The sequence below is a fragment of the Bubalus bubalis genome, chromosome 6 (assembly GCF_019923935.1).
Source record: "Bubalus bubalis isolate 160015118507 breed Murrah chromosome 6, NDDB_SH_1, whole genome shotgun sequence".
In the NCBI taxonomy this organism is placed as follows: Eukaryota; Metazoa; Chordata; class Mammalia; order Artiodactyla; family Bovidae; genus Bubalus; species Bubalus bubalis.
Window position 1 is genome coordinate 31,322,066 of NC_059162.1, and position 72,089 is coordinate 31,394,154.

Here is a 72,089-nt window from a genome sequence, read left to right on the forward strand (position 1 = left end):
TTAGATCTTTAATCCATTTTGAGTTTATTTTTGTGTATGGTGTTAGAAAGTGTTCTAGTTTCATTCTTTTACAAGTGGTTGACCAGATTTCTCAGCACCACTTGTTAAAGAGATTGTCTTTTCTCCATTGTATATTCTTGCCTCCTTTGTCAAAGATAAGGTGTCCATATGTGTGTGGATTTATCTTTGGGCTTTCTATTTTGTTCCATTGATCTATATTTCTGTCTTTGTGCCAGTACCATACTGTCTTGATAACTGTGGCTTTGTAGTAGAGCCTGAAGTCAGGTAGGTTGATTCCTCCAGTTCCATTCTTCTTTCTCAAGATCGCTTTGGCTATTCGAGGTTTTTTGTATTTCCATACAAATTGTGAAATTATTTGTTCTAGCTCTGTGAAGAATGCTGTTGGTAGCTTGATAGGGATTGCATTGAATCTATAGATTGCTTTGGGTAGTATACTCATTTTCACTATATTGATTCTTCCAATCCATGAACATGGTATATTTCTCCATCTGTTAGTGTCCTCTTTGATTTCTTTCACCAGTGTTTTATAGTTTTCTATATATAGGTCTTTAGTTTCTTTAGGTAGATATATTCCTAAGTATTTTATTCTTTCCGTTGCAATGGTGAATGGAATTGTTTCCTTAATTTCTCTTTCTGTTTTCTCATTATTAGTGTATAGGAATGCAAGGGATTTCTGTGTGTTGGTTTTATATCCTGCAACTTTACTATAGTCATTGATTAGTTCTAGTAATTTTCTGGTGGAGTCTTTAGGGTTTTCTATGTAGAGGATCATGTCATCTGCAAACAGTGAGAGCTTTACTTCTTCTTTTCCAATTTGGATTCCTTTTATTTCTTTTTCTGCTCTGATTGCTGTGGCCAAAACTTCCAAAACTATGTTGAATAGTAGTGGTGAGAGTGGGCACCCTTGTCTTGTTCCTGACTTGAGAGGAAATGCTTTCAATTTTTCACCATTGAGGATAATGTTTGCTGTGGGTTTGTCATATATAGCTTTTATTATGTTGAGGTATGTTCCTTCTATTCCTGCTTTCTGGAGAGTTTTTATCATAAATGGATGTTGAATTTTGTCAAAGGCTTTCTCTGCATCTATTGAGATAATCATATGATTTTTATTTTTCAATTTGTTAATGTGGTGTATTACATTGATTGATTTGCAGATATTGAAGAATCCTTGCATCCCTGGGATAAAGCCCACTTGGTCATGGTGTCTGATCTTTTTAATGTGTTGTTGGATTCTGATTGCTAGAATTTTGTTAAGGATTTTTGCATCTATGTTCATCAGTGATATTGGCCTGTAGTTTTCTTTTTTTGTGGGATCTTTGTCAGGTTTTGGTATTAGGGTGATGGTGGCCTCATAGAATGAGTTTGGAAGTTTACCATCCTCTGCAATTTTCTGGAAGAGTTTGAGCAGGATAGGTGTTAGCTCTTCTCTAAATTTTTGGTAGAATTCAGCTGTGAAACCTTCTGGACCTGGGCTTTTGTTTGCTGGAAGATTTTAGATTACAGTTTCAATTTCCGTGCTTGTGATGGATCTGTTAAGATTTTCTATTTCTTCCTGATCGAGTTTTGGAAAGTTGTACTTTTCTAAGAATTTGTCCATTTCTTCCACGTTGTCCATTTTATTGGCTTATAATTGTTGATAGTACTCTCTTATGATCCTTTGTATTTCTGTGTTGTCTGTTGTGATCTCTCCATTTTCATTTCTAATTTTATTGATTTGATTTTTCTCCCTTTGTTTCTTGATGAGTCTGGCTAATGGTTTGTCAATTTTATTTATCCTTTCAAAAAACCAGCTTTTTGTTTTGTTGATTTTTGCTATGATCTCTTTTGTTTCTTTTGCATTTATTTCTGCTCTAAGTTTTAAGATTTCTTCCAGTGTTTAAAAGCATAGATACCTCACTGAATATTCTTAAATTTTCAAACGTACTGTTTATTTTTATGCTTTTGGTTCTTTTACTTTTGTGTCTCATTGAGTGTTTTACATCAACAGCGAAACATTATCTTTAGGTGTTCTCTCCTTAAGGCTAAAATTCTAGCATTCTCTTACTCATTTTCATCCCCAATCCATTTCAACACACCTGTCTATGGTGTTCTTTAGTCCTCTCTCATTTTCACCTCTTTGCCCTTTGCCTCTAAATTCTATGAGTACTTCTTAAAACTGTCCTTCATGTTCTATAATTAAAAAAAAATCCATCTTTTTGCTTTTACAGTTTGATTCTCAGTGACACAGCTTCTCTGGCTCCTATTTCTGGTTATGACTATACAAGCAGACATACTAGATCTCACTTCTTTACAGTTTAGGTGAGACATCCCCTGTTTCCCAAAGTGGTTAATAATGTCTCCTTCCATAAATTCATTCATTCCAGTAGTTACTTGCTTCATGTTTGGTTTGTTTCCCGAGACTGACAGATCTACAAGTGTAGGGTCTTTGTCTATTTTATTAACTGCTATATCCCCAGGGCTTCCCAGGTGGCGCTAGTGGTAAAGAACCCACCTGCCAATGCAGGAGCCATAAGAGATGTGGGTCCCATTCCTGGGTTGGGAAGATCCCCTGGAGGAGGGCATGGCATCGTACTTCAGTATTGCCTGGAGAATCCCATGAACAGAAGAGCCTGGTGGGCTATAGTCCATGAGGTCGCAAAGAGTCAGACATGACTGAGCACACAGACTTGACTGAGCACACAGTACTTAGCACAGAGCTTGGCAATAGTATATACATAACAAATATTTATTGAATGAATGACTGGATGGAAAATTGCAATTAGCAGTATGTACAGCTGCCAAGACTTTTCTTGTTGTTGCTTCCAGCTACAACTCTCTCTCACTCTTTTTTTTTTTTTTTTTAAATGTCTGCTAATAGTATCAGTTAGAAAGCAGAGAATGACAAACACATCATGTTCTCTAAACTCTTTAGGTCTTCTCCTTTTGTGAGTACATCAGGGTAGACTATATTCTATAACAAACCACTCCAAAATCTCAATTTATTAATATATTGAAGATCATTTTCCAGTCACATCCCAGTTCAGTTTGCATTGGTGTAGGAAGTGGGGGAGGTAGATCTCCTACTCATAGAAGGACCTGTACTTGTTCTATCTTGTGTCTCCACCCACTCCTGCCTGTTTGGGACTCTCTTCACCCAATCAGAGAGAGGACAGAGAAAAAGAATGTGGAGGATTGTGCTTGAGAGGTGCTTATGGGCCAGTCCTCAGGTGGCCCGCATCGCTCTGCTCCTCTTGCACTGACCAGATCAGGCATATGGCTGCATCCAACTGCAAGGAAGGCTGTAAAATTTAATCCATGTGTGGACTCTGGAAAAAGAGGTGAGTGCCAACAGGCTCTGCACAATGAGGCAAAACCTCCCTCCCTGTGACATGAGGTTTAACTTGGGAAGAGTTTTACATTTCAATTTTGTTTGCCTCATAGAAAGCAGAGATTCCCTCCAGATTCTGTCTTTAAACCATCCATCAATCTTTGTTTTCAACATTGTGAATTTTTACTCTTATCTATGTTTCCATGGGTGTTTTAGTGAGGAAGTTCATGAAGACTTCACTGGGAAATGTTAGGTGCAATTTTAAACTGGAAGGTCTCTTTGAATCCTCTCTGGTAGCTGTTTTATTTTGTTTTGGACCTAAATGAAAAATTGTACATTTATTTCCACCAAGGTTCATTTTGTTAAAGTCAGACCATCATTTCAACCTCTCATGACTTCTTTATACTATCCCCAGGGGTGGTGTTGGAGTTTCTTCAGGAGGCTGCAGCCCATATAACCCAGATCATTCTTTTTAGGGCCGAGGGAGGTGAGTGAGGAGGTAATGAGAACTGGTCTCTCTTCATGACTTGGTGGCTGGCTGACCAAAGTACGTGTAGCTCCTTCATTCTAAAATGCAGTGCCCACTGCCCTCTCCTGCACAATTCCTCTTTTTGCTTGGTGACATTGTTAAAGGGCTGAAGAGAGGGAAGAAACCTCAGTAGGGAAAAGAGGCATGAAAAGACCAGTCACTGTGCCTTGAGGGCCAGCTATGCCCCTTCTCCTTCCTTCTTTCTACTCCTGACTGCACTAAGGTCAAATTTCCAGGATTATTTATTTATTTATGCTTAGGTGGGGAAGACTGTGGTCCTTGCCTCAAAGGCTCTGGTCGGACAATGAGAACATTTTAAATTAATTAATTAATTACTGTTTGGCTGCACTGGGTCTTCACTGTTGTGCACAGGCTTTCTCTAGTACGGGCTCCTCATTGCAGTGGCTTCTCCTGTTGCGGAGCACAGGGTCGAGACATGCAGGTCTCAGTACTTGCAGCTCTTGGGCTCCAGAGCACAGGCTCAGTAGTCGTGGCACACGGGCCCAGTTGCTCACAGGCATGTGGGATCTTCCCAGAGCAGGGATTGAACCCATGTTCCCGGCAATGGCAGGTGAACTCTCAACCACTGGGCCACCAGGGAAGTCCCAACAAATACATTTAAATTGGAAAATCAAGGCTAGGTGTTATGGTTAATTTTATGTGCCAGCTTGGTTAGGCCATGGAACCCAGATATTTGGTCAAACATTGGTTTAGATGTTTCAGTAAAGGTACTTTTTAGATGAGATTGGCATTTAAGTGTTAGACTTTGAGTAAAGCAGATTATCCTCCTTTATTGTTGTTGTTCAGTAGCTCCAATACTTTGGTCACCTGATGCAGAGCTGATTCATTGGAAAAGACCAGATGCTGGGAAAGATTGAGGGCAGGAGGAGAAGAGGGCAACAGAGGATGAGATGGTTGGATAGCATCACCAACTCAGTGGACATGAGTTTGAGCAAACTCTGGGAGATGGTGAAGGACAGGGAAGCCTGGCAAGCTGCAGTCCATAGGGTCATAAAGAGTCAAACACGACTTAGTAACTGAAGAGCAACAACAAACCAGATTATCCTCCATAATGTGGATGAGTCTCATCCAATCAGTTGAAGGTCTTAAGAGGAAAAGACTGACCTTCCCCAAGGAAGAGGGATTTCTGTCAGCAGATGGCCTTTGGACTCTAGTTATAATATCAAACTCGCTCCTGGGTCTCTAGCTTGCTGGTCTACCCTCCAGATTTTGGGCTTGCCAGTCTTTGTGATCACATACTTAATTCCTCAAAATCTCTTCCATTCTCTCTTTCAACTCCCACTCACCTCCACTCCCTATTGGTTCTGGTTCTTGGAGAATCCTAACTAATATAGCAGGCACTCTTCTTCATCTTTCCTTAGTCACGGAGACAAAGCACCATATCAAGAATCCCTCTGTCCCTTTCCTCCACCTATTTTTTCTTAAATCTCTTCCTCCTCCTCTTCCTCATCTTTGTCATCACCATGATCATTTATGAAATACTTTTGATGTGTCAGATGTTTATTCCTCACAATAATCTTATGAGATAGAAATTATTATTATCTATACTCTATAGAGGAGAAAAATATGGTACAGGGAAGAAAAATGATTTGCCCAAGGTCCTGTAGCTAATAAGTGACAAAATACTTTTCAAACCTGAAATGTCTAACTCCAAAGTCCTCACTGAATAATCACAGATCTATGAAATCTTAGAAACCCTATTGTACAGGTATTACATGAATTAAAATTTAACATGTGATGACTTTCAGAAGCTGTGTCCACTAGGACCAGGATTTACTGAGTATCCCAAACATAGAGAAGTTAATGCAACCAAGAGTAAAGTACAGTCTGTAGAGTTTGGTCAGATCTAGGGTCAAGCTCTGGCTCCATTACACTTACTATCTGTATGAACTTGGGCAAGTTTCTTAGTCCCCATGTTCTCAGATTCCTCTTTGGTAAAATGGAAATAATGCTACTTATCCATGTGGTTTGTTGAGGATTAATTGAGGTAAAGATGATAAAGAATCTGCCTGCAATGCAGGAGACCTAAGTTTGATCCTTGAGATAGGAAGATCCCCTGAGGAAGGGAATGGCTTCCAGAGTATTCTTGCCTGGGGAATCCCTTGGACAGAGGAGCCTGGTGGGCTGAAGTCCATGGGGTCTCAAAGAGTCTGACACAACTGAGCAACTTTCACTTCACTTCTTTGCAAAATACATGTTTTTAGCAATCATATAACCATAGCCTCTCAAGAAACAAAAGTATTTAAAAAAAGAAAAAGAAAAAAGGACAATTAAAGAATGAAAAACACAAGCCATAGATGAAAAAAAAGTCAATGACCAGGAGCACGATCTCCATGAGGGCTCTACTTCTGCTTTTGAGGCTCAGGGTCAGTGACTCACTCACTTACTTGCTGCCACGAGATTTTCAGCACTACCCAGATGAGCACCAAGACAGGAGAGAGGAGCCAACAGCCAGTTGAAGTTGTTTTGACCCTTCAAGTGGTAGCATTCTTGATACTGTTTCATTGTCACTTTGTCCTTGGCTCTGGCTCTAAAGTCACTTTCAAGATAACTCTCTCCTTTCCCCATGCTTTATAGCTTTGACCTTCAGTAGAAGGAGGGGAGGAAAACAGCTCTGAAAAGAGCATTTCCTCTGCTGCTGCAAATCTTTAGAAAAATCTACAAGAAGGACAATCAAGGAGATAGATGAACAACCGCTAAAGGACCTGTTGCCCTTCTTTTGGTCTGCGGGAGGAAAATAATGTATGCTGGCACTATCAAAAGCCTTACTGAAGGATTCTAAACACTTAACTTCATTAAAATCTCACCACCAATTCTATTCTATCCTGGGGGAGCTAATGTAGGGGAGGCGTCATTTAAAAACCTGAGCCAATGTGAGCTACCCTGGCTCCCAGTGGAGAAGATACAAGTGGTTTGTGTCAGCTGGGTGGCCTTACAGAAAACCCAATCTCATTGTCAAAGTCTCTGTAATTCAGTCTCAATTACTCCGAGGTGTCTCACCACACCAGCCAGCTGCAAAGATGGTCTGTCATTTGGTGAATTACCCATCTCCCTCCAAAGAGTCACACTAGAGGACTTTGACTCCATTTACCATATGCTGCCTCTTTTTTCCTTTTGCTGAGAAGTGATTTCTGAATTGGACCTGCTCATTTCTCCTGCAACCTTGAGAATCCAACCAGAGCCCAAAGAGGGAAGCACTGGCAGAAAGTCTCAAGCTTATAGACGAAGATCTTCATATCTGAGCAAGTATCCGAGTAACCAGAGTGGCTTCTCTGGTAGCTCAGTGATAAAGAACCCACCTGCCAATGCAGGAGATGTGGGTTCAATCCCTGGGTTGGGAAGATCCCCTGGAAAAGGAAATGGCTATTGACTCCAGTATTCTTGCCTGGAGAATCCCATGGACAGGGCGTCCCAGTGGGCTGCAGTCCATGGGGTGACAAAGAGTCAGACACTAGTTAGTGACTGAGCACACAGCACAAGTATCCCAATGGCCAGAATGGAGTTGGGTAGGTATATTCATCCCACTGCCTAACCAATGAGCAGTCTCTTAGGTGCCTGGAGACACTGAACTTTGGCTGATTGCCCTGGGTTTGTGGTTCTTCCAAAAGGACAGGACCATAATTTTAGCTTAATAAGCAGTAAGACAGACATTAAACATGCTTTTGGTTTGTTTGTTATTTCCTCAGAGAGATTGGGCAGCACCGAAGCTATGCACTAGGATCTTAGGAAAACCTTGAGCATCCCTTTTTCCTCTCAACATGACTGGTTTCTCCAAATGGTTAGAAATATATCAAATTTGCAGCTGGATGCAGGATACAAAAAGAAAGAAAAGAAGCTATCCACAGGATGGATCAAGTTTAGCTTAGTGTGACTTAAGGGTAAAAGTACTCAGGACTCAAAAGTACAAAGTGAGTTCCAGACTCCCTAGTCTAGTGCTGGAAGGCCTCAGATCAGATGTCTAGCTCTCTCAACCTTAGCTTCTTTATCTGTAGAATGGGGAAAACTACACTTGCCTCACACAGTGATGAGAAAAAAAATGAGATGCACTTTGTGAAGTGAACTTTGTCAATGCTAACAGGCTTTACAAATAGAAGTTATTTTTGGTTAAAATAAAATATTAGATCATAGCTTTGTTTGCTACATTCCTCTTACTTCTCCTGATCCCAGCTATTTAGAGCAAATCTCTTGGTTCTAAAGTCAAATGTCAGAAAAGGTCCCCGTTGTGCTCTGTGACTTGCAAAAGAAATTCTTCAAATAAAAGAGGCCCATTCTTTTTTTTTTTCCTTTTTGTCTCTAGGAGCTTCATGCAGAGCAGTGACTGCTCCAATTAAGAGGGGTGCTTGAAAGTTTTACAGTTTAAAAATCAGTTTTTGCAACTGATTGTGTGCCTCCGACGTGTGCCCCATGACAATACTAGGGCAAAGATTTGTATGGATGCACGCCCGTTTTATAAAGAAAGACACTGCACTCAGAATCACGTAACATTTAAATGGCAGATTCAAGACCTGAATGCAAGTCTTCTTACCACAAATGCCAGTCTTTCTAGTACTGTTACCCACCTCACACTGACTCCCTGTGATCATACTTAGGCTGTAGATCAGAGAGGAACTTGGGTGAGAGGGCAGAAGGGTTTGTGCAAATCGGCACTACTGTGCTAGAAAAATCTGCCATTCTGAGGGAGGATCAGCTGCAGAGCCCAGTAGTTAATATTTTACCCACCCCAAAGTGAGTGCACATTAAAGTGTGAACACAAATTCTGTTCTCAGAATTTGTCTCCATAAAACTATGCTCTCAGATTGTGTTTCTTGTTGCTGGTACTGATCACCACAGGGTTGGAAAAGGAGCTGGACCAATCCAGGAGCCTTCCTGGAAGAGGTAGCCTTTGAGATGTAAGGAGGGCAAGTGGAGTGACAAATATTCTTTAACTCAGGATGGGTAGGATTCAAAGAAATAGACTGGAAGTGGAGACAAGCAAGACAGTATACGTTTACTCAATCTACAGCCTATGGATTTTTCTATGCCATTACAACTGTAACATAAACTTGAAATAGAATCAGTAACTACAAGCTAATATTTACACAAGGTGCTCATACATAACGTGCTTGCATAGCACTTTGATTTCTGTTATTTTTCAAAATTTAATCTTCACAGAAATTTTATCAAGTATTAATAGTATCTTCAGCTGTGTTTCTCAGAAAGCAGAGCTGAGACGAAGGCTCAAGCAGCACCTACTTATTAGGGCATCAAGCCCAGGGAGCAGGAATGAGGGAAAATGAGAGCTAACCAGGGAAAGAAAGAGCATCAGTCTATGGATGCAATAGTAGGCTGGCAGCTGTTACGTGTGACTAACTGATTTCATGGCATAGCTTGCTGAGAAAGTAAAAGTGAAAGTCACTTAGTCGTGTCCAACTCTTTGCAACCCCATGGACTACAGCATGCCAGGCTTCCCTGTCCTTCACTGTCTCCCGGAGTTTGCTCATATTCATGTCCCTGAGTGAATGATGCCATCCAACCATCTCATCCTCTGTTGCCCCCTTCTATGTTCTCCCTGTATACCCTCTATTCTCATTATTTAGAAGCAAGTCTGGCTTGCAAGTTTGATTATCTTCACAAATGCAGGAATTCTAATCTTTGGCTGCTGGCTTGTTGGCATGAGGTCCCCAAAGAGTGGGTGGCAGTTACCGTTTTGAGTTCAGTATAGTCCTTACTGTGTCCTTGAGTGGAAGCACACCCTGCTGTCTCTGGATGAGCAAGTCCTCCAATCTAGTAGAAGCTAAGGCTTCAGGGTGGAATCAGTGAGAGTGAAGGTGAGAGGGCTGATCTTACTTCCACCCCTCATATCAAGAGTCCGTGTATTACAGCTGTTGGATGACAGTAACAGAATGACCTTTGGTTCAACATATACCACATGAGTTTAAGCAAACACCTGGAATAGTGAAGGACAGGGGAGCTCGGTGTGCTGCCATCCATGGGCTCACAAACAGTTAGACACAACTTGACGACTGAACAATAATACAACATTCTGAAGGAGAAAGTTCCAAATTTATAAGTATTAATATTATCTCTACACAGGAGCTTCAGATGAGCCTTTAAAAGATTTTCCCCTCAACCTATTAGGCCAACAGCTTTGGTTGATGGGGTTCATGGTAAGAACAATGAATCTAGTGTTCCAATGCCCTTTGTCACATCTTGTTTGTTGGAAAATAAATCCTTTGGTCTCTGCAATGTCATGTGGGGCAACATGTTGGTAAGTTAGACGTGTAAACTCTCAGTGCTGGCATTCAGAAGGAACTGACCAATAACGATTCCTGTCCCCTCCAGGGTGGAAAGTGTCCAGTGTAATGGATCTGTGGTTACCATGCACTTGACTAATCTCTTTGAGAAATAGGATCATACCTAGGGATGAGCACAGTGGCAGTACGCAGATCAGCCTTGGTGAGTGACAGCCCATATCATCTCATGCGTAACCTCTATGCCTGCCACCATGTTCACTTTGTTAGTGGGATCATTGTGTCAGCACTGGCGTGGCTGAAGAGAAACCTGAGGACAACCACAAGATGAAGCACCCATTCACCTGATCGTTCAGAGACTACTCTGTGGCGAATATTCTCTGATGGGCATTAACTCAGACATAAAGATCTGTATGCCTTGTTCTCATTTCTTAGGCTTTCTTCCCCTAGTTTTCCAATCTTCCTCTTTTTTGATGGAAGAAGTCGAGTGTTTTTTCTGTTTTTTTTTTTTTTTTTTTTTTTAACCAATGCCAAGAAGTATCAGTTCAGTTCAGTTGCTCAGTCATATCCGACTCTTTGCGACCATATGGACCACAGCATGCCAGGCTTCCCTGTCCATCACCAACTCCTGGAGCTTACTCAAACTCATGTCCATCAAGTCAGTGATGCCATCCTTCCATCTCATCCTCTGTCGTCCCCTTCTCCCACTTCAATATTTCCCAGCATCAGGGTCTTTTCAGATGAGTCAGTTCTTCCCATCAGGTGGCCAAAGTATTGGAGTTTCAGCTTCAGCATCAGTCCTTCCAATGAATATTCAGGACTGATTTCCTTTACAATGGACTGGTTGAATCTCCTTGTAGTGCAAGAGACTCACAAAAATCTTCTCCAACACCACAGTTCAAAAGCATCAATTCTTCAGTGTTTAGCCTTCTTTATGGTCCAACTCTCACATCCATACATGACTATTGGAAAAACCATAGCTTTGACTAGACGGATCATTGTTGGCAAAGTAATGTCTCTGCTTTTTAATATGTGGTCTAGGTTGGTCATAGCTTTTCTTCCAAGGACTAAGCTTTAATTTCATGGCTGCAATCACCATCTGCAGTGATTTTGGAGCCCCCCAAAATAAAGTCTGTCACTGTTTCCATTGTTTCCCCATCTATTTGCCATGAAGGGATGGGACCGGATACCATGATCTTCATTTTCTGAATGTTGAGTTTTAAGTCAACTTTTTCACTCTCCTCTTTCACTTTCATTGAGAGGCTCTTTAGTTCTTCTTTGCTTTCTGCCATAAGGGTGGTGGCATCTGCATATCTGAGGTTATTACAGATGACTCAGCACAGTATATTGGTACTAACAGAAAATGAACTCCTGTCACAATACAGCCTCATTCAACAATGGTCCCTAAGTGTGATGGAGAAGAGAATTTGTCCCAGAGGACACACATGGGAGCAGTATACTTGTTCATCCATTTGGATAGAGGGAGAAAAGTATACCGCTCCCATGTGTGTCCTCTGGGACAATTTCTCTTCTCAATCACTCTTAGGGCCATCCTTGAATGAGGCTGTATTGTGACAGCATTCATTTTCTGTTAGTACCAATATACTGTGTTGAGTCATCTGTGAACCTGAATGAGTTTTTCCTCCTCCATCAGTTGTCATAGAGAAACTCCCATGAGGCAATAGGTTTAAGCTGAGGAAGAGACATCAGTACACTGGAGGTAAATGATATGGAACTCTGGGCCATATATCCATGCAACTTATTTAGGTCTTTTGAGCTTGATTGATTATAAAAATATAATTTCTACTAGACAGTTGGTTGTTAAGGTATTCACCTGATCTTATGGCTTGGTGAATATGATTATTTTCAGCTCATGATAGGTATCTCAGGCCACATAATCACTTGATCATCCAGGGTTGGGCATTTAGTTTCTGCTAGAATCCAGTAACATATTAGAGGCTATTTTTCAAGTGGAAGGTAGTTCTCTAATACCGAGGCTGTGGCTTTGTTTTCCCCAGAACTTTAGGCTTTTGCACTTTTACTCTCCTGTTGAAGTTTGCCAACAGGAGTAACCTTGTCCATCATGGGTGTCTTGAACACTATCAAATCTGCCGAGTCATACATCCCCAATGACAAGTAGGTTGTTCTGCCACTGCGGCGGCTACAGAGCTCTTTTGCTCTTGGCCCTATTTAAGAATTGCAGCCTTCTGAGTCATCCGGTTTTTTGGCCAGTGTGATATATTATACCTTAAAATCCAAAGAAATCTACCAGCACTGGTATACTTCAATGGTAAGAGGTGCAAAGTGAACAACTTAACTTTCACCTTAGAGAGAATGTCCTGGTATGCCCCAAACCCCCTGAACTCATAAAACTTTACCAGTATACCAAGTCTTTGCTTCTTCTTATGGTTTATCTTTTGTTAGTATGCACATGTCTTGCTAGGGCATCTAGAATAGTTGCCTCTTCCTGCTCACTGAGTCCAGCTAGGAAGATCTCGTTAATATTGAACCATAATAATATTCTGTGGAATATTAGATGATCAAGATGTCTCTGGACTATATTGTGATGGAGAGTTAGCATAGCCTTGGAGAAAGACAATGAATACTTATTGCTGTCTTTCTCATATGCAGATAACCACTTTCATCCTCTTATTGATGGGGATTGAGAAGTTCAATAGCTGTTTTTTTGAGAAGTTTATTGAGAAGTTCAGTAGCTATTTGCCAGTTCAATAGCTGCATGTGAAGTGAAAAAGTGAAAGTGTTAATCACTCAGTTGTGTCTGACTCTTTGTTCCCCCATAGACTGTAGCCCTCCAGGCTCCTCTGTCCATGGGATTCTCCCGGCAAGAATACTGGAGTGGATTGCCATTCCCTTCTCCAGAGGATTTTCCTGACCCAGGGATCAAAACCAGTTCTCCTTCCTTGTAGCCAGATTCTTTACCCTCTGAGCCACAATAGCTGCAAACTAAATACCAAAGGCTGTGTAAGTCTGCCTCAATAAATACATCACATCCAGCACAGCAACTATGATTGGGACTACCACTTACTTAGGGTAGTCTACCATCAAATGCCTATACTCATCTGTTTTTTGTTTTTTGTTTGCTGGGATCACCCAAGTAAACTAAATGAAGATACGAGACTATCACTCTTACATTTTTTAATCTTTTGATAGTGGCACTAACCTCTGCAATATCTTCTGAACTTTCTTCTGATGACTATTTTGGTCAGTGCAGAAGGTAAGGAATTGGTCAACTTCAGAAACTTCCGCTTGGCCATTCTAGTGTAATGACTCTTACGTCACAGGACAAGGAATGTGAGGACTCAGCCAACTGCTGAGTACATCTATCCCAAATATATTCTTGGAGACCAGGGATATAACCATGGAATGTAGACCCAATGGATCCACCATGAGACAGACTAGGGCCAGGATTCTATTTAGCACCTGGCCTTTGTGAACTCTCTGACTTTAGGTCTACAATGGCATTCCATGTCCCATGGGTCAGTGTCAGAACCCACAGAGAACAGTTCTTGAAAAGTCAGGGTATTTGCCTTTCCCTAGTGCATATATACTGTAGCAAAGGGCCACAAGTCCCTCTGGGGAAGAATCAGAAAAATATTTACCACATTTGCTTGCAGTGGAATTGCTTGGTTCTTACTCAAGAGACCCAGTCTTATCTTCGATCAGTGGGCTCTGTGTCTGTATCCTGCCTTAGATCAAGAAAGTATATAGGGATCATGATTTTCCATTTTGAGGGCTGAATGATGGCCTTCTGCTCACCACTCCTTGAACTTTTTTATATAAAAGTTGAGAAACATGCTAGGAGGGAGGGAGGTGGGAGTGGGGTTCAAGGTGATGAACATATGTACACCCGTGGCAGATTCATGTCAATGTATAGCAAAACCAATACGATATTGTAAAGTAAAAAAAAAAAAAAGAGACAGAGAGAGAAACACTCTAGGAGACTCTGGGTTCACCTTGATATATTAGTCACCGCCTGATAGTGTGCTGAAGCCAGTTCATATCAGTTCATAATATTTGTGCATATCTCTTCTCAGTTCTATGTTCAATGAAGTCAGATTAGTAGCTTGAAAAATGGCCATGATTGGAATATTTTTACCATGAAAATTGGTAAATTTCTCTTTAAATTTTATTTTTGGCTCTATTTCATCTTCTGGAGAAGGCACTGGCGACCCACTCCAGTACTCTTGCCTGGAAACTCCCATGGACGGAGGAGCCTGGTAGGCTGCAGTCCATGGGGTTACGAAGAGTTGGATGAGACTGAGTGACTTCACTTTCACTTTTCACTTTCATGCATTGGAGAAGGAAATGGCAACCCACTCCGGTGTTCTTGCCTGGAGAATCCCAGGGACGGGGGAGCCTGGTGGGCTGCTGTCTATGGGGTCGCACAGAGTTGGACACGACTGACGTGACTTAGCAGCATTGCATCTTCATTGCCACACAGGCTTTTCTCCAGCTGCCACGAACCAGGGGATACTTTCTTGTTGTGGTGCATGGGCTTCTCATTGCAGTGGTTTCTCTTGTGGAACACAGTCTTTAGGGCACATGGGCTTCAGTAGTTGCAGCTCATGGGCTCAGTAGTTGCAATTCCTATGCTCTAGAGCACAGGCTCAGTAGTTGTGACATACTGGCTTAGTTACTCCTCAGCAGATAGGATCTTCCCGGATCACGAATGCAACCTGTGTTTCCTGCACAGGCAGGTGGATTCTTTACTACTGAGCCATCAGGGAAGCCCTAGAAGTAAAGCTTTTGTTTTTCTTCAGAGAACTGGTTGTTAAACATCTGCCAGCATATCACCACCTTTGCCACAGATCCCTAGTGTTCAAAGTACCTTGATTTCTACTCTGACCTTGTTGCCCAATACAGTAATCATGTCCACCGTGCCTCTGATGATTAAGTGCAGCCACTTGACTTTCACCATTCCTTTACGCTATAGAATCCATTGATATTAGAAATCCTAGTTCTATGGCAGCATCTCCCACCAGCAGTTTTGGTTTACATATGGAGGAAAACCACTACTAAGCTTCTTAAAGATGCTGATGCCTCCCTTATCCCAGAGTTCCTTAGTGCCTCAGTGAAGGGGCTATCTTCTGGGGCATTCTGGAGGACATGGTCGAGTGGTAGGTCCTCAGGTCTTATACAGAACATTGATTCCAACATTCCTGCTTTCTTGATCCCTTGTGATCCTTTCTTCAATACCACACCAACGGAGTTCTAAAACCTCCACCTAATTTACTGTAGGCCAGTGTCATGTCCAAAATAAGAGTCATCCCAACAGATTGTGAGAACAGGGTTCAGGTGGCTTTTTCAGAATATAGGTGAGATCCCAGCTTATAGAGTCAGAAAATATTTCCTGTATCAGTTCAGTTCAGTCACTCAGTTGTGTCCGACTCTTTGTGACCCCACGGACTGCAGCATGCCAGGCTTCCCTGTCCATCACCAGCTCCTGGAGCTTGCTCAAACTCATGTCCATCGAGTTAGTGAAGCCATCCAACCATCTCATCCTCTGTCATCCCCTTCTCCTCCCGCCTTCAATCTTTCCCAGCATCAGGGTCTTTTCAAGAGTCAGTTCTTTGCATCAGGTGGCCAAAGTATTGGAGTTTCAGCTTCAGCATCAGTCCTTCCAATGAATATTCAGGACTGATTTCCTTTACGATTGATTGGTTGGATCTCCTTGCAGTCCAAAGGACTCTCAAGAGTCTTCTCCAACACCACAGTTCAAAAGCATCAATTCTTTGGTGCTCAGCTTTCTTTATAGTCCAACTCTCACACCCATACATGACTACTGGGAAAACCATAGCTTTGACTAGATGGATCTTTGTTGGCAAAGTAATGTCTCTGCTTTTTAATATGCTGTCTATGTTTGTCATAGCTTTTATTCCGAGAAGCAAGTGTCTTTTAATTTCATGGCTGCAGTCACCATCTGCAGTGATTTTGGAGCCCCCCAAAATAAAGTCTGTCACTGTTTCTATTGTTTTTCCATCTATTTGCCATGAAGGGATGGGACCACATGCCATGATCTTAGTTTGCTGAATGTTGAGTTTTAAGCCAACTTTTTCACTCTCCTCTTTCACTTTCATCAAGAGGCTTTTTAGTTCTTCTTCGCTTTCTGTCATAAGAGTGGCATCATTTGCGTGTCTGAGATTATTGATATTTCTCCCGGCAATCTTGATTTCAACTTGCGGTTCACCCAGCCCAGCATTTTGCATGATGTACTCTGCATATAAGTTAAAGAAGCAGGGTGACAATATACAGCCTTGACATACTCCTTTCCCAATTTGGAACCAGTCTATTTCATGTCCAGTTCTAACTGTTGCTTCTTGACCTGCATACAGATTTCTCAGGAGGAGGTCAGGTGGTCCCCCTGGTATTCCCATCTCTTTCAGAATTTTCCACAGTTTGTTGTGATCCACACAGTCAAAGGCTTTGGCATAGACAATAAAGCAGATGTTTTTCTGGAACTCTCTTGCTTTTTCTATGATCCAGTGGATGTTGGCAATTTGATCTCTGGTTCCTCTGCCTTTTTAAAATCCAGCTTGAACATCTGGAAGTTCACAGTTCATGTACTGTTGAAGCCTGGGTTGGAGAATTTTGAGCATTACTTTGCTAGCGTGTGAGATGAGTGCAATTGTGTGGTAGTCTGAACATTCTTTGGCATTGCCTTTCTTTGAGATTGGAATGAAAATTGACCTTTTCCCGTCCTGTGGCCACTGCTGAGTTTTTCAAATTTGCTGGCATATGGAGTGCAGCACTTTCACAGCATCATCTTTTAGGATTTGAAATAGCTCAACTGGAATTCCGTCACCATTTCCTATATAGTCTTCTTTTTATTCCCCTCCCACAATGATTTATTTCTATACATGCTACTCTGGTTTTTGCCAGTAGATATTGTCAAGTTTCTATAATTCCTTCAGCATGTAAACTGTTTCCTTCCTGATCAGAGACTGTATTTCACAGCTCAAGCTGGGCTGAGATCTGATCCTGGGTATTTTCCTGGAGACACTGAAGAATAGCCAAATATTTTGAGGAGAACAGTCTTCATTTTGCAAAAAAGAACACTTGCTTCAAGGGAAGTCATTATAAGATATGTAAGCAAGAAGAGGCTTTTATCCCCAGACAAGGGAGAAGGAATGACTTTTGCCAGCTTGCAGGGTTCAGAAGAATCTGAGGGTTCAAGATTCTCAGACTTGTCCACTCAAACATCCCCAATTCAGTTTTTACAGTCCTTCTCGCTTCCTACCTGAGCCCTGACTCTAATGTAGGAGAGTTGAAGCTGGGCATTTATTATTGACAACTAACACACCCTTACAATTAGACTTAATTCTGAGCTTGATTCTTAGCATTGTGTGTCCTGAAGCTTTAGGAGATGAGAGTCTCCGTAAAGCTGCCACAGAGGCCTCTGGCTTTCACATGATGCTTTGTGCTGGCGGTTAGCTTCCCCACCCTGTAATTTTCTTTAGTCAAGGTTTCCAACGCAGTTAACAAAAGCAGTTCACTTCATGTAATTATCAATGCTCCTATGCTTTTTCAGTACCACAGCCCTCACATATTTCAATACCTCATCCTGCACTTAATCTCAATTAACATGAAGTATAAGTTTAACATTTTTATACCATGGTATGGTACGGGTTATCACTCTCCTCATCACTGTTAGCAGTGAGGCCTTTATTGGCATCAAACCCTGAGTAATTCACCTCCAAAATCTTATCCTGAAGGTCTACTTTTTAGGGACAAATTTCTACCCCTGATACCAACTGTCTCAGCCTGGGTTAGGAGAATGGAAACTGAAAAAAGGAAGTAGAGATGGATGGACAGATTTATGTGCTATTACTTTGTTAGAAAGTTTGACTCCAGGGAGCAAGAGAGATCAACAGGGGTGAAGCAGAGAAGAGGAGAGTTACGGTATGGATCTGTCATCCGCTGGCTTCTACCAAGTGTGACCAATTACCTGACTTCACAGAACAGTCCTCTGAAAAGCTGTGTAAATGACATCTTAGCAACGTTCATCCAGAGAGAGCTGGGGAAGAATCTACCCATGAACTCCACCTCCTACTGGTCAAGGTTTCACCCCCTTGGGGCACTAATTTCTCTATATTTCTGGGCTGCCTCTGTGTAGGTGCCGGGCAGGGTCCTGAGATGTTCCACGCTGCAGTGTCAACATGACAGCCCTAAGGCAAGAGCTGTGTGGCAGGGACAAAAGCAGGAAACCATCAGTTGTGTGTATGTGAAGTCAGGTGGAGTCATGTTAATCTGGAAGCTTCAGTGTTAGATGAGACCAGAGAGATGTGAGGCCAGGGTGGTCTGAAAATGTGCCTAAGAGGGTCTGATACAAGTAGGTAGACTGGATTGTAAGCTCCTTAGGGCAGATATTATGTCTTGCATTCATGGGGTTGCAAAGAGTCGGACATGATTTAGCTACTGAACAACAACAACATTCATCTCAAAATCCCCAAAATTATTCCTGACACATAGCTTTACTGGTCAATAAATATCTGTTAACATCAATTAAGTGAATGGCATTATCTTCTCCTTTTTTTATGTGTGAGATACAACTGACATACATCACTGTGTAACTTTAAGGTCACGGCATAATGGTTTGACTTACGCATATTGTGAAATGATACCACAATGAGTTTAGCTCGCATTTATTATCTCTTGTAGATACTGCAAGAAGAGAAAGCAAAAGAAGAAAAAACATTTTGCGATGAGAATTTTCTCCATTTTACAAATGCAGAAGACAAGGCTCAGATGGGTGCATGGACTTTTCCAAATCGAACATACTTGGTAAATAGAGAACCAGAGGCATGATTTCCTCACAGCCACGCTGAAGGTAATCAACTCTCAATCAGCCCCTCAAAGGCTATTCTTCGGGAGAGTTAAAATTTCATTCGGCTTTCCCAAGTCAGCTCCTTCCAGAACTCAAATAACCATTGGAAGGTAAATTGGCAACCAGTCATTGTTTAATGTAATGTTTTCCAAAACATGAGATCATCCCAATCATTGGCCTGAGAGTAAACATAATGGACTTTAGTTCAAACCCTACAAAGTAAGAAACGCTGGGCTGACTGTGTGATGTGGCCTCCAAGCAAGAGGCTTTTCCTGCAGGGCTGACTTTGCGCCCCTCGCTGCCCTTCAGATGCCCTGCTGACAGCATTTTCCTCTCTTTGTGAAACCACAGGCTTCTCTCTCTCTTCAAAGGCCTCATGAACATAAATGGATTTCAACCTTTCCCAAGACCTGGCAGGGGACAGGCAGCATCTACTTCTTAATAGGTGTCACCAGCGATGAAAGATGAGTCTGCAAAAGTTTGGAGCATCCCATCTTCCCAGCTTGGTAAGTGTAGGGAAGGAACAGGGCAGGAATCAGGAGGGAATTACCCTCCATGGCAGGTTCCTGTGGACCCAGCCAGAGAGCCAGCCACCTCTTCTTTGCTTCCTCATCCTCCTTCCCTTAAACGTTCCCTCACTGACATCACTGTGTCTGCAGTAGAGTGGAACTTGTAGAAGTCTTTTATTTTTTCCCCCAGCAAAACAATTTGGTGTGTGGTCTGTGGTGCAACACGTTCCTCTTTGCACCAAGTTGGATGTGACAGCACCATACATAGAAACAGATTTCCCAAAGCCCCCAAACACTTTGCCCTCCTGAGTTGGGAGGACCAACATACTACTGTGTAGATGTCCAGAAGATTCTATCCTGCCTCCTCATTGGACCTCACCTTTCTTACTGAAAGCTCAGTAAGGTGATGGGCTTTCACTTTTGTAACTACCAAGCTGGTTATAGGTTAAATGTTTGCATACAGGTACGACATGCAAGATCAGGTTAAAATATTTGGAATCTGTACCTGTAACTATTTAACCCTCAGGAGGATAACCCCTCTCCAAGCCTTTCCATCCTCAACCTCAAAAGCTCTTAGACCAAGAAGCTGATACCAGTAACTGCTGTTTTCAGAGTTTTGAAAGGGTAGAGCACTGTGCTAAGCATTTTATAGATAGTATTTCATTTCACCTTCACAATAATCCTATTTGGTAAATTGTTTTTGTCAGCCACAAGAAAGAGAAGTTTGAAGCCCAGAGAGCTGAGTGATTTACATGATGGTATTCAGTCAGAAAGTGGCAAAACCAAACTTGGATTCAGGTCTGCAAATTCTACATCCCATTCTCTTCCCATGACCATAACTCTACCTTTTAGGCAAATGAATAAGTGGACAAACACTAACCGAACATCAACCATGTCAGGCTTTGAGCCAGGAAATTTCACATAGTACTCTCATCCACCTGGTGTCAAGCTGGTTTTATATGGGAGGACAGTGAAGTCCTGGCTTTACAGAGGAAGAAAGTGAAGTCCTGTTTTTTCTTAGCAATGAGCTGAAATTTGAATCCTGCCTAATTCTAAGATTTTTCTTCTTTTTTCCTTCTTTCTCTTTGTTTTTTTTTCTTCCCTCCCTCCCTCTCTCTTCCTTCTTCTCTTCCAACCTTCCCCCCTCCCTCAATCCCCAACTGATCATGCATCAATTTGGCTAGGGTTAGAACCTTATCATTGCATGTGTGCATGCTAAATCGCTTCATTTGTGTCCAACTCTTTGCAACCCTATGGACTGTAACCCACCTGGCTCCTCTATCCATGGGTCTATCCATGAGATTCTCCAGGCAAGAATACTGGAGTGTTGCTGTTGCCTCCTCCAGGGCATCTGCCCAACCCAGAAATAGAACCTGCTGTTTGTTATGTCTCCTGCATTGCAGGTGAGTTCTTTACCACTAGTCCACCTGGGAAGCCCTATCTTACCATTGCTGCTGCTGCTAAGTCACTTCAGTCGTGTCTGACTCTGTGTGACCCCAGAGATGGCAGCCTACCAGGCTCCCCTGTCCCTGGGATTCTCCAGGCAAGAACACTGGAGTGGGTTGCCATTTCCTTCTCCAATGCATGAAAGTGGAAAGTGAAAGTGAAGTCGCTCAGTCGTGTCCGACTCTTAGCAACCCCATGGACTGCAGCCTATTAGGCTCCTCCATCCATGGGATTTTCCAGGCAAGAGCACTGGAGTGGGTTGCCATTTCCTTCTCCAATGCATGAAAGTGAAAAAGTGAAAGTGAAGTTGCTCATTCATGTCTGACTCTTCGTGACCGCATGGACTGCAGCCTACCAGACTCCTCTGTCCATGGAATTTTCCAGGAAAGAGTACTGGAGTGGGGTGCCATTGCCTTCTTTGATCTTACCGTTACTAAGAGATAATTTATGCCTTGTGCTTAACTCAGTATTTGACACAGGCAGGCACTAAAATAATGTTAATTCCCACTCCACCCCACCCCCAAGTTACAAGTTTTATCACTATCTCCTCTGTTCTCCCTTGTGAGTAGAAAAGGGACAGCTCTTTTCTAGCTCTGCAGGGGTTGAGAACTGTTTCCCAACTTGGCTGGAGATTCCTCTGCCTGGAGAGCAGTGCCTTGTAGATACTATAGCTGGGCCCTTCCAGGGACACCTAGTAGAGCTGGGGTGTCCGGTCAGCACCCGGGCTCTTTCTGCTAGTTTCCGAAGAATTAATGAAAAGGGAAATTTTGCAAGATCTCCATACACAGGCTTTGTTTTCCCTTCTTTCTTGTTTTGCAAAGAAAGGCCCCTGCTGGCCTTTTAAGACCAAGAAAAAGTTAACAAACACTTTGGCTGCAAACCACCTTGCTTTTTACCTGCATTAAATAACCTCCCCCACTCTGGAGATTTGCGTTCCAATCCCTGCAAAGGAGCAGCCGAGAAGGCAGGATATTGAGTCTCATTAAGTTTCTTTGCTGTGTCAGTCGTCTTTCCCAGAGGGGGATGTAAGACTCTCTTCATAATACTCAGCCCCTCTCACAAGTTGGCAGCTTCTTTCTCTCAACTTATATTCTTGGCTAAGAATATGTTCATAGGGATTTCAAAAAAGCCTCCCCAAATACCTGTTTACCGACTTTCTCTGAGCGTTTCTGAGACGCACCAGGATGTGTTGGCTCTGAGACCAGCTTCCTCTTGCTAATGAGGCTCAGGCTGAGCACCTTCCGGAGCACTGGCAGCGCTGGGGGCGCTCGGGCGTTCAGCGCTGCCCTGCTTCATTTACCTGGCCTGACCCTCACTCTCTGGTCCCCACTGGAGCTGGTGGTGTCCACCCAGTCCACCCACTCAGACGCCTCCTCTGAGTCTGCTCCCCAGATCGGGACCCAGTGTGGGTCTCCACACTTGACCTTGGAATCTCACAAGCTCTTCGTTCACTCCTCTGGGCATCTCCGGCCTTGCCATTCCACCTCCCCACTCAACCCCAGTGCTGTTTTGTACACCTTCGTTAATAATGTAAAGCAGTCTTTTCTGAGATAGGCCTCCCAAGTACTGAGATTGATCTGTTTGATGAATTTTATGGTGCTCAGTATGGCACCCTGGTTTGAGGATCTTCCCAGGAATAATAAAATCATTCACTTGTGTGGCTCAGGTACTCTTCTGGTGGTTCCTGCATGATTCATTTAATCCTATAATATTAATAACCTTGTAAAGTAGGTAATATTGTTCTCCCTATCTTAAAGATGAGGAAACTGAGACACAGAGAGATTTAATTACTTTCCCAATGCCACATAAATTAGGAAGTGGTAGAGCTAAGATTATAATCTGGTCACTGGCATGCTCTGACCATGACATTGAACTTCTCTGAGTCAGTGGTACCTGAGGTTAAGCTGAACAATGGGCCCTGGGGAAGAACATCTCTCATTTGCTTTGCCTGGCCTTCAGGGCTCATTCGTGAGCCTCCACTCTCATCTTAACATCTTCATTTCTTCTCACTCCCGTTATACAAAGTCCGCTCCAGCCAAGAGATTCTTCTCCCTGTCTACCACCACAAGCACACCACTCCCTCTCCCATTCGGTATCTGTTCATCTGCCACCTCTTTCCTTGAATGCCTTCTTCCTCTACCCCTATTGAAATCCCACCTTGCTTTCTTTCCAAGATTATTCCTAAATCCTGTCTACCCCAGGAAGACATCTTTGTTTTACTCAGTCATTTCCATTTCCTGATTCAGATTCATTTGTTGCTCTCCTTCAGGGCTGGGGAGGAAAGCCGATGAGAGTTTTCTAGGAGAGTAACACTAGAGATCTCACCAGAAAGAATCTTGGTCCAAAGTAAAACATCCTCCTTAAAGCCCTAGGAGTCTATTCTTCTACCACTTCATCCACAGCTCCATTCTTCTATAAATAAGTTGTGTTAAGGCTGATGTGTGCTCTGCTAAGTTGCTTCAGGCATGTCTGACTCTTTGCAACCCCATGGACTATAGCCCATCAGGCTCCTCTGTCCATGGGATTCTCCAGGCAAGAGTACTGGAGTGGATTGCCATTTCCTTCTCCAGGGGGTCTTCTCCACCCAGGGATCAAATGTAAGACGTGTCTCTTACATCTTCTGTGTTGGCAGGTGTATTCTTTACCACTAGCACATGGCCAGATCCCTAAGACTGGGTGGCGGGGGGTGTTGCTAATTTATCTTTTTTCCCTAGACAGACTAGCAGACTAGCATTGGATTGATGTATAGATACATAAATAATTACAATGTAAGAAGCAAGTTGTCAGTGTCTCAACAGAGGTAACCAGTGTTTGAGGGTCCTGAGCTAGGAGAGATTACCTAGGTGGGAGCAGGGAAGGAAGGCCAAATGACCGAGGTGGCATTTGAGTTTGACTTTGAGGGATGTGTTCATTATGCAGACAAGATTTTCAAGGCGAAAGGACAATATAAAAATGGCAATGTGGAAGGAATATTTGGGACTAGATAAAGGAATCTGTGTGAATTAACATGAGAAATAAGACTGGAAAATGTAAATTGTGGTCAAAATAGAAAGAACATTATGTATTAGAGAGCATACTTAAAAATCACAGCTATTAGAGAATAAAGAGTCAGGATTTCACAATGCACGCAATCAGGAGCCTTTGTAGGTTTTCAAGGTGGGGAGGGAAATAATCAGAAATAATTCTTAGCTGTGTAGAAAAGTTGAGGTGTTCCACGGCTATTGTAGAGGCCAACATGCCTCTGTAGAAATCTAGGAAAGGGGTCATGGCTGAAGCAAAGGCAATGACAGTGGAAATGGACAGGAAAGGCTGAATGTGAGAGGCAGTTCCCCGGTAGATTAAATGAGAGTTGCTGTCTGACTAGACAGAGAAAGGGTAAAGGGTAAAGGAGTAAAGATGAGTCCAGGACAATAACAGATCTATGAAATTAGGAGGAAAGGGAGGTTTTGGTATATGGGAGTGGGATGGAAAAGAGTGATAATGAAATCAGTTGGGACCTGCTGGGTTTGAAGTGCCAAAAGAACCTCTAGGAAAGTTGTTGGCACACAATTCAGAATTACAGCAGAATTTGGGGGTAGTGTAGGTAGTGTGGTCCAGACTACCTACAAGTTCTTAATGGGTATTAAGAACTTGGATCTATTAAGTTGGGGCCATTGAGGACTTGGATCTCTGCTGCTACCTCCTACCCAAGCCGAGGACAGATGTTTCCTGATCTACTTCTCATTCAGGTGGAAGCCCATGCGGTCCACAAGCACCACTGCCTCAATTTAACAATTTATCATTTCTTCTCAAGGTCAGCCTGGCCCCTCTGTCAGGATCCTGCACCACAGGGGAAGATGGTCCTGGCTAGAGATACTGATACCCAGTCTTTCCTCCAGCTCCCTATTTTTCATACTGTTACAGAGCAACTTTTCCCAGTGTTTTAGGGAAAAAAAGCCCTTCCTAATTATTCTCTATTTTTTTTTTTATTAACTAAATCCAGAACTCCTGCCCCTTCACCAAAAAAGTGTAGAATAGGGAACATCCGTTTGCCTCTCCATTGACACTGTTATCTTGACACTGATTGAAATTAGTGAGAGACTTCCTCTTTAAGCTATTGTCCCATCATAAGGTAAAAATGATACTGATTTCCTAAACATGTTGGGAATATCTCTTTGATAAATGTGCATCTTGATAAGCATTACTCACTCCTCTACCTTTCTAGAAGAATCTTTCTGTGTTTCTGACAACTTTGAGGAGTGCCACTAAATTGTCTAGAGGTTGAGGAGAACCAGGATGAGAATGAAAGAAGGATGGGGGAAGGGGAAACCTACTTATTTTCTTTTCAGCAATATTGGAAACAATTCAGAGTTAGTTGTCATTACGAACACTCTCAGATACTAGTTCATTTGATCCTCAGCCCGTGAGGAAAAATGATCAGTTTAATCCCAAAGCATTTGCTGACCATATACTATTAGAAGTCAGAAAATTAAAAGCTCAGAAAACATGAAAGCATATATGACATGGAATAAGACTCATAAAGATTCCATAGTCCCAGTAGGAAAGACAGATAAGTAATAAGAAACAATAGGATCCCATGAGAGACACAAAAGTGTCCAAGTATGTAGAAGGTTTAGAACGAGAATGAAGACTCACCCCGCTGGTATAAGGCAGAAAGTCCACAAAGGATGGGTAAGATTTTGAAAACAGAGATTAGAAGAAATTCCAGGCAGAGGATACATAGGTGCCAAGGCACACAGCAGCATGGTGTATTTATAGGATTTTAAAGAGTCATCTTGCTGGAGGAAAACTATATGGGGAAGTGCTTCAAGATGGGTAGAGGGTCACGTGGTTTTCAGGAGAGGTAGACAGAAGCTGAACACAATTCCATGAAATACCTGGCAGGACACACTACAGAGTTTGGTCTTTTTCCTGAAAGTCAAAAGAAAGACAATAAGAGATCCTGAGAAAAGAAAACAACTTTACATTTGTAGGTTCTGGGAGAAAAATATGAGTTTGGTTTGGGGCATATTAAATTAAAGTTCCTATCTGTATTTATATAAATTTAATTAATTTATATAGGAACTTATATAAATATAGATATGTATATATGTTAACATATACATATATATATATATATATATACACATAAGTTAAAATATTCAAAAGGATATATGGAATTGGAACTTGGGATGGTTTGGGGAGGAAATAAGGGAACCATCACATAGATGGCAGCCAAAGCCAGTGCAGAGGGTGAGCTCCCTCCAGGAGAGTACATGAAGTCAAAGGCAAAGCTCTGGACAGCACCTGAACATCAGCGTGCAAAAAGTAGGCAGAGAAAGAGAAGCCCGTGAAAAAGATCAAGAAGAAATGTTCCAAGCATTAGAGGATGACAAAGCGAAAGTGGGGCCAGGAAAGTCAAGGCATGTTTCAAGAAGTGGTGCAGTCATCAGAGTTGATGTAGAGAGGGCAAGCAAATTATAGACTGGAAAGAGCCCCCTGGATATAGCAAATACAAGGATCTATCAATGGAAACAGTAGAAATCTCAGTGGAAGACTGGTAGGTGGAAGCCCAAATAGGAGGTGAGAAAATGGAGATAGAAATAGGAGTCTACTCTTTGAAAAATAACTGAACTATAAAGAGAAGTGGAGGTGAAGGAAATGTTGAATCAAGGGAGTTTTTATTTATTTTAAAGTATGTGAGACTTGAATATGACTTGACATGAGAGACTTGTTTGTGTGATTGAAGGAAGGAGCCAGTCTTAAAAGAGAAGATGAAGATAAAAGAAAGAGAGGAGCTAATTGGAGGAACAAGGTTCCTGTTTCCTGAGGAGGTTAGGGAGTGTGGGTTGGGATAAGATGCAGAGCACAGAAGGAGGTGGGCCAGAGAAAGGGCAGCCCTTCCTCCAAGGGAGATGGGAAAGCCAGAAGGTCATTGACAAGACAATCGCTAAGGAAGTGGAGGAAGAAACAGGAAAGGAAGTGAAATCAATTGTTTTGAAGCTAACATGAGCTGATTGGGTGAAATCACATTACAACTATTTGGCCCAGCATCACTATGATGGAAATATCTGTATATACAATAAGAGCTTTCCAAATTCTGGCTAGTAGCCAGCATATAAGACAAAGCCAAATCTTGTGGTCAAAGAATATGGATGATTCCTGGAGGTAGTATTAAGGAGATATTGCCAATAATGGAAGTACTTTCAAAAGAAAGTACAAATAATTTTAAAATAAAAACTGGTTTGGTAATTATTGTGTAGGTGGACAACCCTAGGGCTTCCCTGATGGCTCAGTGGCTGAAGAATCTGCCTGCAGTGTAGAAGTCACCAGAGACACGGGTTTGATCCCTGGATCAGGAATTTCCATTGGAGGAGTAAATGGCAGCCTACTCTAGTATTCTTGCCTGGAGAATTCCATGGACAGAAGAGACAGAGGAGTCCATGGGGTCACAAAGAATCGGACACAACTGAGTGCCTAAGCGTACAAACACAGACAACCCTAACACTGTGTCGACTGAAAAAAGATGCACAACATGAGAGTTTCGAGTTTTATCTGGGGTAAAATGAGGACTGCAGCCTGGGAGACAGCACCTCGGATAGCTCTGAGAAACTGCACCAAGGAGGTAGTGGGGGAAGGTCAATATATGTGGTTTTGGTGAAGGGGGAGTTCAAACAGTCAAACACTTATCTTACAAAAGGTTTTCTGCTAGTCATGAGGAGCTGATGTCACATAAGGGAATTAGTGCTTTTCTATATATGAGGAAAGGAAAGGATAGGGATCATTAAATCAGTTCTTGAAAATAACTGTCTAAAGACCTCTTTCACCAGTTTTCCTGTAGCTTAAAGTGCCTCCCTCTCCACCCTGAACTCCCTTCAGGGCATGTTGAAGGTCAACAGCAGCAGTAGCACCCAATTCAGTCTCTGCAGAGGCAGATGGCAAACACTCAGAAAGTGCCAATTTGTCTTTGACAACTGCATCTCTCAACTTTACCCCAATTTCATGTGTAACTCAGTTAAAAATTAACTCTGGTTAAACCCATTAACCCCAAAGCCAATTGGACACAGTCTAACATTCCATGGATAATCAAAAGTCCTACACTGCCCCCCACTTCCATACATTTTAGCCGTTCCTTGGCCTTAACAGATATCCTATTCCCAAAGGAGGATCTTTCTAGAGTAAAAGTCATTTCAAATACTGAGAAATGAATTTGGCACAACCAGAAGATATCTCAATACATATTGATATCCTTCCCAAAGAGTTAGGGAGTTTGTATCCTCTTGGAAATGGCACCAATTCCAAGCCAGAGGGTAAAGTTATTTTGGCTTTGTTACCTTCTTTCATGCTTTTTCTTTTCTTTTTCTTTTTGGCAGCTGTATTCTCTTCTCTCATTTAGGATGCCACCTCCTGATCTCTACCTTTCACTTTCCGTGAAAACTCACTTTCAGTATAGGATCTTAAATTACATTAGTGATTTGCACCTTAATGTAAATCTAGGGAACTGTGTTTACTCACTAGGGGACATGGTTACATAAGAACTTCCTTTTTGATTGTAGGCCTTGATCTCTGTTTAAAGAGTTGGACATTCAGAAGCAGGACACAGATAATTTGGGGGGCCCATACTTTTCTTAGCAATGAGAATCTCCTCTATGTTTATGGCTGATTTTGCCTGGAACTGTGGCTCCTACCTGTGATGGGACAAATGGAGGCCGCTGGGGTCACTCACATCCCACGTGTAAACCAGCCTCTGTGACCATTTGTCCTTCCTTCATCCTGCCCTTGTTCTGCCCTCCCAAATCTTCTAGAACTAGGGCAGAGCTCCCAGGTAATTTTCTGGGGTGAGAGCCCAGCAATGATCAGAACCTTTGAAGATTCCTCTCTCTGACATCCTGCTACTTTTCCTTCCTCACAGTTCTTTGTTAATGGAAAGTGAACATAATATAGTATAAATACACGGAAACAAATACAATTTTTTATTAGTCTAAACATGGTCTTATTTCATTGCTTTCTCTGAAACTCTTATGAGCACCCTTTTCTTTTGTCTCCTCATTGAAGTCAGTGGCTGTTGGATGGTCCTGGCCTTTGTAATTGTTCCTGAGCATCTCTGGATGCCTACAATTCAGGTGTTGGGGCAGTGTATTTGTATAGACTGTCTTACTCAAGCTTCATCTTCAGGCAAACAACTGTATCTTGGAAAAGTCCTATATCTCTAACCTTCTTCCATGTATACTTCACCAAACGATGAAAAATTGGAGTTGACACCATGTGGATTATTTATGTGGGTAAAATCCCACCAGGCTGCTCATGATGTACTATGAGCACTTGCTATTCTGCTGCTTTGGCTCTAGGAAAACCAACCGCACTTAAGAGAAGAATCAGTTGCCCCTGAGAACATGATTCCTTTAAAACTTTCAGAGACTGCAGTGGAAAGATTGTGGAGCTCTGAGGTCAGGGTCCAGTTCCTAGGATGTTGTGATTCAGCATTCTTCAGATAAAGGTTTCACCAAACACTAAAATCAACATATGAAATAGACTCCTGGTTAGAATGAATCTTTACTTCACCCTCAAATATTATTTGCCTCTGTTATTGAAAGTGACTCTAGCACTAGAGCAGCAAGCTGGGGGAAACCTACACCAAACAGGGGCGGATCCTAGAGAAGGACACTCACACAGTGAAGTTTTTGTATATTTTTCTTGATTATATAAGCAACACAGTGATATATGCCTACTGAGGAAATTTTGGAAATAAAGACAGTCATAAAGAAGAAAATTAAAATTACTCATTATTCTATCTGCTCATAACATTCTGGTGTATTTCCTTTAATTGAAAAACTAAAGAGCCTCTTGATGAAAGTGAAAGCAGAGAGTGAAAAAGTTGGCTTAAAACTCAACATTCAGAAAACTAAGATCATGGCATCTGGTCCCATCACTTCATGACAAATAGATAGGGAAACAGTGGAAACAGTGGCTGATTTTATTTTTCTGGGCTCCAAAATCACTGCAGATGGTGATTGCAGTCATGAAGTTAAAAGACGCTTACCCCTTGGAAGGAAAGTTATAACCAACCTAGATAGCATATTGAAAAGCAGAGATATTACTCTGTCAACAAAGGTCCGTCTAGTCAAGGCTATGGTTTTTCCAGTAGTCATGTATGGATGTGAGAGTTGGACTATAAAGAAAGCTGAGTGCCGAAGAATTGATACTTTTGAACTGTGGTGTTGGAGAAGACTCTTGAGAGTCCCTCAGACTGAGGAGATCTAATCAGTCCATCCTAAAGGAAATCAGTCCTGAATATTCATTGGAGGGACTGATGCTGAAGCTGAAACTCCAATATCTTGGCCACCTGATGTGAAGATCTGACTCTTTGGAAAAGACCCTGATGCTGGGAAAGATTGAGGCAGGAAGAGAAGGGGATGACAGAGGATGAGATGGTTGGATGGCATCACCAACTCAATGCACATGGGTTTGAGTGGATTCTGGGAGTTGGTGATGGACAGGGAGGCTTGGTATGCTGCAGTTCATGGGGTCACAAAGAATCGGACATGAACGAACAACTGAACTGAACTGAACTGAAATGATATTTTATAAAATTGAAGTATATCACCTGTACAGTTTTATATCCTGATCTTTGCAATTTACTTTATATCACAACTATAACCAGTTTGATTATAAAGCCTCAAACTCGTCAAGATACACACCTGGAATAGTTTAATTTTTCCAATAATTGTTACTACCATGCTGCATCAAATTTTCTTCTCCCACTGGGGTAAAGACAGCCTTGACAACAGCTCAGTCTGACTCTTCCAGTCCCATTCAGTTATTAAAACTGTCTCATTTCATTATTAAGCCTAGTATTTCACATTAAAAATTTCAATCTCATATTTGATTGATTCAAAACTTCTCCTATCCCCAAGGAACTGACTAGATGTGCAGCGTGTACTGGAAAGGATGGTATGGGGGGCAGAGGGCAGAGTCTGTTCCTTATGTCCCCTCTCTTCTATGCCCTTAGTCCTCCTGTATAGGGATATACTCAGGGAAGAAAAAAGGCGGGGAAAAAAACCCTCCTATGTCAGCGGTCCCAAACCTTTTTGGCACCAGGCACCAGTTTTTTGGAAGACAATTTTTCATGGACTAGGGTGGAGGGGTATGATTTTGGGATGGTTCTCATAAGGAGCATGCAACCTAGATCCCTCACATGTGCAGTTCACAGTAGGGTTTGTGCTTCTAAGAGAATCCAATGCTGATCTGATGGGAGACAGAGCTCAGGCAGTATTGTGAATGATGGGGAGTGGCTGTAAATACAGGTGAAGCTTCACTTGCTTGCCTGCTGCTCACCTCCTGCTGTGGGGCCTGGTTCCTAACAGGCCACAGATCAGTTCCAGTCTGTGGCCTTGGGGCTGGGGACCCCTGTCCTATGTGACTGCCTTGGCAAGTTGCTGCCCCTTTCCTTTTGGCCATCACCACTATTCCAGCTCTTTGTCATCTGGTCAATATAGATGGACAGGGAACCCAACAGTCCTATTGATGAAGGGCCTGTCCCCATGGTACCACTTTTTGCCTCCAAGTTCAGCATACCTACCACTTTCATACATGTTCCATAGCCCTACTGTGCGGCCTGTGAGCATAGGAAATATCTGGGGGACACTCAACATGGTAGTTCCTGTCCTCTCATCACTTGGCAGTACCATTGTACTCCTGCTCAACCTCAGTGCTCTCCTCCTAGCTCTAGCAGAACCTGGGAATGAGACATCAGGCCCTCCTTCTTTACGGCCCCAGTAGAATAAGCCATTCTCTTGGGACCCTCTCTTTTAGCTTGAAGATGATGATAACTGCGAAGATGATGATTTCTCCACTTCTTCCATGGGGAGATAAAGAGTAGATAAACTCCCTTGATGAACTATACTCCCTGGAAAAGGTGACTCTGTTTTATTTCTCCACAATAAAAAGCCACCAAATCAATTCAGATTTTGTCAGTTCTCTTAGTATGAGGAGTCTCAAGATTAAGGATCAGGTCTCCTTTAAACTCAGCCCCTATAATACTTAATTATTTTGTTCCCAATAGTTCTCTGTCTCTGCTATAAACAGTACTATTTGCAAGAGTAAAGTGTTCAGTCAGTACCATCCTATCCTTACAACAGCGCTTTGTCAACATATTTTTTGGTTATGTTTTATTCCATTATATAGATTGCCACATTGTTGAAATATTTAGGTTGTATGTATATGTGTGTATGTCTATGTATATGTGTGTGTTTGCGTGTACTGTCGATGCTTGAATAACACAAGTCTGAACTGCACAGGGCCACTTATATGTGGATTTTTTTTTCAGTAGAAAATATTATCAAACTACAAGTTCTGTGGTTGATTCAATCTTCAATGTGGAAATGCAGATTCCAAGGAACTGCATATATGGCAAGCTGACTATAAGTCATGCAAGGATTTTTGACTGTAAGGAGGATCTGCATGCCTTACCATCCTGCCTCTCACCCCTGTGGTGTTCAATGATCAACATGTGGGTATAGACACACACACACACACACACACACACACACACACACATTTTTGGAATGAGATTAAGGTTATAGGCCTGGCCATGCAATTTACTGGTAGACCATAGAACTTATGAGCATTCTTAGCTGTATGCAATAGAAACTAACTCTGGCTAATTAATTGAAAAGGATACTAATATACAGCATCAATGAGCTGAACAATTAGATCACAGTTTAGTTTAGATGCTGGAAAGCTTCAGGGATCTGGATAGCAGAAATGAATGGCTAGTCTTTTTTAGGGTGCTGCCAGTACTCAGACCCAACTACTTTCAATTCATGCATTACTCAACTCAAGATTCTGATTCCCAGGAAATAGAATCTGATTGACTTTACTTGGTTACATATGATCAAACACAGCAAGGATGAGAGGGCTGGTGAGGGACTTATAGTACCAAAACAACAAAAAGAAAGAGGATACTGATATTAAAATACATAGAAAGACATTCTGAACAGGACGTATTTTTATCATATAGTATTTTTACATTATAAACAATACTGCAATGAACATCTTTGTTCACATTTTATGTAATTTTTAAGATTATAGCTAATAGTTATTAAACATATGTTGGCAATTTGTTAGCACTTTAAAAGCATTATCTTAGTCCTCATAGAATATAAGTACTATTAATAGATTGATATACAGAGTTCATTTATTCAGCCATAATATTGAACTGCCATATATGCTAGGCACTGTTCTCACTTATCTCTACCTGCCCTGACAATGGTGCACTGTACAGTCTTGAAACTTGCCTTGTTACGGTAATGGCTGGCTAGAAGCAGGACAGAGCCATCTCCCTCTCTCCTTTGCAGGTTGGGCAAATCCCCAGGATACCAATGCACTAGCCTCAGGTTCCAGGTACTCTCTTCTCTTAGGAGTAGAGTAAAAAGTAGGCTATGCCAAAAGTTACTAGGAAAAGATCCAGAAGCTCCTTGCATTATGTGTCACGGTCCTTGAAGAGCTAGAAAAATTTGAGTACTCTCCAAGGTTCTGAAAACAACAGCAGTCGTTGTTTTCAACTATGTATGCACAAAGGATTAGTGACCCTGTAGTTGATTATCACTTGATTTTCTGAAGAGTCAAGAGGATAAACGCATTATCTTCCAATCACAGTTTAAGGAAGGAACTGAGTTACTGAATTTTTGTCCTTTCTCTTGTCCCTAGGAAGCTGTAGAATTAGTAGTCACGTTATCTGTGAGGGGATCTATACTTCCTGGAGGCGGGCAGTAGGAAGGGGCCCTTAAGACATCTGAGTCCTTGGTTAGTATTGCATTAGTTATAGGTATTTTAGGGGAGAAAGAGAGTGGGAGGAATGAAATAAGTACTAGATACTCTGGGTAATCTTTCTTTCTTTTTACTTAGCATTGATGCTTTGTCTTCTTTTACTGAGAAAACAGTAGGATTTGGACAAGAGACAAATATCACAGCAATTAAAAAGTTGGGTATAGAGTCTTATAGACTTCAGTTTGATTTCCACAACCCTGATAAGGACCACTTATGATTGGGTGTGGTGTTAAGCAAGAGAAAACAAGATGGTCATGGGCTAATAGGGGGTTAATTTTTCCTCATATAAGTCTAGAGGTAGGCAATGCAGGGCTGATGATGCAGGGCTCAAGAATGTCATCTAAGGCCCAGGTTCCTTTTGTCTTCCTGATATGGCTTAGAATATGGTTTTCATCCTTGGGGTTGCAATATGGGTGCTGCAGCTCCAGGCTTCATATCTGTATTCCAGGCAGGAAGAATATATGAGGAGCATACGAATCTGTCTCTTAAAAAATGTTGTCATAGATTCACCCAGCAACTTTGACTTACATCTTTTGAGTAGACTGTCTTATTGCAAGAAGAAGGGTGAAAGATGATATTTTAGTTTTCTAATCTCTATAGCGGAGGAAGGCAAGGGTGGGGCTGGTTGTAAGTGCCTCATTATCTTTATGACCTATAAAATCACTTTTATTTACAACCTATAAAATCACTTTTATTCATGCCTCTCTAAAATGAGGATGATGTTGCCTACCTTGTGGAGTTGTTTTGATGTTGCCTACCTTGTTGAATTGAGATAACGTATGATAAATTCTTATCACAGTGCCTTGAATGTCATAAGCTCTCTATAAACTTATTTAAAAAGTAACAGTATGCTGTATCTATGTTCGTAGACCATGGAGAGAAAGAAATATACAATTCATAATATGGTCACAGCCTCCCACACTAGGATTTCTCACTTAGCTGGAAACTCAGTTGAATTCTGAGAACTTCTATTCATAATCTCTATTGATGGCACCTGGTAGGGATCAAGAGACTACCAGCAATCTTGATTCTTTCCACAGTGCTAGTTATTATACACAGGATACTTAGGAATGCATCTAATTTGGCATGATGCTTGTGCTGTTCTGCCTCACTGTCATAATTGTGTCCTGAAGAGATGTGAGTAAATAAAGATTTGTTTAATACCTTTGGATGTGGAACTGGTGGAGCTGGAGTGTGATCTGGCTTTGCCACTGACCACCCTTGTGACCCTGGGGTGAACCTAAGAACTTCAGTTTACTCATCTGTAAATTGAGGACATAGGAACTCTTACAGGAGATTTTGGCAATCAAATGAAGCAATATATGCTAAATCCCTTTGTAAAATATAGGTATACAAATAAAATAAAAATGTTATTGCTCAGTCATGTCTGACTTTGTGCGACCCCATGGACTCCTCTGTAGCCTACTAGGCTCCTCTGTCCATGGAACTCTCCAGGCAAGAATACTGGAGTGGGTAGCCATTCCCTTCTCCAGGGGATCTCCCTGACCCAGGGATTAAACCCAGGTCTCCCGCATTGCAGGCAGTTTCTTTACCATCTGAGCCACCAAGGAAAACCAAATAAAAAACAATACAAATAAAATACAGACAAAAAACATCTTTAAAACACAGAGATGCACCTAGAGTGTGCATGAAAGAAGGGGGACTTGGTGACACTCATATGTGAGGATACGATTTCTCCTGTTAGTACATTCACCAGAAGAGCCCAAACACTCCTGTCACCTCCAGACTCCAGGCACTAGGGTCCCAACAAGGCAAAAAAGCCAAGTGGGTAGTTTGTCTTCATGCCTTTCCTCCCATTTGGTGATCACCCTTCTGCAGCTCCAGGACATCTGTACTCTCCAACTCTTGCCAGCATACCAAATTCAGCTCCTGTGTGTGTGGCAAGAGGTCAAGTACAGCTACAGGAGCAGGCAAGACAAAACTGATGTTGAGCTGTAACATATACTAGGCCCTCTGCTGAGTGTTTTATGTATCTTAAGTTTCAATACCCTCTTTTCAGATATATGTATTTTTAAAAATAAAGTTGTTTTTTCTGGCTGCACGGTGTCTTTGTTGCAGTGCACGGGCTGTTACCGCACTCGGGCTTTTCTCTAGTTGTGGTAGGCAGGAGCTACTCTCTAGTTGCAGTGCAAGGGCTTCTCATTGTGGTTGCTTCTCTTGTTGCAGAGTATGGGCTCTAGAGCACATGTGGCCTTCAGTAATTGTGGCTCAAGGGCTTACTTGCTCTACCACATGTGGGATCTTGATTCCCTGCCCAGGGGTTGAACCCGAGTCCCCTGAACTGGCAGGCAGATTCTTAATCACTGGACCACCAGGGAAGTCCCCATAACATTTTAAATGGGAAAAATGAAGGTCTTTTTAAAAGAGGTTAAGCAACTTGCCCATGGTTACGAAACTAGTAAGTTACTGAAAGGAAAGGAAAGTGAAGGCGCTCAGTCGTGTCCGACTCTTTGCGACCCCATGGACTGTAGCCTACCAGGCTCCTCCGTCCATGGGATTTTCCAGGCAAGAATACTGGAGTGGGGTGCCATTGATTGAAATCTAGCTCTTCAGCTAAAGAGACCAGAGAGCATAAACTGGGGGACTATTTGCCCAGTGTTGTCATTTTAGAAATACCGATTCTAAAGGCTGAAGCGCTGAGGTGACTTGCCCAAGGTCACACAATGATGTAACAAGGCTAGAACTGGATTCCAGATGTCGGAATGGCCAAACTAATAATTTTCCTACTGTGTGATCATGCAGTGCTGACATCAGTTGAGGAATCAGAAGGAAGCCTCAGGGCACCAGGGCCACTTCCCCACCAGGAATATACTGGCAGAAATTATTTTGCTCCCTTTGTAAATGTATCTCTTTAGAGAGAATCCTACCTAGGCTTGCTTCAGCTTTCAATGAGGGTCTGGGGTGGGAGGAGGTGGAGAGAAAGGGGAATGAAGAGAAATGAAAAGCTGCTGCTGCTAAGTCAATTCAGTCGTGTCCGACTCTGTGCAACCCCAGATATGGCAGCCCACCAGGCTCCCCCGTCCCTGGGATTCTCCAGGCAAGAACACTGGAGTGGGTTGCCATTTCCTTCTCCAATGCATGAAAGTGAAAAGTGAAAATGAAGTCGCTCAGTCGTGTCCGACTCTTAGCGACCCCATGGACTGCTGCCCACCAGGCTCCTCCGTCCATGGGATTTTCCAGGCAAGAGTACTGGAGTGGGGTGCCATTGCCTTCTCTGAAATGAAAAGCAAGAGAGAGCAAAACAAGGCAAGGGGAAAAATCAATGCCTCCTTGCAAGCAGGTGGGAGCTGTGGTGGTGATGAATATTTACCGGGTAGCGGTCTAATGATTTTAGAAATGTTTTTCCGACTGTACTGAGTGCTTGTGGGATTGTTTTTCAAGAAATAAAACACATTAAAGTTCAGTCATTAAGAGCTTAAAGGAGGAGGGAGCACAGGCTCCAAGCCCATTAGCACACCCTGTAGTTAAGTAAGGGCCTCATTCCTAATGCATTTTTAATTTATTCTGTTTTGTAAAATAAAACTTTAAACTGCTCCTTGTACTATCAAATTTGTAGGCATCTCCAGAGCCTGTCTTCAGCCACGGAGCTCTGGTGAGCTGTGGGGTGGTCACCGCTGAGTTGAAGTCCCTGTGTCCTCCTGCCCTGGGCTTCCAGGGAGATCCACCCAGCTCAGCTCTTTGCAGGAGCTCAGCCCAGCTTCTCCTTGCTGGGAAAGTCATCCATACACAGCTGGGGGTGCTGCTGGAAAGGGGAGGATAGGGTTTCAGGCTGAAGGCAGAGCATGGTGGCTTAGTCCATTTGAAAATCTTTGAGTAGAAGGAGAAAGGGAGACTCTGAGTTGACAGACTTCTAATGCAGGTATTCACCTTCTCTGAGAACTTTGGCAACCCAGAGAGCTCCCTGCCTGAGAAGAAAGAAAGTGGGGCACAGACTCCAGAAATCTGAAATGCATTAGCTCCTCTAGTCATCTCAACAGCTCTAGGAAGTAGGCATTCATTTCCTTATTAGTCAGATGGGAGAACATATATAAGAACCCTTTTCATTGAATATAGTGAATTTTGAACGGAGAGCTAAACCTTGCTTTACCTCCTAAAGAAGATAGGAAAACTACTTGCCTGCAATACAGCTGACCAAGACAATTTGGACTTCTCTTTTTATCTTTCTCCCTTACCTGGTTTCTTTCTATAAATCTGCTCCCTCTTTCTTTCAAATCTTCTCAAATATGTCCTTGTCACAGAGGTCTTCCCTGATCATTCACACAAAAAAACCTACTACCACCACCCTGGTCCCTTTTTATTGGTTTCTCTGCAGACTTACCATATTTACTTGTTTATTTGTTTATTTTCAGTGTCCTCAATTAGGCTGTAAGCTCTGTGTGAGCAAAGATTTCATCTTTTTTGTTATGTCTAGGAAAGTGTCTGGCATGTAGTTCATTTCAGTTCAGTTACTCAGTCGTGTCCAACTCTTTGCAACCCCATGAACCACAGCACACCAGGCCTCCCTGTCCATCACCATCTCCCGGAGTCCACCCAAACTCATGTCCATTGAGTCAGTGATGCCATCCAACCATCTCATCCTCTGTTGTCCCCTTCTCCTCCTGCCCTCAATTTTTCCCAGCATCAGGGTCTTTCCCAATGAGTCAGCACTTTGTATCAGGTGGCCAAAGTATTGGAGTTTCGGCTTCAAGATCAGTCCTTCCAATGAACACTCAGGACTGATTTCCTTTAGGATAGACTGGTTGGATCTCCTTGCAGTCCAAGGGACTCTCAAGAGTCTTCTCCAATACCACAGTTCAAAAGCATCAATTTCTCAGTGCTCAGCTTTCTTTATAGTCCAACTCTCACATCCATACAAGACCACTGGAAAAACCATAGCCTTGACTAGATGGACCTTTGTTGGCAAAGTAATGTCTCTGCTTTTTAATATGCTGTCTAGGTTGGTCATAACTTTCCTTCCAAGGAGTAAGCGTCTTTTAATTTCATGGCTGCAATCACCATCTGCAGTGATTTTGGAGCCCCTCCCCCGCAAAAAGTCAGCCACTCTTTTCACTGTTTCCCCATCTATTTGCCATGAAGTGATGGGACCAGATGCCATGATCTTCGTTTTCTGAATGTTGAGCCAATTTTTTCACTCTCCTCTTTCACTTTCATCAAGAGGCTCTTTAGTTCTTCTTCCCTTTCTGCCAAAAGGGTAGTGCCATCTGCATTTCTAAGGTTATTGATATTTCTCCTGGCAATCTTGATTCCAGCTTGTGCTTCCTCCAGCTCAGCATTTCTCATGATGTACTCTGCATGTAAGTTAAATAAGCAGGGTGACAATATACAGCCTTGATGTACTCCTTTTCCTATTTGGAAACAGTCTGTTGTTCTATGTCCAGTTCTAACTGTTGCTTCCTGACCTGCATACAGGTTTCTCAAGAGGCAGGTCAGGTGGTCTGGTATTCCCATCTCTTTCAGAATTTTCCACAGTTTGTTATGATCCATACAGTCGAAGGCTTTGGCGTAGTCAATAAAACAGAAATAGATGTTTTTCTGGAACTCTCTTGCTTTTTTGATGATCCAGCGGATGTTGGCAATTTGACCTCTGGTTCCCCTGCCTTTTCTAAAACCAGCTTGAACATCTGGAAGTTCATGGTTCATGTATTGCTGAAGCCTGGCTTGGAGAATTTTGAGCATTACTTTACTAGTGTGTGAAATGAGTGCAACTGTGCAGTAGTTTGAGCATTCTTTGGCATTGCCTTTTTTGGGGATTGGAATGAAAACTGACCTTTTCCAGTCCTGTGGCCACTGCTGAGTTTTCCAAATTTGCTGACATATTTGAGTGCAGCACTTTCACAGCATCATCTTTTAGGATTTGAAATAGCTCAACTGGAATTCCATCACCTCCACTAGCTTTGTTTGTAGTGATGCTTCCTAAGGCCCACCTGACTTCACATTCTAGGATGCCCAGCTCTAGGTGAGTGTAAGTGATCACACCTTCGTGATTATCTGGGTTGTGAAGATATTTTCTGTACAGTTCTTCTGTGTGTTCTTACCACCTCTTCTTAATATCTTCTGCTTCTGTTAGGTCCATACCATTTCTGTCCTTTATTGAGCCCATCTTTGCATGAAATGTTCCCTTGGTATCTCTAATTTTCTTGAAGAGATCTCTAGTCTTTCCCATTTTATTATTTTCCTCTATTTCTTTGCATTGATCGCTGAGGAAGGCTTTCTTATCTCTCCTTGCTATTCTCTGGAATTCTGCATTCAAATGGGTATATCTTTCCTTTTCTCCTTTGCCTTTCACCTCTCTTCTTTTCACAGCTATTTGTAAGGCCTCCTCAGACAGCCATTTTGCTTTTTTGCAATTCTTTTTCTTGGGGATGGTCTTGATTCCTGTCTCCTGTACAATGCCATGAACCTCCATCCATAGTTCATCAGGCACTCTGGCATGTAGTAAGTGCTCAATAAATAATAGCTAAATGAGTAAATGAAATTCCTAACTCTTGGACCCATCTCTCTCACTATAATAACTGGTGGCAATTCGTGTGTAAAAGTAACTGCTCTATACCAGCTTGAGAAGATTGTACAAGAAGTTGATATTTCAAGGACAAACTCCTTCAAAGTATTCATAGTAATCTGAATTCATGAGCTGCCTCAAGGATGAGACAAATCAACCCTATCATTCTAGAAAGAAGGAAGCAGCCCAGAAAGGTAAAGTGATGAGCTTAAAGTCACACAGCTTGTCAACCCAGGTCTTCTTCTGCCCAGATTCTCTCTCCACACACCAAGCAAGCTGCCTCTGGGGTTAGGACCCTAGTCTTTGATGGCATCTGAGGCTTTTTCAGAGATCTGCACATCCTCCAGTATTTGCGGGAAGTCTTGGTCAGTTCTCAGTTGAGATAGGTTATCAGGTTAGGAGGGGTGGAGGGCCGAGACTCTTGCTGAACCAGGCAGAGATATCCAGGTGTTGCGGCTGCATGTCTTTTCTCCATGTCTGCTTGCTAACACTATCTAACAGCCCACACACCTGGCTGACTGTGACCAGAGGTACAGTGGAAAGTTGTCTTCTTGGTATGATTTTTGAGGCTCTGGGAAAGACCCTTTACTCCATATCTGCTTTTCCACAAAGGCTGATGGTCATTCTATACAGTACAGATCCTGCTACAACCATGATGAGAGCAAGGCATCTTCATTCTCCTGCGAGAAGAAGCAACATGCTGACTCAAAGTCACTCAGTGATTAGAAGATCACAGGGTGATTCCCTAAGAACAGACAGGTAAGCATGTTCACAATATAGGGGCAGGAAGACACTTCTCTCCCTCTACAATCCTGCTGCTCACCTGGGTCCCCAGTACTTCATTCCTTGCCTCTCTAGACAGTCTGCAGCTCTATCTCCCTTCCCCACCTTAGGCACCCACGACAGGGTGGTGACCCCAGTGACATCTGGCTGACTCAGAGGAGCCACTACCCTGGAAAGAAATTTCTGGATTTTCAACTAACTATGAGGAAGAAACACATTTTTTAAACATTTACATGTGTCCAACATTATGTTGGCTGCTTTCGTATAGTTTTTCAACAACCAAAGACAAATGAGATTATTTGAATTAAAAGATGAGAAATCCTTGGGCTTCCCAGGTGACGCTAGTGGTAGAGAATACACCTGCCAATGCAGGAGACTCAAAAGATGTGGGTTCGATCCCTGGGTCGGGAAGATCCCCTGGAGGAGGGCAAAGCAACCCACTCCAGTATTCTTGCCTGTAGAATCCCATGGACAGAGGAGCCTGGTGGGCTACAGTCCATGGGGTCCCAAAGAGTCGGACTTGACTGCAGTGACTGAGCAGTGTGCGGCTTTATGTTGACTGCTTTCATATAGTTTTTTGACCACGGAAGACCAGTGAGATTATGTGACTCAAAAGATGAGAAATCCTAGGCTCAGAACAGTACATAAATTTGAGCTGGTGGTCTCAGACCTGGCCAATCCAGGCAGCTCTAATTCTTAAGTAAAGGGATTGCCTCTCTACCAAACTGACCACAGTGACTGGGTGGTGTGGTGGCCCAGCAGAGCCACTCCATCCTTGGCAGTCTCCCAGGGAGCCACCCCAGTGAGCATCCTTCCAGAAGCTGATTTGCAGGCCACAGGGAGGAGCATGGTCAAGAGAATTCTTTGAAGCAAATGCAGTGACCATGCTCAGCTTGTTACTGTCATGGTGATGCATGAGGCCTGCTCAGGGCCCTACAAAACCATCCTCTGATCTGGGGAAGATACATACTAATGGGTCAGATCACCAGGCCTAACTTAATTACTGCTTTTAATCTTCATTATTGAGGAGAAAATAGTGAGTAGACCCTCAGTGTTTCTTTTCCACACTCCAGGACATAAGCATCAGCCTCAGTGGGGCCAAGTTCATTACCTAGTAGCCTTGTCCCCTTGCTCCAGCATCACCAGACTTTTCTCCTAGGATAGTGCAAGTCTCTTTCTCCTCACCATTCATGAAAAAAATCTTTTCTATTTCTCTTGATAGCCCTCTCTCTCCCTCTCCCTCTTGTATTTTTCAGCTTGGCTCACACTTTATTTTCAGGATACCAATACCAACAAATCACTTTTTTATTTCCATGGCAACTTGCAGAACACAAATTTGTTGATAAAATAACCCACAAGCGCATGATGTTGGTGGTAATTGGGTGGGGGAAATGGCCTCCGCTAACAGCTAGCTTTGGGACCTGTGCTGGCCTGCTGGGAAATGCAGGCTGTTAGAAAGTCAGGCCTTTCTGCTCAGGAGTCTAGCCTTGTGAGTTCAATTTTTCTGCCAAAGGAAGAAAATAATAAATTTGGAAAAATACAGTTTATAGTAGAGAAAACCAGGGAAGGATGACTAGAAGACATTGTATGGCAGTGAGTAAGGAAGGTCTGGGGTGTAGTAGGAAATAGGGATAAGAGCATGAGGGACTTAATGAGATCATAAAGAAAGTCCTTGATGAACTCAACTCAGATTGAAAAGCAATAATAGAATACCCAGGTTAGGTTAATTCATCTGTAAATCAGCTTGTCTATTTTTCTAGCTCTAACATTACCTCTAATTCAGCACGATCAGCCAGGGTGCCCCTCTATTCTGAGACTATTGAGGTGGGAGGTCTACTGGATTCACAAGAAACTATCTGGTCTAATGGCTTAGTTCCGCTTAAGAGAAGATGAAGGCCCATAGACATGAAGTGATTTGTATGTCATAGAACTATCCTGTGGCAAAGATAGAGCTGGAGTCTGGGTTTTTGAACTTTAAATTAAGGTACATTTAATAAATGCATCCATCCACTTATCCATAAATCCATCTATCAGTCCATCCACACATTCACATAATCATCCATCTACCCATCCATCTACCTATCTTTCTATCCATCCTTCAATCCATCCACCCATCCACATACATATCCATCCATCCTTCCATCCATCCATCCTTCTATCTATCCATCCATCCGTCCTTCTGTCCACCCATCCATCCATCTAACTATCCATGCATCAAACAACCCAACAGTCTTTTCCTAAACTTAAAGAGCTAGAGTTCTAATGTATTCTGAACCAAGATTTTTAATTGGATTGTTGTTATTTTATAGTTGTCACTTGATTATGTTAATATTCTCCTGATCCCTTATCCAACTTGAGCCCAGGGCACCTCCCCAAAGGACCTTCTACCCATCAAAGGATGAATGAATACATAAAATGTGGTGTATCCAAACAATGAAAACAAAACTCGGGCATAAAAAGGAATGAAGCTCTGATCTGTGCTACAGTGTGAATGAACCTTGAAAACATTCTATGGGAAAGAAGCCAAATATGAAAAGATTCTATTTTATATGATTCCTTTTATATCAAATATCCAGAATAGGTAAATCCATAGAGATAGTATGCACATTGGTGGTTGCCAGGAGCTGGGGGGAGGAGAGAATGAGGAGAGACGGTTTAATAGCTGTAAGATTTTCTTTGGGGTGATAAAACACATTCTGGGACCTGATATAGCAGGTGGTTGCACAAAATTGTGAATGCACTGAATGCCGCCAAAATGTGCACTTTAAAATGGTTCATCTTATGTGAATTTCACCTGTAATTTTTTTAAAAAGACTCTATATTCCTAGGTTCTGGGCTGGAGTGGGGTGGGGGGCGCGAGAAGGGAGAGCATCCCCCAGGCTACAATGAGGAAGTGCTCTGTGACGGCTTCTGTACCTCACAAACAGGATGATTGATTTTCCTATAGAAAGGGCACCCTGAAATTAAAAGGGCCTGCCCTATAGGATCCTGACACGAGTGGGCTCTGTGGCTCTTCCCAGCATGGGCCCAGAGCTCCCACCACAGGCTTACCAGAGACCAGGCTGCAGTTAGAAAATCAAGGAGGGGCCACAGACCCGGAGTTTAGAATCGAGATCTGAATTTTCCAAGTCTCAATAGCTTTAGTTCCTGTCACTATTTTTAATAGATTTTTATCTCTCATGCATTCAATTATTATCATTGTCACCAGCACGTGGGGGAAGTTTCAACGTGCCTGTTAAAAATGTCAAGTTTATTAGACACTCACTCACAGCTCAGTTAATTTTGTTGTTTTGTTCTCTACTCCCCCTACTTTTATTTAATTTATTTATTTATTGGTGCATGTACATGGCTAATCTAAATACATGGATGAAATTTTCTTCACTGGTTTTAAAATACTTTAATGAATTCTGCAGAGGCTTGTAACTGGAATGCTGATGGGGGGAGGGGAGACCTGTTAGCTTTGCCCAGGATGCCACCTGCTGGGCCTGTGCCTCCCCCTCCCCACCTCCCTACCCGCATACACCTGTGAGAACAGTTCTCCTTTCTCCAGTCAATATAAATGGCAACACTCTTGGCTTTGAGATTTTGGTTTCCAGTTTCTTTTTGTTTGGAGGAATTATTTCCTCTTCCTGACAAATGATCTCTTCAGATAGTTCAAATGAGTTGTTATTGACCTTGGGTCTCCAAGTGGTAAAGAATCCTCTTAGCAGAAAAGAATCTGCCTGCTAATGCAGGAGACGAGGGTTTGATCCCTGGGTCCGGGAAGATCCCCTGGAGAAGGAAATGGCAACCTACTCTAGTATTCTTGCCTGGAAAATCCCATGGACAGAGGAGCCTGGTAGGGGGGTCACAAAGAGTCAGACCGACTGAGGGCCTTCACGCTGGACCTCCAAAGAGGGTCTCTGTTTAATGTTCACGCTCATCCTCTTTAGATGTGACTTCTTCCTCATCCTCATTGCCTTTCCTGGTACAGGGTTTTTAAAAAATAAATAAAAGCAAAAAATATTGAGAGTGAAGATTCAAGAGATGCTGTTTTCTTGCTTTGGCTCAACTGCCAAAGGGTGCATTAAATACTTCAGTGCACCAGAGGATCGATCAGCTTGTGCTGGCACAGAAAGGATCCAGTGGTCAGCTGTCACGCCTGCCACTCCTTCACCAGCCAGGGTCAGAGAGAGCTAGGGGTCCACCAGGCACCCTTCTCAAGAAGCTTTCTAAGCACTTGAGTCCAACCACTACAAGGTCAATAGTTCTGATGTCTGCTCTGCATCATGTAAGGGCCACACAAGCCTCAGTGCATTGGTGTGGAATAGTGAACCCCCAAGACAAGCTTCTTCCAGGAGAGGAATTCAGTGACTTGAAGATGATTTATCAGATGGGTCTATTATAAGGTCTCCCTGGAAATCATGGTTTCTTTCTACGTTATGTGTATAATGTAATTTTCTTTTCGCATTCTTAATTTGGAGCATAGCTAGTTCATTTTTAAAGTTTTTTGTTTTCTGATGTAAGTTGACTCTGTGACCCCATGGACTGTAACCACCCCCTCCCCTGTCCCACCCAGGCTCCTCTGTCCATGGAGTTCTCCAGGCAAGAATACTGGAGTGGGTTGACATTCCCTTCTCCAGGGGATCTTCCAGACCCAGGGATCGAACTTGGATCTCCTGCATTGCAGGCAGATTCTTTACCATCTGAACCACCAGAGAAGCCTCAACGCTAGAAACTTCACTCTAATTACTGTGTTAGCTGCCTCCCACAGTTTTGATAAGTAATATTTTCATCAGTCATTTCTAAATTTTTATTTTCATTATGATTTTTGTCATTTAAAAATGTCTTTTCATTTTCTAAACATGTGATCTTTTACTAGTACCCTTTTTGTTACTAATTTCTAACTTTCTGCATATAATTGTCAGATCATGTGATTGCATAAAGTTAATATTTCCTGAGACTTGCTCTATGGCCTAGAAACTAATCAATATTTTGTAAATAGTCCATGGGTGCTTGAAAAGAGTGCATTCCCATTTAGTGGATGTAATATTCTGTGTATATCCATTAGATCAATCTTTTAATTGTGTTGTTCAAGTTTTACCAATCATTTTATCTACTGGATATATCAATTACCTAGAGAAGTATGCCAAAATCTCACACTTGATGATGGATTTGTCAAAATCTTCTAGCAATTTCTTCAAGCTTTATCTTTATTACAATTGTTGATGTACTTAGATTTATTTCTACCATTTTATCTGGTGCTTTTACTTTTTGTTTTTTCACATTGATTATTTAGGTGCATATGCTATCCTTTTGGACTTTTATCCTTGATTTGTTTGCTTAGATTAAAACTTAACTTTAAAAAAAAAAAAGTTTAAAATTCACAGCAAAACTGAGAAAAAGTACAGAGATATCCTACATAGCTCCCTGCCCTCACACATGCTTATCCTCCCCCGTTGTCAATGTTCCTCACCAGAGTGGTACAGTTATTACAACTGATGAACCTACATCAACATAGTATTATCACTCAAAGTTCATAACTCACGCTAAGTTTCCCTCTTGCTGCTGTATGTTCTACGGGTTTGGACAAAGACATGCATCAATCATTAGACTGAAATGCATCAATCATTAGACTGAAATACTTTTAATATATTTATTCTTTCATTTTTCCCTCCACCAGTTTGAAAATTATGTCTTACATGTTTATTCTTTTCGTGGTTGCCCTAGATATTTTAATGTGCAAACAAGTTAACAATGTCTAAAATTAATCAGTATCTTTATCTTCTAGAATGCTTTAATGGTCTCATCTCTTTTCTACCTAATATACTATTTTTGTCTAATATTTTGAGTTTTTGCAGTCTGTAATCTCACAATTCAGACATTATTGTTGTTGCTTTAGTCAATGGATGTTTATTTAGATTTACTCACAGACTTGCAATACAGTATTTCATCATGCCTTCCTCGTCTGAGACGTTCCGTCTGGGACCATTTTCCATCTGCCTAATGTACATTCTTTTAGAACTGCTGTTAGTGAGAGGCATTTGCTTGCAATGCAATTGTGGCACCCTCATTCTCAAAAGATGACTTCACTAAGTGCGGTATTCAAGTGATGCTCTCAGGACACTGAAGATATTATTCAGCGATCTTCTGACTTTCATTGTTACTGCTGAAAAGCCAGCCACTAGTCTAATAATCATTCTTTTAAATGTAATCTCTCTTTTCTTGATGACTTTTTAAAAATTAAAGTATACCATTTTTTTACTTTAGAGTGAATGAGCACAAATGTACAGCCTCCTGGAATTTTACAAAGTGAATAAACTCATGCAATCATTACTTGGAGTTAAAAATGAAAATAAAATCTTATCCTCACTGTAGAAGCCTCCCTAATCATTTCCCCCATCTCCCCAAGGATAGGTTCTATTTTCACATCTGTCTTCATATATCAGTTTTATCTGTTTCTGATCTGGCTTTTTTTTTTTTTTTCTCTTTGGTGTTTTTCAGATTCACTTTGCTTTATCTAGATGAGGATTTCATCTTATATATTCTGCTCAGCATTTGTTGAAGTTCCTGGAGCTGAAATCTTGTGTCCTTTAACAAGTCTGGAAAACTCTCAGTCATTAACTTTTCCACTGTTGCCTCTTCCTCATTTCTCCATTCCAGTCAATTCGGTGAGTATTACAACTTTTTACCCTATATTTCATGTCTCAACCTTTATTCCATAGTGTTTGTCTCTCTGGGTTATATTTTTAATCTATCTTTCAGTTCACTGATTCCTTCTCCAGCAGTGTTGAATCTTCTGTTTAATTGTTCATTGAGTTTTAACTTATATTTGTCACTGAAGTTCTATTTGTTCTTTTTCCAAATAAGCTTGATCATTTCTAAATTCTCTTTTTCCTCATTCACAATTTTCAAGCTTCTTTTTAAAAAATATCTTGAAGCATATTAAACACACATTTTATGCTCCATGTCAGGGAATGGTAATGTCAAATATTTCCATGTACTGATTCTGTATCTATTGTTTTTGCTGGCTTTCACTCACAGTACTCTGTTTCCTTGTATGTCTTACAATTTTTGGTGATAGCTTCATGTTCCTTGGAACTTCATCTGAGGAAATTATGAAGTCTCAGGTGAAATTACATTCTTCCAGAGAAAATTTGTGTTGGTATCTGCCAGGTACTTGGGAACTATACCCAGTCAATGCCATTTGAAATTAAAATTTCTGTCTACAGATTTGGACCACAGACTCAAAAGAATGGTTATGAATCACAGGGGAGAATTTATTACCTCTTCTCAACATCAAGTTAAGACTTATAAGCCTCCTTACTTTTATCTTCTGCATTGTGGGTTTATTTTATTTTCAATTTTTAAAAAATTTTAAAATTGTTTTATATTTATAGAAAAGTTTAAAAAACAATATAGAGAGTTCTTGTATGCTCTGTACCCATTTCCCCTTATTGTTAATATATTTGTATGGTAGAGACATTTGTCAAGATTAGTGAACCAATACAGATAGGTTACTATTAACTAAGTCCACATTTTATTTATATTAATATTATCTCAGTTTTTACCTAATGCCCTTTTTCTATTCCAGGATCCCATGTTACATTTAGTCATCAGGTCTCTTTAGGATCCTTTGGCTGTGATGGTTTCTCAGACTTTCCTTGTTTTTGGTGACCTTAACCTTTTCGACGGAGAAGGCAATGGCACCCCACTCCAGTACTTTGCCTGGAAAATCCCATGGACGGAGGAGCCTGGTAGGCTGCAGTCCATGGGGTCGCAAAGAGTCAGACACGACTGAGCGACTTCACTTTCACTTTTCACTTTCATGCATTGGAGAAGGAAATGGCAACCCACTCCAGTGTTCTTGCCTGGAGATTCCCAGGGACGGGGGAGCCTGGTGGGCTGCCGTCTATGGGGTCGCACAGAGTCGGACACGACTGAAGCGACTTAGCAACATAGCAATGGCTTTGGAAGAGGAAGACCCTGGGATGCTCTTATTTTTCATTCACTCTTTCACTTAGGATATAGCCCTTTTTGGTCTCACTTTCACGCTGTCTTTCTAGGTAGATTGCCCATTGTGGGTGAGCCCTAGGCTGTATCTCCTAATTACTGAGTCCTCAGCAGCCACCAAGACAGAAGCTTAGAGTCCCCAAGATATGCCAGATATTTCAGCTCAGACTCTTGCTTCCCTCCCAGGATAGTGACTTTCACTTCAGTTTTGGCCAAAGTGGCCTGTAGAATCTTCACTTAAAAAAACAAAACAAAACAAAAACTAGTTCAGCAATTTCCATAGGAAACTGTTCTTATATAATTTATCCAACTTTTGATGCTGTTTTCACTGAGAGAGTTATATGGGAGCTCATACTGCTGGAAGTGAAGTTTGAGAGAAGTCTGATACTACATGAAGCTTCAGTCTCATCTCTCACCAATCTCTCTTTCCATTTATTAATGAATTTGTATTGAACATGTATTAGGGGCTTGCATTTTGCTAGGCACCAAAAGACAGTCTTTACACAGCCGACAGTCTAGCAGGGAAGCAGCATGTTCTGGAGCGGCACAGTGGGGAAGTGGAACGTACAGTGGATCACAGAGAGCAAGGTGGAGAATGCCGAGAGAGAGAGACAGAGAGCGAGAGACAGAGACAAGAGACAGAGAGAGAAACACTGGAGCAGTTGGGAGGGATCAGGCCAGGAGAACCTTGTAGACCATGCTAGAAATGTTAGATTTGCTCCTAAGAGCACTGGGAAGTCACTGAAGCTGTTTTGATCCCAAAGTGTAACAATGATCCAAGGGGTTTTTTCAGAAGATCTCTCCAGGTTCTGGAGAGGATATATGGCACTTTGGGCTGAAAGACTAGTGATGCGGCTGGAAGTGAAATTTGAGAGAAGTCTGATACTACCTAAAACTTTAGCAGCCCAAAGGACACAGTAGGAAATGGAAGAAGTGGACTTGGAGGATTATTTAGGAAGTAGCATGTATGGAACTTGATGATTTGAACGTGGGGAATAAGGAAGAGAGAGGATCAAGGACGTTGCCCAGGTCTCTCAATAGAGCAACTGGAAGGACTGTGGCATCATTACTTGAGAAGAGAAAGAACACTGGGGGCAGGGGTGCAGGTCTGTAGGGGAACCAAGGACGTTCAGTTTGTAACACATTTACTCTAGGGTGCCTTTGAGGCAAGTAGAAGGAGGCATCATACAGGTGGTGGCCCAGAATGCAGAGACAAGGTCTGAGCCAGGGACAGAAATGTGTGAATTGACTGGAGGTCCTGGGGCCAAGGGAATGGGAAGAGTAGAGAGTGATGAGTCAGAGTGAAGGACAGGGGAGGGAACATAGGCAGGAAGGGGGCACAGGGGACAGGGGCTCATGGACTCTTCCTCATGGTCTCTCCAGATGCTGAAAGAGGGTGCATTTGGTCTCAAATGTATAGTTCATCATATGACTTACAAAGCTCTTTCTGGGATGTGATCTTATTGGAAGCTGGTCTTTTTTCCTCCTGTTGGCACTACTCTTGACCTGGCTTTCTCTGCTATAGTTACAGCATTTCTCCTTTTAGTTCAGTGCACCATAAACCTTCTTGCCTCAGGACCTGTGCCTTAGGAAACTAAGGCCACAAGATATTAAGAGCATTCCTCAGGCAGAACCCTGTAACCTGTCTGCATGTAATACCAAACCTTCTGGCCTTTCTATTATACCTGGGAGCACCCTGGAGTCCTCTTCCCTTTAGCAATGTGAGCTGATCAACGGCTGAATTTAGACAATTGGTTCCTTCAGGGAGAGTTTGACAACAGTTGTGGGGGTTGGAGGTAGAGTGGAGTGGGGCCCCTGGCATTGCCAAATTCTGAACAAGGTGAGAGGGGTGGGAGGAGGCTGTGGGTTGGACCTGGGTATGAAGAGCAGGTATCTTTTTGAGTATATAGTGGGGGAGGTGGTGGGGGGTAGGGGTAGAGGAGGGGTGGGGTGATATAGGACAGACAGTCAGGGGTCTTCAAAGACAAGATTTGTCTCAGCGATCCTTTTTTGTGGACAGGGTATACCAGGTCAGAAGGTATCTGTGCCATGAGACTGGTCTAAGGACCTGGGAAGCAGCCTTGACTTGGTGGGGTGGACTCTCAAAACCTTGAAGCAAGGCCAAATGCACCTCTGGACGTGTTTTCCACTCTGAATTCCAGTCTGACAGAATCCCACTTAAGCATTCACGTATCTAAAAACTGACAAAAGGCCTTCTGAGCAATTGTGGGAAGTGGGCCTGTTTTCCCTGGGTGGTCCCCTTGCAGCTCACAGGAGAGACTGGGCAAGAAGTGAGCTCTGCCGACATAGGACAAATGCTCGCCTCCACCTTCTCCTCCCATCCTCATGGGACCCAACATTCTGAGTCCCCTCAAAGTCCAGACTCATCATTCACTCAAGAGATACTTGGTGAGCAGCTGTTATATGCCAGGCACAGTGGGATACACAGATGATTCAAACACGAGTCTTTCCCTCTGGGCAACTAGAAGAAGGGCCAAGACCAGAGCCCAAGTGGAGGTCACAGAGAAGAACATGAGAGGCAGCAAAAAAGCAATACAGAGGGATTTCTCTGGTTGAATGGTTAAAAATATACCTGCCAATGCAGGGGACTCGAGTTCAATCCCTGGTCCAGGAAGGTTCCACAGAATCTTCGGTGGAACAACTAAGCCCATGAGCCGCAACTACTGAGGCCAGGCACTGCAGCTGGAGAGTAGCCCATGTGTAGCAATGAAGACCCAGCATAGCCAAAAATAAGTAAATAAATATTTTAAAGAAAGGAATACAGAGGCACTCCAAAGAAGTTTAGGAAAGCTTCAGATCGTCTCTCCCTCCCTTCCTTCTCTGCCCAACAAGTATTTCTCTGGCTTCAGATCAGATCAGATCAGATCAGTCGCTCAGTCGTGTCCGACTCTTTGTGACCCCATGAATTGCAGCACGCCAGGCCTCCCTGTCCATCACCAACACCCAGAATTCACTCAGACTCACGTCCATTGAGTCAGCGATGCCATCCAGCCATCTCAGCCTCTGTCGTCCCCTTCTCCTCCTGCCCCCAATCCCTCCCAGCATCAGAGTCTTTTCCAATGAGTCAACTCTTCGCATGAGGTGCCCAAAGTACTGGAGTTTCAGCTTTAGCATCATTCCTTCCAAAGAAATCCCAGGGCTGATCTCCTTCAGAATGGACTGGTTGGATCTCCTTGCAGTCCAAGGGACTCTCAGGAGTCTTCTCCAACACCACAGTTCAAAAGAATCAATTCTTCGGCGCTCAGCCTTCTTCACAGTCCAACTCTCACATCCACACATGACCATTGGAAAAACCATAGCCTTGACTAGACGGACCTTTGTTGGCAAAGTAATGTCTCTGCTTTTGAATATGCTATCTAGGTTGGTCATAACTTTCCTTCCAAGGAGTAAGCGTCTTTTAATTTCATGGCTGCAGTCACCATCTGTAGTGATTTTGGAGCCCAGAAAAATAAAGTCTGACACAGTTTCCACTGTTTCCTCATCTATTTCCCATGAAATGATGGGACCGGATGCCATGATCTTCATTTTCTGAATGATGAGCTTTAAGCCAACTTTTTCACTCTCCACTTTCACTTTCCTCAAGAGGCTTTTTAGTTCCTCTTCACTTTCTGCCATAAGGGTGGTGTCATCTGCATATCTGAGGTTATTGATATTTCTCCCGGCCTGGGCACAGATAGTTAGCGAACAAAAGCATGGGCTCAGGGAAGACTGCCTAGGATTTTCTCCTAGCTCCTCCTCCCCACATGTCTAGTTGAGTGACAACAAGTAACTTACTTAATGTCCCCGTGTCTCAGTCTTCTCATTTGGAAATTGAAGATAATAGTAGTACTGACCCCATGGGATTAATGTGAGGATTAAATGAGTTAACTCATGTCAAGCGCTTGGAATGCTTCCTGGCACACAGTCACCCTCAGAGCCTGATGTGAGCTCCGATGATGACAGCCGTGACGGCAGTGATGCCGGTGGTGTGCCAGGCACTAGGGGTGCAGCCAGGAACACAGTGAGTAGAGAGGTAAGGCCCATGATCTCATTGCTTCCGGACTGAGCAAAGGAAGGAGAGAAAACTGGGAATCGGAAGGGCTTCACAGAGAATCTGGCTTTGAACTGAGCAGGCTCTGGAGCTGGGTTTCAAGCCAGAGCAAACACCTGGTGGTAGAAAGGAGGAAGTAAGTGTGTAGAGAGTGGTGCCTGAGATCCTGTCAAAGAATCACGCAGTAACAGCCCACCGTGTGAGGAACTTACTCCATAGCCCAAGTCTGCCCCTTCCCTAGGCCGTTTCCCCTCTGCAGAGACACAGGAAGTGATGCGGTCAAAGAGCCAGTATTTCATCTGGAACAAGAGGGTTAGGGCTTTCTTTCAAGCCAGCAAGAACCAGTTTGAAAGTGGCTGACCCCCCACATCCCTCCCTGCTAAGCCCAAGAAAGAAGGAGACTCAGAGCCCCGCAAGCACCTCCCCACCCCTGGCACTCCTATCCTGTGGGCTGCCTGAGGCAGGAAGTCCCTCCTCTCCGCGTGAACTGGCAGCTACCCCGTCCAACAGCAGAGGGCGTGGATTCCTACACCTCTAAAGGCTTGCCTCTCTGCTCTGGCCCATGTTTAGGATGTCAGCCGACGCTGGGCTCAGACTGGCCTGTGGAGGTGCCCTGGTTTTACTGTGCTCTGTCTTAAGCAAGCTTCTTGGAGCTTCATCTGCCTCTGTAGAAAACAGAGATAATAATAGCATTGCACAGGCCAGCTCTGAATGTCAAGTGAATAAACACATATGGAGAACGTGGTGCTGAATGAGTGCTCAGTCCACGCCGCTTTCTTTCCCTTCCTCTGGACTCCTCTCTACACCTGCTATCTCAGTCGCACTTCACTTTCAGACCTGGATGTCAGTAGGGGACAAGGGAGTGTGGGCTCTCAGAAGAGAAAGAAAATAGCCAGTCATTGTATCACCTGTCCCTTTTCTTCCTGGCAGCCTGCTGGGGAGGCCACATGAGGTGTGTCAGGGTAAGATCTCCCTGGGGGGAAATGGCCAAGTGAGGAACACTGCACCTCCGGCCCTTGCCTCTAGTGCCCCCGTCCAGGTTTTTTTTTGTTGTTGTTGTTATGCTCTTCCTTGGGATCAGGAAGTGATTTAGATGGTTATTTAACCCTGAGGATTAACTGATTTGTTGTTGTTTGCAGTCGCTAAGTTGTGTCTGCCTCTTTGCAACCCCTTGGGCTGCACACCAGGCTTCCCTTTCCTTCACTATCTCCCAGAGTTTGCTCAAGCTTATGTCCACTGAGTTGGTGATGCCATACAATTATCTTATCCTCTGTCACCCCTTTCTCCTCCTGGCCTCAATCTTTCCCAGCATCAGGGTCTTTTCCAGTGAATCGGCTCTTCACACCAGGTGGCCAAAGTATTGCAGCTTCAGCTTCAGCATCAGTTCTTCCAGTGAATATGCAGGGTTGATTCCCTTTAGGATTGACTGGTTTGATCTCCTTGCAGTCCAAGGGATTCTCAAGAGTCTTCTCCAACACCACAATTCAAAAGCATCAGTTCTTCAATGCTCAGCCTTCTTGCCCTGATTAACTGATTGGAAAGTTTAATCCGCTACCCATCCCAAGGGCATTTTTATTCACTAGAGAAAACCATCCTAAGGAGAAGTAAATGCCAGTGTAGTGTCTGAAGGACTTCTTGTGGAAGGGCATTTGGGATCAGGAGGGCACAGAGGGCTGTGTGGGTCTCCTGAGGGTTCTTGGGTTGAGAACTTCCTACACCTCGAAAAGGGGCTGAGGGTCCTGCCCTCTGACACCCAGCCCCCTCTCCTCCAGGCATACTTCCTGCCTTGAGGACCTCCCAGACCTCCCATCACAGAGAGGTAGCTACCGGGGGCCAAGCAGCCACACTAAGATCTACAACAAAATTAGCATCCGGGCACGTTGCCCACAGGCTGCTCCTACCCAGTGGCCAAGCCCAGTGGAGATATTGAGATAGTTCCATTCCCTGGAGACAGGTGACTTCTATATCAATGGCTTTGGTTCATTGCCTGGCACCCCTGCCCCCCTCCCTTCCCAGGATGGCTTTGCCAAATTGTCCTTGGACTGCTTGGCAGTCCAGCTGACCAGGTGGGCTCTCTCCCTCTCTCCTTTACTTGAGGTCAGATTACATCATCATCTGAGAGCTCCCCCATTTCCCCAACTCACTCCACTATCCCTGTGGCTTTCTTTCATATAAGCTGTTTCCCTAATCAATCCTTGTACCTTTCATCTAGAGGGTCCCAGACTAACACCCTGCCCCCATTTCTTTTCCAGCAACGTCCTGTTAATGCTGTGTATCTAAACTCACCCATCTTTAAACACATCAGGACCACACTCTCCAGGAGCCAGACCTGATGAAAGGCTCTGACAAGGTATAACTAAGAGGTAACACCTCCTAGAGTATTTGCAAAGGTCTCAACCAAGAAAAAAAAAAAAATACAGTAGAAGAGTGTTTATCCAGCATGCCCAGACCTCACCTACCTTTGATAAATATTAATAACATTTCAGTAGTTTAGAAATGTTTATTTCTACAGCACATAATTCTCTAAAAACTCAAAGAAAAATAAAGCCAAACATATTTTGGCCTATGCTGGATCATTTAAGATGTAATATAAAGAATGATTCAGTTCAGTTCAGTTTCTCAGTTGTGTCTGACTCTTTGCAACCCCATGGACTGCAGCACACTAGGCTTCCCTGACCATCACCAACTCCCAGAGTTTACCCAAACTCGTGTCCATTGAGTCAGTGATGCCATCCAACCATCTCATCCTCTGTTGTCCCCTTCTCTTCCTGCCTTCGATCTTTCCCAGCATCAGGGTCTTTTCAAATGAGTCAGCTCTTTGCATCAGGTGGCCAAAGGATTGGAGTTTCAGCTTCAGCATCAGTCCTTCCAATGAACACTCAGGACTGATCTCCTTTAGGATGGGCTGGTTGGATCTCCTTGCAGTCCAAGGAACTCTCAGGAGTCTTCTCCAAAACCAGTTTAAAAGCATCAATTCTTTGGCGCTCAGCTTTCTTCACAGTCCAACTCTCACATCCATACATGACTACTGGAAAAACCATAGCTTTGACTATACAGACCTTTGTTGGCAAAGTAATGTCTTTGCTTTTTAATATGCTATCTTGGTTGGTCATAACTTTCCTTCCAAGGAGTAAGCGTCTTTTAATTTCATGGCTGCAGTCACCATCTGTAGTGATTTTGGAGCCCCCCAAAATAAAGTCAGCCACTGTTTCCACTGTTTCCCCATCTATTTGCCATGAAGTGATGGGACCGGATGCCATGATCTTAGTTTTCTGAATGTTGAGTTTTAAGCCAACTTTTTCACTCTTCTTTTTCACTTTCATCAAGAGGCTCTTTAGTTCTTCTTCCCTTTCTGCCATAAGGGTGGTGTCATCTGCATATCTGAGGTTATTGATATTTCTCCCGGCAACCTTGATTCCAGCTTGTGCTTCATCCAGCCCAGCGTTTCTCATGATATACTCTGCATATAAGTTAAATAAGCAGGATGACAATATACAGCCTTGATGTACTCCTTTTCCTATTTGGAACCAGTCTGTTGTTCCATGTCCAGTTCTAACTGTTGCTTCCTGACCTGCATACAGGTTTCTCAAGAGGCAGGTCAGGTGGTCCGGTATTCCCATCTCTTTCAGAATTTTCCACAGTTTGTTGTGATCCACATAGTCAAAGGCTTTGGCGTAGTCAATAAAGCAGAAATAGATGTTTTTCTGGAAGTCTCTTGCTTTTTCAGTGATCCAGCAGATGTTGGCAATTTGACCTCTGGTTCCTCTGCCTTTTCTAAAACCAGCTTGAACATCTGGAAGTTCATGGTTCACGTACTGTTGAAACCTGGCTTGGAGAATTTTGAGCATTACTTTGCTAGCATGTAAGATGAGTACAATTGTGCAGTAGTTTGAGCATTCTTTGGCATTGCCTTCCTTAGGGATTGGAATAAAAACTGACCTTTTCAAATCTTGTAGCCACTGCTGAGTTTCCCAAATTTGCTGGCATATGGAGTGCAGCACATTCACAGCATCATCTTCCAGGATTTGAAATAGCTCAACTGGAATTCCATCACCTCCACTAGCTTTATTCATAGTGATGCTTCCTCAGGCCCACTTGACTTCGCATTCCAGGATGTCTGGCTCTAGGTGAGTGATCATACCATCGTGATTATCTGGGTCATGAAGATTTTTTTGTACAGTTCCATGTATTCTTTCCACCTCTTCTTAATATCTTCTGCTTCTGTTAGGTCCGTACCATTTCTGTCCTTTCTTGAGCCCATCTCTGCATAAAATGTTCCCTTGGTATCTCTAATTTTCTTGAAGAGATCTCTAGTCTTTCCCATTCTATTGTATTTCCTCCATAAAGAATGATAGGAAATAAAATTAATACAGTGGGTTTATGTGCTTTGTTAAACCTATTATACAGTATAAGTGTATAGTATAAGTGGACCAAAACATCATTTGAGAATAATTCCATGCTCCCAGTTGTGAGCCCCCAAGAGGCTTCCTGTTATGGTTTCTTCCAAGGGAGCCAGAGGCTGAGTCTAGAAAGTTGACATGGGTGAGGGGTAAGCTTCTAGGATGGAAGCCAGAAACGATCTTGGAGTGAGCAGGGCACTGGGAATGTAGCTGAGCCCAGAGGAGCCCCTAGGCCAAGAACTGCAGCCCCAGCCCCTGATTCTCTGGCTCCTGTGCTCTGCAGAGCAGCCTACAGACATACAGATACATCCAGAGGCCATACAGTAAAGACCTAGACCAAAGGCCATTTCTTCCTCAGCGCACTCTGATCTTCTAGCTCTATGTGCTCCAAGCTGCTCCTAGCTCTCGTCCTGGGCCTCGCATGCCAGGGGCCACTCTCTCTGTACTTCGGCTCTTCATATCTAGCTTTTCTCCAGTGCTCAACTCCTAACTCCTCAAGAACCAGGACTATGACTGGCACATCAGTCAGGGCTCGACACCAGGGCTCCTGGGAAGCTGTGCACAACACACGGGCAAGCCCAAACCCACTGCACAACGTAGTTTTCCTGGAAGGTCTCTCTGGATTTGCACCTGCTGCCACTGGCTCACATTTTGGAAACCTGGAGAAAACTTGAATATCATGAATGACAATCTTACTTGGTCTTATGAGCTGTCTTCTTCTCCTTTTTTTTTTTCTTCTTCTAGCTTTGTACTATAATAAATTGTCCGGTGAATCCTTGGACATGAATGACATTCAGACCCATTTAGACTAATGAATTGTTTGCAAATGATACAGCTGCATCTGATTTAGTGGGTAGATCCTATCCTAATAGACTCTTAAGATGCATATTTGATTCTTCAATAGGGAGAGTGGTACTGACATCCTTCCTTTCTGTCTCTTGCTTTTGCTCCTGGAGGCTTCTTGGTCCTGTACCAACCTTAAGAAACTCAGCAATGAAGTCTGGCATTGGGTAATTGTTAGAAAAGTCTGCCTTCCAGTTAGCACCCCTGCACTGAAGGCTGGAGGGGATCCTAAGAAAATGTATCCACTCTCTCTTCTGCAACAACCTGGAGATGCAGGTGGGTGATAAGCTGCCCATGCTTCTAAGTGTTGAGGTTCCATCCAGAACTTAAGTATAAGAACCTATTACTTTATGAAATATGACTGCTCTAGAAAGTTATATATAATCTGACTGTGTTCAGGGGTAGAGTTGGACAGATTCAGTGAAATTGGATTTTAAATGTATCAGAGGCTCTGGGTATTTGAGAGCACCCTAGGGTGATGCTTGGAAGAGAGAGGAATCTGGGACTTCCCTGGTGGTCCAGTGGTTAAGAATCCACCTTGCAATGCAGGGGGTGCAGGTTCCATCTCTGGTTGGGGAATTAAAATCCCACATGCTGCAGGGCAACTAAGCTTTCAGGCCACAACTACTGCACCCACATGGCAACTACTGAGCCCACATGCTCCGGAGCCCGTACACCATAACTAGAGAGTCAGTGCACTGAAATAAAAGATCCTGAATGATGCAATGAGGATCCTGAGTGCTGCAACTAAGACCCCATTCAGCCAAATAAATAAAAAAATTTGTAAAGGAAGAAGAGAGAGGAATCTTATGGAGAGAAAATAACAACCTGAAAATTCTACTTGATTCATTTGCTCATTCATTTCATCACAAAATGAACCTTCTGTAGGGCACCAACTCTGTGCTTGGCTTTATTCCAGTGGCTAGTGACACAAACAGAGAAGGCAATGGCAACCCGCTCCAGTACTCTTGCCTAGAAAATCCTATAGATGGAGGAGCCTGGTGGGCTGCAGTCCATGGGGTCGCTAAGAGTCAGATACGACTGAGTGACTTCACTTTCACTTTTCACTTTCATGCATTGGAGAAGGAAATGGCAACCCACTCCAGTGTTCTTGCCTGGAGAATCCCAGGGACGGGGGAGCCTGGTGGGCTGCCGTCAATGGGGTCGCACAGAGTCGGACATGACTGAAGTGACTTAGCAGCAGCAGCAGTGACACAAAGGCTAATAAACCACCTGCTGTATTTTTTAAGTCAGGGAATGTGTTCAAGACATAGTGAAGCCTGCATCCCAGAACACCAGATATAAACACGTGTGTTTATACCATGTATGGGCATCCATCAGAACAGACCAAGGTCCTGCCCTCAAGCTCAACCAGCGGGACCCCTGCTTGGTAAGAGCCCACCAAAAAGTCCCTAAACTGACATTTCCTGCTCCTGAGGTCTGACATCATGGCCTTGCCTTTATACTAACAATGCCATGAAAAATGCACGGAAAGGGAGTACTGGGGAGGCTCTGATGGAAGAGAGGAGACCACTGTGGCATCATTGAGTGGAAAGTTATCCCAAACACAGCAGGCAGGAAGCGCTCGCTTTCTTTGCAAAAACAGTCTTTTCTTCCATCCTCTGAAGAGATTTGTCTCCCTCTTCCTCACTGCTCCTTCTCTCCAGCTCCTCTCCACTTCTTCCTGCCGCCTCCAACCTGCGGCTTCAGGAAAATCAAGCGTCTCTGAGGTTAACCATCCAGGGCCATGGAGAAAGCATATGAAAGCAATCCTTCTCGGAATTACAGCTGGAGGCTGCTTGACATATGTCGGCCTCACAGCCCATGTGAGACGGCTGTGTTAAGCTGTAACAACAGCGCTCCACGCCACCAGGCAGCAAATGGATTTCGGTTCCGCTTTAATTTCTAACGAACGGCCAAGCCTTCACCACATCCATCAGCGGGAGCCCTGCCTGCCGCATTAACAGCCTTGCTTAATGGCTGCCTTCCCGCTTATCACACCTCAGCCTGATTAAATTGTTATATAAAGAGAAATGTTTTTGCAATAAATATCTGTTGGGAATTTCAATCAGGTTCCCAGGCCACTGTTGCTGAGTCATGGTTCTTTTCTTCTCGTTAATGAGGTTTTCATCAGCCCTGGCAGGGGTGGACTTGGGGGAGAAGAACTGATAGGTTTCAGTAGCACAGAGAGGAGGGAAGAATAGAGATGTAAACACCAGCCATCAGGTGGGAGATTTCCAGCTGGGAGTCTGGGAACAAACCAGAGGTCTCTCGAACTCTCCCACTTTATGCCTGGGTCTGTGAGTGAAGTCCCTTCTCTGTCCTGGGAAGGGGTAGGGGGGAATCTGTGAGCAATGGTGGAGCTCTGCTCTGCTTGCTCTGTGTCCTTTCCAACCTCTTCCCTTCACCAGCCAAGCCAGATGTGGGATGTTCAGAAGGAAGCCAGAGGCCCAGGATGGGCGAGCAGGGAGCATGTGCTGACAGGCTTTCCAGACCTCTGTGAGCATGCAGTGTTATTATGCAGCAGGCCCTCTTCCCAGGACTTAATGAGTTGTAACCTCTTGTAAGCCTCAAAAGGACCCAATGAGGTTGGCATCATCATCTCCACTTTGCAGATATGCAGAGGGAAGTATCAAAAGGAGGAAACGAGTTGACCAATTCACACAGTTGAGTGGGGGCAGAGCCAGCCTCTGACCCCAGCAGACTGCTTCTTAGCCACGCCTAGACCTGCACTGGATCCTGCTGAGCGTCGGTGGGTGGCAAGTGCTTTTGAATACCCACCTACTCAACTGTGTGCTGAGTGTGTTATGGGGTATTGGAAACTGAAGATAATTACATGTACTTCTTCTCTGCAAAGGGTTGGTGATAGAGTTGGGGCAAGAAAACACATCTGCGAAGTGGATCAAAAACAATCAAAGTGAAAGTGAAGTCGCTCAGTCATGTCTGACTCTTTGCGACCCCATAGACTGTAGCCTACCAGGCTCCTCTGTCCATGGGATTTTCCAGGCAATAGTACTGGAGTGGATTGCCATTTCCTTCTCCAGGGATCTTCCCAACCCAGGGCTTGAACCCAGGTCTCCTACATTGTAGACAGATGCTTTACCATCTGAGCCATATTGTCAAGCAAACAAACCAAAAAAAGAAAAAGAAACTATACACATATCTGAGCACCTCTGATCTCAGAAAGCAGAAAGGCTCCTTTCCAGGCCAGACTTACCCAGCAGGTGTAAAAAACCTGTGGTTGGACTGTGGCTGGGGAAGGGGTTTGATCAGAAGTGTTGGGTAGCTAATCCAGGGTGGCTTCCTGGGTGTGGTGTCTTGTCAAGCCCCGAAGACACTGATGGATATGGATGGGCATAGGAAAGGGATGACTGAGCTCACTGTCATCTCCTTCCTACCTCTCTAGGAGCCCAGGGGTAGCAGCAGGAGACCAGGCTCACAGAGGTGGGGATTGTCCATGTTTGGTAGAGGCTCCACGGAAAGTGGTCATGAGTAGGCTGCAGAAGGAGAGGAAGGGACCTCACCTCACTGCTCACTGGCTGTGATGAGATAGCAAGTCGATGATTTATGTTTTGGCCACGTGGACCAGAACCTGAGCATTTTGACTCAGTATGAAATGTTCTGTGGCTTTAGAAGGGGAGAAAGAGAAATGAATCAACTTTCCAAGAAACTAATTAACCCACAGATAGTTCATATTGTTCTAAACCAAATATTGGATACACACAATACTGGACGCACAGTTTAGAGACACCCCATCAGGACACAAAATAAACCAGTTTAATCATCTTTCTCTGGCAGATAATGAAGTTGTTTCATTTTATTTTTGTTTATATCATGTTGGGCTCTCCAGGCCCAGTGAATAAAGGGCTGTCATCTTGCCAGAGTGGGTATGTGTGTGTGTGTGGGGGGGCGGGGACTGTCCCTGGAAGAAAGGAGGCTTCTCACCACACTTTGGTCATCACAGTATAAAGTCTGTGGTGAGAAAAGTATTGTAGGAGAGGGGGTGGGAGTGGGTTTACAGAGTCGTCAAAAGGCAAAGAGAAGCTCAGGCTGAAGGGCAGCCCATGGCTTGGTACCAGTCAGTGAGAGGAGATGATTTGCTGAGTCATTGGACCACAACCTCACTGGGCGCAGCGTCTCCTCAGATAGCTTGACTCAACTGCCACAATGGCAGTGAACTCTAGGAGGGGAACTCTGGGAGGTTTCAGCCTTCTGCTAGGTAGGGCAAGTGGCCCTGTCCATCCTCCAGAAGGGCCCCAGGGCCCAGAGGTGGGGACTGGCCCACCATCTTCTCAGTCTCCTGACCCTTTGTCTGGATGACCCCAGAGCCACTCTGCTGTCTCTTATACACCTTGCCACAGAGCCCTGCCAGGCATCCCTGACCCTCCTGATCTGCTGTCCCTTCATAGCACCTCTGCAACCTCGGAGCTTGAAGACCCAGTTTTCTTACCCAATAAATGGGGACAGTAAAACCTATCTCATAGGTTGCTGGGAGGATTCTGTGAGATAAAGTGCCCACTGGCTATGACGGCTTTTTAAGGAACCCATCCAGGATAGGATGGGCTTTTAGGTAATGACAATGGTCATGACGTCTGCCTCCCAACCAAATCCCCTTTCGGCAAACTCCTTCATGCCAATGCCTGACTGACCTTCCCAAACCCCCACTTTTCTCACTTGTTCTTAATTAGCCACAGCCCCTACCAAATGTCTGTGAGATCAAGTTCAAATTCCCCGGCCAGGCAACCAACATCCTCCTCCATTGTCCCCACCTCACCTGGCCAGACTCCTCTCTCACAACCACAGAGGCTGTGGTTGAGGCTGTCGCACTTAGCCTGATCAATTTACTGTTCTCCTTTCACACCAACCTATTTTGCAGTTTAAGAAGAAAGCAATTAATGTAGTTGGCTCTCAATTTTTATTGAGTACATTGATAATGATAGTAGAAAAACATAATATTTGTATTTGACTCTACATTTAAAAGAATATCTTTGTTGTTGTTCAGTCGCTAAGTTGTGTCCAACTCTTTGTGACCCCAGGGACTGTAGCTTGCCAGGCTCCTCTGTCCCTCACTATATCCCCAAGTTTGCTCAAATTCATGTCTGTTGAGTTGGTGATGCTATCTAGTCATCTTCTCTACTGCTTTCTTCCCCTGCCTTCAATCTTTCCCAACATGAGTCTTTTCCAATGAGTCAGCTTTTCACATCAGGTGGCCAAAGTATTGGAGTTTCAGCTTCAGCATCAGTCCTTCCAGTGAATAGTCAGGGTTGATTTCCTTTAGAATTGGCTAGTTAGATATCCTTGCAGCCCAAGGAACTCTCAAGAATCTTCTCCAGCACCATAATTTGAAAACATTAGTTCTTCAGCACTCAACCTTCTTTACAACCCAACTCTCACACCTGTACATAGTATCTGTATATATACCTATCTTTGCTGTTGTTTTAGTTGCTAAGTCATGTCCAACTCTTTTGTGACCCCATAGACTGTAGCCTGCCAGGCGCCTCTGTGCATGGAATTCTCCAGACAAGAATACTGGAGTGGGTAGCCATCCCATTCTTGAGGGGATCTTCCTGACTCAGGGATTGAACCTGGGTCTCCTGCATTGCAAGCAGATTCTTTAGCTTCTGAGCCACCAGGGAAGCCCATATATACAAATAATTACATACAATTTCACACCCAGTTGAAATGGTAAGTTCAAGTTAACATTTGCTGAGCATCTTCCAGGTGCCCATTACTGTACCAGGCAGAATATGAATCTGAAAATGAAGGATCTCGGGCTCCATGGCAGGTCGAGATGTTTGGGGTCAGCACTTCCTCCAGGTTACCTGACATCATTTCCCACAAGTGAAAACAGCTACTGATCCCATGGGTTTGTCCATCCTTGCTTGCTTACACAAAACACAGATGCCAAGACAAACATGGTTGCACATGGAGGCCCAAGTGCACAGAATTAATGTGGCATAAATTACTCCACCGAGGTGTGCAGGTTCCATGTGGCCTGTCCTATCTGGCTGGATTACAACTTCTTGAAGCTTTGCATCTATTACCCTTCACAGGCTGCTGGACAGCCTGCAACACACTGTCACTTTTTGTTTGCCCTGATTCCTTGGCCCTTGTCCCCTCCATGGCCATTGGGCTGTGCTCCTCTTAACTCAGGCCCCTTCCTTTGTCCTCCTTTTTGACCACTCCCAGGTCTCTGGCACTTCCATCCTGGCATCACCAGCAGTCAGGGTTAGGAGGGAACTTGGTTTGGTGTTCACAGCATCTGTTTCCACCTGGCAGCACTCATTCAGATTGGGGAGCTGTCAGGCTCAAGGGGAATTTGCACAGTAGTCCATGAAGCAGTCTGATCTTTGGCAGTTTCAGTTCAGTTCGGTTCAGTCGCTCAGTTGTGTCTGACTCTTTGTGACCCCATGAATCGCAGCATGCCAGGCCTCCCTGTCTATCACCATCTCCCAGAGTTCACTCAAACTCACGTCCATCAAGTTGGTGATGCCATCCAACCATCTCATCCTCTGTCATCCCCTTCTCCTCCTTCCCCCAATCCCTCCCAGCATCAGAGTCTTTTCCAATGAGTCAACTCTTCGCATGAGGTGCCCAAAGTACTGGAGTTTCAGCTTCAGCATCATTCCCTCCAAAGAAATCCCAGGGCTGATCTCCTTCAGAATGGACTGGTTGGATCTCTTTGCAGTCCAAGGGACTCCCAAGAGTCTTCTCCAACACCACAGTTCAAAAGCATCAATTCTTCGGCACTCAGCTTTCTTCACAGTCCAACTCTCACATCCATACGTGACCACTGGAAAAACCATAGCCTTGACTAGACAGACCTTTGCTGGCAAAGTAATGTCTCTGCTTTTGAATATGCTATCTAGGTTGGTCATAACTTTTCTTCCGAGGAGTAAGCATCTTTTAATTTCATGTCTGCAATCACCATCTGCAGTGATTTCACTACAGTGAAGTGGCCCTTGATGCAACAGTTCTGTGCTCTTAGAAGACTTGCCAGTGTGAGCCATGGGAGCATGAAGGCTGCAGCTCCAGCAATTGTGTGGCTGTTCCCTGGGAGCGCCATGGCAGGAAACCATCAGCACAGCACCTCAAGGGTCAGAATAAGCTGGAGAACACAGATGCCTATCATAGATCCGGACGGACCTGAGGACCCGTCCCTGGGATGGACTTTGGATCTGTCACCTAACCTCTCTGAGCTTCTGTTGCCTCACCTAAAGTTAAAATAATAACTTTACAAAGCTGCTGTGAGGAAATGCGTGTGAAAGAGCCGAGCTCAGTCCTGGGCTCCTAGGCATCACTCAAAAATGTTTATTTGTCCCTTTGACAATCCTTGCCCTGCCCGCATCATGGGATTGTTAGGAGGATTTAAAAGTGCTTTGTAAATTGCAAAGTGTATACAGTGGGAGATGCTGTCAAGACAGGGCTTGCAAACTTATTTTGTGGGGAAGAGGCAGAAGGGAAATATTTTAGACTTTGTGGGCCCTATAGTCTCTATTGCAACTATTCAGCTCTGCCAAGTGTATCAGGAGAGCAGCCACAGACAATAGGTAAATGTACCAATAAAACTTTATTTGAAAGACCACAGAGCAAGCCTGAGTTAGCTGGTGGGCCATAGTTCACCAACTGAGTGTTAGAAGAAAGGGTGAGGATCAGGCCTCCTTGGGTTATGTGACTGAGGCCCACTCCTTGCCTCTTTTTTTGGTAGCTCAATGTGGAGCATTTGGTCTAGATCCACTGGGAGCCCCAATCCTCAGGAGCTACATCCCTCAGCAGGAAACTTGGAACTGGGGAAAGAGCACAAGAGTTGCCTTCCAACCACCTCCCCTTGTCTTAAGTGTCTGCGGGCGAGACTCTGGGTTTGGTTACTTGTCTGGGCAGCAGTCCATCTGGAGCGGGGTTGCACATTCAAATGCCTACAAGTGAAGCTGGTAATAAACGTGAGTGGAGGCTTGGGGTCCCTCCTCAGGGTGCCACTCAGTCTGTCTTTTGCTTTCCCACTTCTGGTTGAGGTGGGGGACAGAAAACAGCAGAGCCAGTGATGATAATAAAGGGCCATTGGCACTCAGGGCCGGAAACAATGAGGAGTGGTGAAGACTGAGGTGAACCGGTCAAGTCATGGCCGTGTGAAGGGCCAGCTCCCACTGACGGCTGTCACTGAGTAATGGGGGCCTGACCCACGTGAAGGGCCAGCTCCCACTGAAGGCTGTCACTGAGTAATGGGGGCCAGGGGCGCTGTTTACATACCTTCCAGTGTTCAGGACATGCTTTAAATTCAAGTTTTCTTTCAAAGTCTCCCAAGTTAAAATACAGTATGCATTAAAACAAATGAGAGAGCCAAAGAAAACAGATCCGGGACATCTAAGGAGATCATTTTGCACTTCTGAGTTTCTATATCTGGAAAAATGAAAGCTTCAAGTTGTGCTCTAGAGAACGCAGGGCCATGCAAGGAAAGGTTTCCGGAGGAGAAGCCTGGACATGCTCGACAGCCAGGGCTTCTCAGCCTTAGTGTTTGGGTATCTGAGGCCCAATAGTTCTTTTTGGCTGGGAGCTATCCTGTGCATTTTAGGATGCCCAGCGGCATTCCTGGCCTCCACCCACTAGTGTCGGTCACTTTTCCCTTCCCAAGTAGTAACGTCCAAAACTGCGTCCAGACTTTTGTCCCGAGGGGCAAAATCACCTGAGTCTCCAGTCGATGGGTTAACCCCCGCAGAGGCCGACAGAGGCTGGCGCGATGAGGCAGGCCTGTCAAGTGATGGTGCTTCAACCGCGATTAGTGGGCAAATGTTTCTAAATTAGCAAATTTTAATTTAGACCTAAATCTCCATTATTGCCTGAGGCTGGAGGAAAATTGGTGACCGTTTAAAATTAATTGGAACCCGCTGTGAATCAGTGGAGGGTGACAAGCAGAAAAGGTCCGAATGATAAACTGGGCCAGAGTGATGGGGCAGAGGGGCAGGGGATGTGGGGCAACAGCTGATGACAGATGGATAAGGAGCCATGACTGGCCGGGAGCAGGGAGTCCTGCCAGGGAATCCTGCGGCCATGCTGTGGGAGCGGCAGCAGCTGTGGCCTCAACATGGGACCCTGACGGGAAACCAGTGTTCAAGCTTCAAAGGCCTGGGGCTGGAGGCCACCAAGTTCCACAGGGAACATGACCCACCGGGGACCGAGGCAGGTAAAACAACCCCCCGAAAATAGGGACTGATGGTTCCTGAGGCCGATGGCACTTTCTTAAAGTATCCAATCACCCTGGGGCCGTGCTTTATGAAAACTGCTGGAGTTGGTGTGTCAATTCTCTCTCCTGAAACTCAGAAAACCATGATAAATGTAGATGATCCCTCATACCAGTGGCTAAGGGACTCAGTCTCATTGGGGTTAAGCTCTGGCTATAGGAATTGGAGGGCTTCCCTGCTGGTTTAGCGGTAAACCTGCAATGCAGGAGACACTGGAGATTCGGGCTCGATCCCTGGGTTCTGATGATCCCCTGGAAGAGAGCATGGCAACCCACTTCAGCATTCTTGCCTAGAGAGTCCCATGGACAGAGGAGCCTGGCAGGCAACAGCCTATAGGGTTGCAAAGAGTCAGACACAGCTGACACGACTAAGCATACGGGCATATAGGCGCATAGGCACCGGAAGCCTGAACATGGGGAAGGGGATGCAAGCCTTTGAGGGAGAGATGGTGGTGTTCCAATGGAAGTGAGGGGGTGCAGAGGGGCAGACCTGGAGGCAGTGGCAGGAGTGACTTTGAGAAGGAGGGAGGGGCTGAGAAGGGTCTTCTGGAGAAAAAGGCAAGGGCTAAGGGAAACCTTTAGTCAGAGGAGTGGACCTAGGGGTCTGGATGGAGGAGCAGAGTTGGAGGAGGCATTTCTGCTAGGATGAGCTGTTGTCTCAAGCTCCTCTGAGTTTTGGTCTTAAGTGAGGCCTTAGCAAATCAGGGTTTCTTCTTTTGACTTTCTGTCATGGACACTTGAGGTCAAAAGAGTACAGCTTAGTTTGCCAGGCTGGAAACATCTCTGAAGTTTTGGCTGCAGGCCACCAATGGCCTCCCAGGGAGAAGGGGGCCATCTGAGCCTTGACCATGTTTCTAGGACCCCTGCCCTTAGAAGCAGGAAACGAAAACCCATATCTAGCCCCATTGTCCAGGGCAATGGCCAGCAGTCCCAATTTATGAATTAAAAAAACCTGAGGTTCTGGAAGTGTGAGTCGCTCAAACCCATCAGGTGTGGAGAGGAGCCCTAGGGTCTGTACTCCTTCCTGCTCTAGACTCCTTTGCATGTTCCATGTTGCTCATTTCAATACAATAGTGCCTATTGGTGTGGGCTTTCCTGGTGGCTCAGTGGTAAGAATCCACCTGCAATAAAGGAGCCACAGGAAACACGGGTTCAATCCCTGAGTTGAGAAAATCCCTTGGAGGAGGACATGGCAACCCATGCCAGTGTTCTTGCCTGGAGAATTCCATGGACAGAGGAGCCTGGTGGGCTACAGTCTATAGGGTTGAAAAGAGTCGGACACGACTGAGTCATCTTAGCATGCACACATGCCTGTGGATGCAGTTAGATGAGAGAAGAAAGAGCACCTGAGCTCAGGCCTCTGGGTGGGGAGTAGCTTGGACTCTCTGGAGGCTTGTCTGCCCAGGACCCTTCAGGAGGGGACACGAGCACTGCTCTGAATTTTAAGGCAAGCCTGAACCCCACCTCTACCCACCTCAGTCTCTACCACCCACTCGCTGGCCTTATTTGCTTTTGATGAGGTAGTCATGGTCTTCAATAATGCAGGCCCCCACCAAACACAGAAGAGGCCTGTCACCCAAAAATAACTTGAAAAGCAGAGGGAAGCAGATAAGCATTCAAAATCATTTATTTATAGCACGGAGAACAAAGCTGTCAAAGAGACTAGAGGCAAGCGACAGCCACAGCTTCCTTTGAGGGGCAACTGGGTGCCTCTCCCCCTCTATGGGGGTACCTTGGAATGTGCCTCTAGATCTGGCCTAGTCTGGTGGGTCTGCAGAGAAGTGGGAGACAGGGAGAGGTGCCGGGGGAGGAAGGGAGGGAAGGAGAAGATGCTGCGACCTCAGTGAAGTGTTAGAGGGCGTCAGCCGGAACTTTTGGGGAGGTGCTGACATCCCTCTCCCTGGAGGGGTTTAATGCAGAGGCTAGGACCCCGTTCTGATGGTGTTAGTAGAATCCATGCGTGAGATTGGGAGATTTGAGGGGGTCAATGCTTTTTAACTCTGACTATGGCTGAGAAAGGCACATTTTTGCTGTCTCATTCTCCATTCCTTCTGTGTGGAGACACCTTTGGCTTGAGTCCCCTTTCCGCCTTCTTTTTCCTCCTTTATCTGTACCCCTTGGGTTCGACGGTGTAGAAATCAAGTCTAAAGCCTGGATCAGACACTGTGCACTAGGCAACCTCTAATGTCCCCTTCCAACTCTGAGTTTGCAATTCCGGAATGTTCCAGCCTAGCACTACAGTCTTTGGAAAAGAAACAGCCAAAGATTTTGTCGCATAAACAAAGGGACAAAGGGATGCGAAGCCAGAGAAATTCAGACTTGCATAACAGAATTGTTTCTGCAGGAGTTTCAATAAGAAAGGTGCTTTTATAGCTCGAAGTGTGTATTTTGTTAACTGAAAACCAAAAATAATACTCTGGCTGATCAAAACTGACAGCACCAAACTTAAACGTCACTGAATCCCGAACAACATACACAATCTGACCCAAATCAGCAAGGTTCTATCTGAACCATCAAAGTGAATGGCAGCCTGGTTCTCAACCACAGAGGGTCCGAAAATGCCTATGAGGCCTGGTGGACTAGCCGGCCTCTGACACAGAACAGACAGAACCTTATGTGATTCTGCACTGCTCACCTTTGATCCCTTCCCTCACTCAGGATGATTGCTCCTGATGGCAATCAAGGTAAAACCGATAGTGGTTTGTGAAGGCAATTGCAATTCCTAATTGATCAGTCATGTTGCATTCGATTCATTCCATGAAAATGTGTAAAGTGGGAGAGCGTGAACCCTGCAAAGGCTGCGCGTCTATGCCACAGCCCACCTGCCCACAGGTCTATGTCATGGATTCCCCGTGAGCCTGGAACCATGCCAAAGGAAACAACAGACTTGGAAGACAGACTTCTCAAGGAGCTGAAATTACTTCGGGGAATAAGGATGATTGCAAGCACGTGTGCTAAGTTGCTTCAGTTGTGTGACCCTGTGGACTGTAGCCTGCCAGGCTCCTCTGTCCATGGTATTCTCCAGGCAAGAATACTGGATTGGGTTGCTATGCCCTCCTCCAGAGGATCTTCCTGACCCAGGGATTGAACCTGTGTCTCCCATGACTCTTGCATTGCAGGCAGACTCTTTATATGGGCTTCCTTAGAGGGTGATGCTTTGGCCATCTGATGCAAAGAGCTGACTCATTTGAAAAGACCCTGATGCTGGGAAAAATTGAGGGCAGGAGGAGAAGGGGACAACAGAGGATGAGATGGTTGGATGGCATCACTGACTCGATGGACATGGGTTTGAGTGGACTCCAGGAGTTGGTGATGGACAGGGAGGCCTGGCGTGCTATGGTTCATGGGGTCCCAAAGAGTCAGACATGACTGGGCAACTGAACTGAACTGAACTGATAGGAAGCCCCATAAGGATGATTAGGTAACTCTTTTTCCTTGCATTAAGAGATGATTTGTTTTGAAATAATTTCAAACTTAATGCAAAGCCATAAGTACAACAGAATGAATTTCTATATCAAACACCTTCACCCAGATTCCATCATTAATGTTTCACTGCATTTGTTTCTGCCCCCCTTCTTGTGTATGCTAATTTATTTATGTTTGTTTTTGTTCAGTCGCTAAGTCGAGTCTGTCCTACTCTTTTTGACCCCATGGACTGTAGCCTGCTAGGCTCCTCTGTTCATGGAATTTCCCAGACAAGAATACTAGAGTGGGATGCCATTTCTTTTTTTTCAGAGGATCTTCCCACACCAGAGATCTAACCTGTGTCTCCTGTATTGGCAGGTGGCTTCTTTACCACTGAACCACCAGGGAAGCCCTTATTTATGTTTATTTATACTCATTATTTGGGCTTCCCTGGTGGCTCAGATGATAAAGTGTCTGCCTGCAATGTGGGAGACCTGGGTTTGATCCCTGGGTTGGGAAGATCCCCTGGAGAAGGAAATGGCAACCCACTCCAGTACTCTTGCCTGGAAAATTCCATGGATGGAGGAGACTGGTAGGCTACAGCCCATGGGGTCTCAAAGAGTCAGACAGGACTGAGGGACTTCGCTTTCTTTCTTTATACTCATTATTATGGGCTTCCCACATGGCTCAGTGGTAAAGAAACTGCCTGCCAATGCAGGAGACTCAGGTTTGATCCCCGGGTCGGGAAGATCCCCTGGAGGAGGAAATGGCAACCCACTCCAGTATTCTCACCTGGGAAATCCCAGGGACAGAGGAACCTGGTAGGCTATAGGTCATGTGGTTGCAAAAGAGTCAGACGTGACTTAGTGACTAAACAACAACATACCCATTATCACTAGCATTTCTCTAAATTACTTGAAGCCAAGCTGCAGACATGATTTCCTATTGCTTTTAAATAACTCAGTGTGTATTTCCAAAACTCAGGATATTCTCCACATTGCCATATGGACCTACAAATCAGAAAATCAACATTGACACAACATCATCATCCAGATCTCAAACTCCATTCAGATTTCCCTGACTGTCCTAACAAGGACTCTTTCCCTCCAGGCCCAGGTTTCCATCAAAGGGCAGACACAGCATTT